Consider the following 72,089-nt stretch of genomic DNA (forward strand, 5'->3'; position numbering starts at 1 on the left):
ATCCTTGCCGCAATCGTGGAAACAAGGACTGGTGAAATTTTTGCCCAAGCAAGCATTATGTGAATCCTTCTCACATTAGCGTCCTATCGTGCTTATTCCAATCATTTATAAATTGATGTCGAAAATGATTGCTACACGTATTAAAGATCATTTTTTCTCTATCATTCCTCGCCAACAATTATGGATAAAATTGATAATGCTTTCATTGGAATTGAGTATGAAAAATATACTAGACAAGATGTACTTATCATGCAGGTTGATATAGAGAACGCGTTTGACACTCTTCATTGGAATTTCATTACACAGATAATGGTGGCCATGGGCTTTGGGTCCAGAATGCATTGTGTGGTCTATTTTCTTTTTGAACATAAACAAGAAGATTTAGAAATTTTCTCGTGTAAGAAAAGAGAGCCTTTTTCATTGTTTTTCATATAATGCATAACATCATGAACTTCTGTGAGGGAGGCACGGCATACCTAGCTAGGTACGATTGGGGGCAGGGGACCGCCGGCCCCCCATGGTTCTGTGAGGGAGGCACGGCATACCTAGCTAGGTACGATTGGGGCCATGGGGGGCCGACGATCCCTTGCCCCCAATCGTACCTAGCTAGGTATGCCGTGCCTCCCTCACAGAAGCTCATGATGTTGAGATAAGTCATAATGTGGGAATTATTGTGAGAATCTGTCTAAAACTTCTTGTGATAGTCAATCTGCGAAAATAATTGATGGCCATCTGACTCAATTATGGGATCTTGGCCGATCCGTCAAGCAAGGATGCCCTTAAGTGCTATGTTGTATGTCATTACTACACATCCTCTATTGTTGTATATGGACTCCTTGACGGCATCTCGCCAATTACATGGATTGGAATTACCATCATTTTGTGGTGCAAGCATATGCGGATGACTTCATGTTTTGACCTAGAATCAGCCAGAGGATGTTCAATGTATCATGGAAGCTCTGCATGTTTATGGATTGGCTGCAAGTCTGCACGTTAACTTTCGAAAATCTGAATTGTTGGTGTTGCACCAAATGGATTGGCACTCTATATTATGGCCAGTTGAGAAGCATGATCAAATTGTGAGGCATATCCATTGGCTTGGTCAGTGAACAATGCCAAATTCTTGGATTGGGTTGAGAATAAACTTAGGTCTAAATTGCACTATTGGAAATTGTCTACTTGGTCGCTGCATGTAAGATTCACAACAGTGTAGTCCACCTTGGTGGCATATATACAGCTATTCCTGCCATTATTGCATTGGCCACCTTGTCGTCTTTAGGTATTCATGTCTCATATTTTGGGACATTTTTCGTCTACTTGCTCCCAAAAAAAAAGGCCTACGATTGCTCGCTATGTATAAGTTGCGCACTCCAAAGCGTTGTGGTTTGAATATTCTATATTTGTGTTCTCATGTTATAGCAAGAAAAGCCACCTTGTTATTGGTACTAGTAGAACAAAAACAGCCTTGGACGTAGATGTTTGCGTTTCTATGTTCTCGTGTGGTTTCTACACCAGCTTTTGACCATTGGCAGTCTTCATACTGAGATGTAGTTTTTGGTATATTTGAAGCCACGCTATCGGGATGCCCCCTTACTTCCAGTTTTATAGCTAATTGGAAAATAGTCACAAAGGAATTGTCGCGGCATGATCAAGATGGCGCCGGTGGCAATTCATTCATATTGGAGAATTTGCATCGGAGTCTCATTTTTTATTAGAACTCTTATTCAATAGTCTCCCAAAAAAGCTTATTTTCTCTCCCAAAAAGGTATTGAAAGGATATCAGATGTGATCTGACGCTGATGGACGGGTGCTTTCGTTTAGACAAGTTGCTCTTACTTTTGGGCTTGGAATGCACTACAAACACATATGGAGCACCATTAAGAGTCTGGTTGATTCTATATCTCCCATTCCGTCACTCATTACGGAGGATCGAATTTTTGATTAGCATTACACTGGTTCTTTGATCCAATTTGTACCTACAAAGAAGACATATTGTCATTTGCAGTCATCTTCCTAGATACAAGAACACCGTAATTAGATATGGAATATGAAGAAGGGTGCTACATGGTGACGAAGTAAAGTTATGAAAGTGTGGCATGCTAAGATTCCTCTAAAGGAGCGATTATTTATGTGGAGATGCATCATTGAGGTCCTCCCGGCTTGCAAATTTCTACGCTCTAGAAGATTGGTTTCCTGGAATGTGTTCATTGTAGTGCAAGCATTGAAGATATTCTACATTTATTGTGGACTTGTTCTCGTACGCAACAGTTTGTGGATTGCATCTCTACATCTCTTCGCATGTGTTTCCTTGAGATACATTTTGGTCTATTTTTTGGCTTTTTGAAGTGTTTCTGCCATTACTTTGACCGTCTGCATACTTTTGGTTGGGTTAGATTCTAGGTGCTATGGACAATGTGATTTCCTCATGTTTCAACACATTCAAGTGGAGTATGTATCTTTCTTCAAAAACATCTCTTTGAGAGTCTCTTAAATTTACCTATGACTAGGATAAACTCCCCTCTAGCCATTACGAGTTATACTTTGATTGTTTTTTATTTACTGAATGAAATATTTTCTATGGGTTTTCTTTGATTTGAGGTTTCCCATTGGTAATTCAATCTAACATCACTAAAAAAGTGTGAGACACTACTAAATGGCCCTCTTTATAGAGATAGGAAAACAAATGCCACAATGGCCTACATACGGAAGACAATGTTTAGCTAACGCCACTCTTAAAAAGACGGGAAGAAACAAGGTGAAGATTCACATTGGCATTCTAAAACAATAAAATGAAAAAGAAGTTAAATCATGTAAGCCTGTGAAATGAAGGGACCATTGATAGACAAAAATAAAAGAAGTTTTCAACTACACATAGAAAGGTAGGTACAACCAATCACTTATCAATGTATGTCCGCCTAACTCTTAAAATTGGGCCATCGGTAGCATGGCAAGTGGCACTTGATCATGTCGCCTACAGTGGCCCACATAAACAAAAGACAAGGCTTAGCTAATGTCTCACTTACAAGAAATAGGAAGGAAAAAAATTTGCCATCATTAGCTTGCCAGGTGGCACTAATCGACAAGCTTTATCCAACGATCCACACTTGTTCCCAAGAGTTCAATGCTTACATACTCTTAAGAAGCTAAAAAGCCTTCAAAGAAAACTTCTAAAATCTTTCAACATGGACAGGAGGCAGGTGTGTGCATCACATGTGCAGCTTGATTCTCCAGTGGCAGCAACTTACGTAATCACATCAATGTTGGATATATGAGTACATCTTACAAAAGGACATTAACAGCCCCTCCCCCTAAAGATTTGAGGGCATAATGAGTATACACAAGTCTCCTCCATCTTGGATATATGAAAACAACATAAGGAATACATCAAATACCTTACACTGGTGGCCAAATGGAGCCACCACTTCCCTCTTATGCAAGACATGTATCATTCTGGGCATTTCTTCTAGGCCAGCATTTACACTACTGCCCAAGCTCTCCATCATCACCAACATCACCTTGAAGAATCCAGCATCCACATTTACCGCTTCTAGAAGATACAAGAGTTGGAACAATCAAATCCTTGGAGCTTTCCTCTACGCTCGGCCAGCCCCAGAGACCATAGCATCCTTCTTTGGCTTCGCCCCTTGTCGGCTTCTCTTACCTGAGGCTTCAGTCTCATCATCCACTGCATCATCACTTTTAACTGCAACTGGCTTGAACTGCCACACAGATAAAATAGTTAAATACACTTGAGAACACAATCTACCCCATTTAGTTTCAGAAACAGTTCCAAGAATACAGACCTGATACACTGAATAAATGACATTCCGTCGAATCTGTGCCATCAACTCTAAAAAGAGATTGTACCCTTCCAGCTTGTATTCCACAAGGGGATCTCTTTGGGCATAACCACGGAGTCCCACAGCTTGCTGCAAGAATTTCAAGGCTTGTAAATGTTCTTTCCAAAGCCTGTCAGTTTGATTGAGAACAAAGAAACGCTCTGCCTCTGTCATTAGCCCCGCGGCTTCATTTTCAATTTCTTGCTGCAAAACAGAGGCCAAAATAAGTGGCACAGATTTTGTAGATTTTTTCAACTCTTGATTTGAAACTTACATGGTGGAGCTACACTAAACCAATGTTATTTAACATTAGGAATCCTGACTCCTTTTAGGAGGGAGGGGGGGGGGGGGGGGGGGGGGGGGGGGGGGGGGAGCAACATACCCGCTTCTGCAAGTATGCTTCTCTCCCACGCAAGCGCAAATACTCTCGTAGCGTTTCAAAATCAGAAGCCTTTTCAAATACTTCTTCAGCCGTCATATCATTCAGAAGGTAGCAATACCTATTCAAATTTCACATAGACTCTGTCACAAAGGACCATCAATAAGTTCCTAGAAGCTGTATCTCAAAGAGCAAAAAAATAAACTCACTGCTGTATCTTTGCAACCAATCCTTCAAAATTCCATTCCTCTTTAGGTGAGGACGGGTCAATGTTTGCCTAAGTTTAATAAAAAAGGAAAAACATGCTTAGTAGCTGCAACTGTCCTGACAGTGTTCACACCAAGCTCTTTCAAATAGAGATAAGAAATAACAACTGGTGCCCCCACAGATTTCCTAAACAAACAGGAAGCATAACTACTATTAAGGATTCACCATCTCCCACCTCAAGTATGTCATCCATTGTAAGTTCAGCATACTCAATCATCTGGGCCTGCAGATTAGCAGCTTCAAGTGCCCTTCTACGTTCCGCATATACACGTTCACGCTGACTGTTCAGTACTTCGTCATACTCATACAGCTGCTTACGAATCTCAAAAAAGTAATTTTCCACTTTTTTTTGAGCCTCATCCAAAGCTTTAGTCAACATTTTTGATTCTATTGGCAGATCCTCGACACGAAAAGCCCGCATTAAGCCCTGCATCGTTTCAGGATAACACATTTCAATGTCCCAAAAACAAGGAAACTTGAAGATCAACTTTTTAATCTAACTTAAAAGCTTCGATTAGTTTACACTTCTAATGATCTATGTGTTCTAAACCATATGTTCGACACTGGATTCTACATTCCAAACAGTCTCCATTAAAACACATGAAAAGTGAAAATACCTGAATCCGATCACCACCAAATATCCGAAAAATGTTGTCTTCTAGACTAAGGAAAAACCTGGAGCTCCCTGGATCTCCCTGCCTACCACTCCGTCCACGCAGCTGATCACATGGCACAGTATGAATTACTTCTCAAGTTCATTGAGACAAATGCTTTAATAGCCTGTTGCTCTGACAAGACAACATGCAAGAAGTCAAACCTGATTGTCTATTCGACGAGACTCGTGTCTCTCAGTACCAATGACATGTAGTCCCCCTGCAGAAACAACCTGCATTTCAAGTTCCCCATTAGATAACAGCGACCTTAACAGCTTTACCATCGCTTGAATAGCACTATGACATAAATCATGGCCGATGCTAAGAATTGGTACATTTGAACTATGTATGTCCAAATCCAGTCACATGTAGTCAGCTCATGTACAGGATTCATACCTGGTAATGGTAATAAAGAAATGTATGGTTGCGTCTTAGCTAGGTAGTAAATCACCTTTTCTCTTTCTTGATCTGTAAATCTCTTGTACTCCTTAACAAGCGACTGAAAGACTTCTCGTAGTTTGGATATGACAATGTCGTCAGTTGGGCCCTGAAAGAAAGTCGGCAATTCAACAGTCACAGGTAAAATCTTCCTTAAGCTTCACAGGTCACAACTCAAATGCTCAGAGTCGGTTTGAATTTAGAAACCTGCTCACATGCATATGACAGACGATCTTCTGCCTCAAGTTCCGTTAAAGACTTCCCCCCCCATGCCCCTACGGCTGTCTCAACAGCATCAGTAACCAATGAGGAGCACTCTTCAGATAGCTCACAAGGAAAAAGATTTGGATCAACCTAGGAGACAAGAAATGCAATGAGTATCTGTCAGCATAAGGATATGGTTGAGCATTGGAACACAAGAATGTACCTGCCACGTTTTCCTTGAAGGTATTTTGCGGCTTTTTTGGAAAGGAATTTCATCATCAGAAAGCTGGACAACTCTGTCAAATCAAATAAAATCCTTGAGACTGCTGTTGTAAGGTTGATAAATAAAACCTCGCTATACGATCTTTGCACATTCCAAAAACTTTCAGGATGTCTATACAGAACAACAATAATGAGAAAACAGATATAGTCAAGCTGCCAACTCATTCTTTTTCCGAACATGCCATAAGGACCTTGAGCCAAACATGCAACACACTATTCACTTAAACATAATCCAATAAATTCTAATGAAGCGGAAGACAAGTTCACAATTACAGTAACTCGTCTGCATCCTTTAGGAATCAACATGCAAACATATAATCATCCTCTAAACAATCAAAGGCTTGGACTACGATGGTGTGGTGCTTTACCTGGGCATAAGATATTCTCTAAGCTTCAGCTTCGCCATAAAATCTGGATTTCCACCCAATATAATGTCAGTTCCTCGACCAGCCATATTTGTGGCTATTGTTACAGAACCTATGCGACCACTTTGTGAAACTATCTCTGCTTCCCTTTCTGCGTTTTCGGGCTTTGCATTCAGAACCTGAAAAATACCAAACCTCATGGGCAACGATGTTCACCATGTAGCTATACACTCATGTAAGCTCCACACTAAAACATTAAGGCACCAAAACAAGTTTCACAAAATGTTTCTTGTAACAGCACCCATTTGAAACCCAAAATCCTTCTACAGAAAGACCTTCTAATATGAACGACCTGTCTCAAGTTTTAAGGTTCTTTTCATACCTTATGTGTGCTCTTAAAGTGTTATCACCCACACTAAGACACCATTCTTCTTTGCATGCTGGTCACCATAACATCAATACTGTTGCACTCCCTACTATTTGCATGGTCCATAAAGGTTAGAAATTGTTGCAGACTTTTACTCCATAAATAAAAGTTTGTAGCACCATAATAACAAAAACACTCTCTATCCTTTCCTTAATGATTAAGAAGAATACTTCGATTTGGAGATGGTTGGTGAGAGTCATTTGAGAGCAATACAAGAAGGAGAACGCTTAGCAAACTATATAGCAACATAGAGACAGATAAAGAGATGGTGAAAACAAGTAACATTGGTACTTTTCATTTGATATCCTAAAGACTAAGAGGCATAAATAGAGCAGAGACAAAGAGCAACTTATGGTCATGATAGCAAACTAAACACAAAAAAAGTCTGCAATTGAGAGCGCCGGAAGTGACTTCTTACTTGACCATAACAACCTCCTTGTGGTAAGTTAGAGCAAGTTGATCTCTCCCTCTCATAAACTGTTTGTGTCTACATGCAGAGCATAAGAGGGTGATGGATCAATATCCAACACCCTGCTCATCACACACGTGTCTGAAATGGACCTCATTCTCAACCAGCTTCTCCTCACATAAGCAGTCCTGATTTGTGAGCTCCAATCTCAAATCGTGTGTATTGGAGAGTCTCATCAAAGCCTTGCAGGCATAGTAGGAAGTCATGACCATATGCGCTTAAGCACAACATGACTAGTCCCTTTGGTGAAGGCACTTCAGGATAAACATTTGATGTGCCATTGTTCTATGTATTATGCTGAAGTCTGATCACAATTGAGCCAGACTTGTAAATCAAAGACGAGCTTGCACTTTGATGTCCAACATTTGACCAAAATTCAAGAGTTTCATCCTTTGCCAGTATCATGAATCAGATCATCAGTACTGGCCTGGTCAAGTACTTCAGAACAACTACAATGAGCCAGAATATGCTACAGGGCACATAAAGAGAGTGATTTTCACCTGATAACTGATTGCAACTTCATCCAATTGCTTTGCAAGTGCTTCGCTTTGTTCCACACTTGTTGTTCCAACTAGAACTGGTCGTCCAGTCTTGTGCATACGAGAAATCTCCACAACCACCGCACGCCATTTGCCTGCCACTACTCTAAATACAACATCTGACTCATCCTGCCATTACCATGAAAATTGTTAGCAGACCAAACATGCGCTTTAGTGAGCTGCACCTTGTCAAAAAACAGCCTCCATCTAAAGCACATATCCTACATTTCTAGCCATGGTCCAGAACATGATTGGGCTCTGACACAGCACAAAACCACCAAGAGATGAAGAATCCTTACCTTTCTTATCATAGGCTGATTTGTTGGGACAACAGTCACAGTCAGCTTGTAGATTTTCTCAAATTCTGCACTTTCAGTTGCAGCCGTTCCAGTCATTCCACATAGCTTTGGGTACTGAATCATACTTCCATTATCAGAAAATTTAAAAAAACTCTTTTTTTCGCGTTAACTACAATCCCTTTTACATAAAAGTTTATATTACCTGTAAAAAAAAGTTCTGGTAGCTTATTGAGGCTAGAGTCACAGTCTCATTTTCAATTGTTACATTCTCCTTTGCTTCAATAGCTTGGTGCAACCCATCACTCCATCGCCTTCCCTATGCTCAACAGTACCATATAGACAATGAAAGACTTGTAAAGACAAGGTGAACTGTCACTGCCATGCTTAAAGATGGGAATTTTTTTTCTTCTTTTAATTATCATTCTTCTCTACTTCAATAGCTTCGTGCAACCATCATTCTATGACGTTCCTTATACTTAACCATTTTATAAACAGATAATCATCGAAGATTAACCAGGCCAATTGTCAATGCAACAAAGAAGAGCTTTTTCTTTTTCCTTTTTGCAGTTTGGGGTTTTCTTATTCAAATACCCTCTATTTTTTTTTTAAACACAGATTTGGGGAAACTGGACTTTCAAGAAAACTAAACATACAGAAACAGAAAGATCGCTAAAAATTAAAACTGGAACAAGAGATGCATAATACCTGCATCACTCTGCCTGTAAACTCATCCACAATAACAATTTCTTTGTTTCGTACAATGTAATTCACGTCCTTTAGAAATAATTCCTTTGCCTTGATGGCATTTATGACATAAGACGCCCATTGCTCTCGTGGATCATAGAGATCCTTTACATTTAATATGTCCTCTGCATCTTCATAGCCTTGCTCTGTCAGTAAGACTGCTTTCTGCTTTTCGTCTACCTGTTACGATCTTGAAAAATTAGAAATAACCTGGCAACATCAAGCAAAGCAAAAGTTCTGAAAGAGTTTTGGATAGAATAAAAGCAACAAAGCAAAGGAAAATAGACCTCACAGTGTAGTGGATATCTCGTACAAAAGCTGCAGCGATTTTGGCAGCCTTGTAATACCGTTCACTTGGCTTTTCTGCAGGGCCAGAAATAATGAGTGGAGTTCGAGCCTCATCTACCAAGATGGAATCCACCTCATCAATGACACAATAGTTGAACCCTCTCAACACAAGGTCGCTCACATTCTGTACGTAACACAGGTCATTTATAAATTTTTGAGGTAAAACTGATCTCAGAAACATAGAGAGCTCCTCTACAAAAGAGAGTTACTCTAATAAATTCTCACATTAGGCAAGACCTTAGCTCTTCAGCATACAGTTGACACGTTACAGACGCAAAAACACTTACCGCCGCTAAATTGTCCCGCAGATAGTCAAATCCGAGCTCACTATTTGTCACGTAAGTCACATCACACAAATAGTTATCCCTCCTCTTTTCACTGGACATGCCCTCTGGAAAAACACAGCATTTTTCACATCATTCTGTTATATAGACATTCAAAAACAGACATAATGACAGTTTCCAAAATGACATGTTGAATCTTCAGTATTACATTTCCTTCGTTTGAAAAAAACCATCACTTAATTACAAATCTCAGTAGAAATGTGGAGTCCTCAAAAGTATAGTTCCATCCATTCACAATCAATAAATATTCCCTTTTGTGCTACTCATCCTTCCTTTGAGGAATAAACTGATCCAACCCCTTCCCCGACTTTCTTGCCTTACTTTTACCATTTGTAAACCAAAGCTTGGTCACATATTTCATTTGACAAAAGAGACAAGCAAATAACCATTGACCAGCTATCATGTTAACTAAGCTAGAAAATGGTGGTTTTTCAGGCTAAAACCTTAGTTATGGTGTGGGAAAGGATCCCCAGACAACCCATAAAGCACTCTTATTTGGGCCGGGAATTGACCTTCAAGGTGGCGAGCAGATCCAAGAAGCGTGTTCGTTTCGAGGATGACCCAGATTTTTCATCTTCAGTGAGTTTCAAAATGGTCATTCTCTAGTTCCAGTGAGGATGAAAAAAAGAGAAGCAGAGAACAAGAAGGAAATCAGATTTTTGAAAAAGTCTAGGAGGCACAAGAAACCATCTACCAATTCACAAGAGGAGAGCTCATCCTCTTCTGATGGTTCAAACAATGAGAAAAAGAATAAGAAGACCAAGGAATTCAAGGATGGGGGTCAAGCAGTCAAGTTTTGACACGTTCTCTCCACAGTTAGCCATGCAGGGAGATACAGCATGCTCGTATCGGGAGATGACATCATGGTTTCAGGCACATGGGTTCAGCATCGACAGGTTGCCACCCTTCCAATACTCACTGGATGCACCATCTCTCACTCTTACACAGTCGAAGATCACCAGGCTCATCCGCCAAGACTTGACTCAGCTAGACACCAGGAGGACTTGGATACAGCCAGCACAGGAGCTGGGCACGAAGATGGCTTTTTACAGAGAGCATCTTCTCCAGCTTACGGAGGATGATTTTGTGACGAGACTCAGATACATGGACACCCACCTGTCTCATGGGATACGATGTGCTATTGGCCAGATACGCACATCTTCTCACCAGCTGCGGATTGGGACTGGGAGATACAGCGGAGTACCAACAAAGACCAGGACATGCCCCTTGTGTGACATGGAGCTTGAGACAGTGCACACATGCCGCTACCCCGTCTACTACGAGATACGAGGCCGCTTCCATTGCTTGTTTAGAGAGGGTTTTGGACCACTCTCCAGAGTCATGGGATACGAGGATCAGAGATGCCTGGGTTTGTTCTTGCTGGAGCTGCACACACACAAAGATAGCCTAATGAGTGGAGAGGCTAGCCAGCCTCAGAGATAAATCAGAGATATCTTTAGAGCAGACACTGAACAGCCGGAGCTTGGAGGAGCTACTCCCATAGCAGAGCTCACATTCGTCTCACACCAGAGGCACTGATCGACCGAGCGATTGAGCTGGGGAGATCCAGGCGCCCACGACTGCGGAGGACTACACAGCATCAACGGAGGCTACATCAGAAGATTCGTATCACTCTGGCCAGGCATGCACGACGCCTGGTCAAACTGCTGACCATGGAGGAGATTGATGAGATCCGCCAGCGAGCGACCGATGCTGGATCTCTTGTGATCTAACTATTTAGCTATCCCAGCCAGCGGCTCACTTTGCTTAGTTCACATCGAGCAGCTTAGGATTCCATAGTATTTTTGTTTTGTTATGTTGTTATTTGTTATTTTGTTAGTCTGACTTTGTATCAGATCCACCACATTGTAACTTTCTGGTCTCATAGGTCACTTTGACCTTTTGAAGACGTTAATCTAACACAAGGTGGAAAGGTACGTAGTGTACGGCATGTTTTAGGTACATACCGAACGTACTTCCGTACTAAACCACCTTTCAGGTACGTAATATGTATGTACTATTTGTAAAAAACTCATGTTTTAGTGAAAAATCCATAGACTCATAAACAAATTTACATTACAAATTACAATGTTGAAAATGAACATATTGACAACTGGACATAAAACTCAAGAAAAAACTGCACGCGAAGAGAGAGAAGGGGACCAAAAAAAAAAACTTCTTCTTCACCTCTGTAACCCTCCCCCTTTTTTGCTGCGGCCTTTCAATCATGAGAAAGCAGAATGGCAAGGATGATCTGGTGGAGGATGCCATCCAAAAATACAAAGAAGAATTGAGCAAGTCCATCAGCAAGATCAACCGCCACCTCCTAGGTACAATCAACGTACTCGATGCGAGCGTGACAGCACAGGAAAGCACGATACATACACTCGAGGACGCATGCAGGCCCAAAATGAGGAAATCACACTACTCAAGAAAGAGCTTGCAGAGGTGCGATCGCAGAATGTCCTCGAAGAGGGAGAGCTTCAATCCTCAGTAATTGAAGAGCTTAACACGATTAAGGAACGAGTGCGGGCCATCAAAGAAGGTGGGGAGCAACAAAAAGAAATGACGACCTCGTGGGTAGATGTCATCACAAAGACCCAACAAAAAGCAGAAAAGGCCAAAAAATGGATCGAGATTGTCAAGAAAGGAAAAGGCAAGGAAATAACATCCACCCCGTCATCAACTTGACATTAGAAGAGGAGCAAAGGAGACGTGTGCGGGCCTTACACGTAAGGATATGTAGCCTCAGAGATCAAGATAATGTGGATGAAGAGGTGAAAGAACTCATGACTTTGGTGGAGGTCAACCAGCAGACGCATACGAGGGCTTGGAGAGTGGGCACTAAGAAAAGTGGGAGCCACGGAGAAACTTCGAAGGAAAGGGCACTCATTCTCCGCTTCCCCTCCATAGAAGCGAAGAAGGACTTCCTGAAGAAGAGATCGACTCTAAAGAAGACTGGCATCTTTCTTGGAGATGACCTCACCCTCTCGCAGATTGCTCATATGCAAGAAGTAATGCCGGAAATTAGAGCAGCAAGGGAAAAGGGGAAGATTGCTTTTTGCACGGATGGAAAGGTGGTGATACTAGAGCGACGCCCCGCATGACGGTGCGAGACCTATGGGACCACACTAAAGATGGTAACCTGGAATTGTAATGGATCACTCAGTCTTGATGTAGCGCCCTTTAAGGATAGCTCTACAGGAAGAGACATCATTTTCTACTCTGAGACGCATCAAGCCCCTGGGCAATCCATGCCACAGGTGAGCGGATATAGATGGGAGACAGCCTGCAGACAAGAGACCAGATTGGAGCATCGACGACGGGGCTCAGGGGGAGTGGCAGTTCTATTCAGCGAGGAGTTGCAGCCATTGATATATATAACGTGCAAGGATGAACACGCTAGGTACATGTGGGTGAGGCTCAGGGCAGAGATGGGCAGATACCTCTACATTGTTATCTATTACTTTCCTCCTAGTACGTCAGTATATGCATCACCTAGAGGACAATCCCCCTTTGATATTTTGGATAATGACATACGGCAGTTTTCCAAGGATAGTGACATTATCATACTAGGGGATTTCAATGCTAGGACTGCCCACCACCAGACAATATTTTATGATACTTCTAAGGAGATGCTTAGAGAGCTGGACGTTACAGAGAGGGTCAATCCAGACTATCACAAGATGAGGAATACACTGAGTATGGCAGATACTTGATAGATATGGGAACCGCACATAGACTGGCCATTTTGAATGGCCTAAAAAGATTTTCAACAGCTGGAGGTTTTACTTGCTTTCCACATCGTCATGGTGCCAGCACAGTGGATTATGTTATGACCCAGCCAGGTCTCATTCCATTCTTTCAGGATCTCATGGTGGGCACTAGGCCAATTGGAGTAGCAATTGATGATGCTATCTTGTCTTTCACCCTGACATTTCAATTCAGCACAGCTCCATTAGGAGAGGTCCCCACAACACACTCGGTATACCTTCATGAGGGAGACGGATTTTGTGTATATGGATGAGATATACAAGCAGCTATGCACCTAGGAGCCGAGACGGCCACTAGATGAACTCACTCAGATTTTGACAGAGACGCTCCATGATGCAGCATCAGAGGCATACCCCCACAGCCAGCCTACACGGAGACGATCTGGGAGCATGCCCCAGAACAGTTGGTATGATGAGTGTAGAGAGACGAGGATCAAATTACAGAGGGAAGAGCTCATGGGTATTACCACACATCACGGATTATCTTTCGCCGCCTAATGCGGCGAAAGAAAAGGGCTTTTCTATCTCAGCTAGAGCGGGATCTGTGTCAGCTATTTATAAGTCAAGACTCAGGCGAAGCATGGAGGCTATTCCACGAGCATTCACCACCACCTGCGGTCACCTCACTGAGACATGGGGGGAATATGCCACATCTCTCTACACAGCTCAGGGCAACCACCTCTGCCGGACCCACTAGAGACATGCCCAAAGGCTTCCCTAAGACTTGGAGTATGTCTACGATTGTGCCTATTTTCAAGTCAGGAAATCCCATGATTCCCGGGATTATCGCACCATCATGGTTGGTCACACATTAGCTAGGCTGTATGCATCCGTTCTTGAGCAGGAGCTGAGTAGATGGGCAGAGCGAGAGGGCATAAGAGCACCAGGGCAAGCGGGTTTTAGGAGAGGTTTCTCCACTCTTGACCAGATTCTAACACTCAGAGCTATTATTGAGGAGGGTAGACACCATGGCAAGAGGATCTACTGTAGCTTTGTGGATTTCCGCAAAGCTTTTGACATAGTGCCGCGAGCCAGACTTATACGCAGACAACAGGAAATGGGTGTGCCTACAGAGCTGATATGGGGCATTCTGGCTCTATACAGGACAGTGATGGGGCGAGTACGCACCACTGAGGGAATGTCTGACATGGTCCACTCCTATATTGGAGTAAAGCAGGGATGCACCCTATCCCCGACTCTTTTTGGGATGTATGTGGATGAGTTTTCGGACTATGTAGAGCGTCAGGGAGACAGGGGGGCTCAGCTAGCAGGGAAATGGATTCCGTTGTTACTATATACTGATGATATTGTGCTGATTTCTGGCTCTCCAGAGGGGATGCAGCGTCATTTGGATGCTCTGCATACATTTTCTCGTGATAGTGCATTGTCTGTCAACCAGGGGAAAACCAAGGTTATAATGTTCAACACCACATCACAGTGGGTTAGAAGGTCAGCACCCACATTTACGTACGGCCAGGAGACTATGGAGTACACAGATGCATATACTTATCTTGGGGTAGTCTTCGGTGGACCGGTGTTTTCACTAAGGAGAGCATCAGAGACTAGACTCACGAGAGCATATGCAGCTTTGGGAGGACTGGAGAGGATGTGTGTGCACGTTCAGTTTCAGGAACCGCGAACAAAGCTCTGGCTCTTTGACACGCTGGTGACTCCAGCTATGCTGTATGGAGTTCAGGTATGGGGACCCTCAATAGACTACCATGGGTGAAACCGGCCTGTTCAATCCAAAAAGGGCGGTAGACTTTACTTTAAACCTTGATTTAGCTTTCACCCATTATTGGTCGTCTATTATACATGCGCTAAAGTGACACAAGAGAGGGAAATGGGATACAGATGCTAGAATGCACCTGTATGAGAAGACCGACACCAGATTGGCCCCTAACTTAGGCGCCCCTTTCAGTATTTCTTTATTGTTTAAAAGAGGGAATAAACGCTGTGGTTCTTTCCAAGCTGCCCCGCACAACCTTGGCTGAATCTTGACTGTTCTTGCCTGATTTCGACAGTATAACTGTACTAGAACCCTTCACAGTCAGTATTCCCACGCATTGACTGACTTTCCTGACGCATACGGGCACTTTGCAACACCTGGCGAGAATCTGCAGCACGCTGAATTCTCTGTTTTCAGCCCTGAAAATGCGCCAGATCGCCTGTACAGCGGTCCCCTTGCGTCCCCGAACCTCCTGGGGCTATTAGGGTCCGTTTAGGGCCAAAACCCTAAACCTGCAAAAATACACAGCAGGCTGTAATTCACTGTGTTGGGCTCCATTTCGCGTGCCGGTCGCATCCGTAGCAAGTCCTCGAGCTCCCGCACCTGTAGGGCTACTTGCCCTTTGAATCGGACGAGATTTCTGGCGTGAAACCTCTCCGAATTCACCTGTACCTGCGGGGGGATTAGCCGCTAGCTAATCCAGTACCTGTGCAAGAGGCTCTTGCCTCGGCAATCGCACATGAACCCACACAACTGTACATTGGTCAAATGAAGAGCCCACTAGAGGGGCATAACATACTGCCAAAGGGGAGAGAGAGGGCAGTGCGTAGCGTGCAGGGCATCACTCCTGGCACTGCACTGTGCATAAGAGGGAAAGCAAGCACTCCATAGCTCTTAACCTGTGACAAAACTGCAAATGAGGCTCTCCCCCTCCTAAATTCAGCGCCACTTCTTGTTGCATGAGGCAAGTGCACCAGAATGTGCCACTTGGCACATTTACAAGCATTTTCCCGTTTCGGGGTTGCGGCCTAAAAATCTCCCAACCGGTTGCCCAGTTGACTTCACGGCAGAGTAAGAAAATGTTCCCCTTGTCATTCCGGAGGTAATGACGCCAACACATTTTCAGGTCCCAAAATAGCAGTTCCCTAAATTTTAGGAGATGCTGCCATTGTATCTTTCTAGGTCATCCGACCCTCTTTGTACACTGCGGCCACATCCAGAACTGAAATGTAGCCTCTGTAGCAAAGGATTCCACTTTGGCTAGTCAATGACCCCACTTGGCTAACCATAGTCCTTGTCCAACCGTAGTGCTCTCTTGCCCTCAGGCCTGGACTCCCTCTGGACAGTTCCACACTAGCTATGCAATGCAGGGCAGTTAGATTTCCCGAGGGGTGTTTCCAAAAAGTGAAAGTAAATAGATAATAAGAAAGAAATCAACAAAAAGGATAGATAGTAGTCACACGCTGGTGACATACCCCCCTCTTGAAATCTCAAACGTCCTCGTTTGCATCTCATCTATGTCGTACATGCTCACAGTCAACACTGATGTATTCAACACCTGTCGACACATGTACGACACATACATGCTCATTGTCAACCCTCGTGTATTTAACACCTTGTCGACACATGTATTGCCTGCGTGTGAACCCTGTCCCAATGACATAGTGGTAGCTTCGCACTCTGCCATTGCTTTGAGTCACTAACTTTCAATGACAAAATGGTAGCTGCACATTTTGCCACTGTCTTATGGTACACGTTGGATCTCGTAACACTTTCGAGCATACCCAAACCGACAGTTTAAGAATGCAATTACACATGTACTCTTTAATAGAAGCAATCACTGTATCCTTGACAAACTGACAAGAAATACTCACTTCTAAAGCACTAACCAAACTTTTGGACATTCCATAAGAGCAATTGCCAAACTGACAATCTGTACAGCTCTAACATTCATGTAACAGGTATTTCATTTGAGCTCACTTTAAATACCTTATACATCATTTGTTTCAGAAGCCATTGTCACACTGACAATCCATGTAGCTTTGAAACTCGAGGGGTCAAGGTAGGTTGCAAATCGAAGGCTTCCAGGTAAAGTGATAACACAGTTGGTGACTCTGCAAGTTCACCTTCTTCCATCCACTTAGCATCCATTGGTGGATAGTTTCTGAACTTTACCAAGTAACGCCTAGCAACCTTGCCTTTCACTTTCCTTTCTTTGTGTGCCAAAATCTGTTCCGAGACCAAGATCTCGTCAAGTTCCTCGACTTCCGGCTGATCTTCAGCCGGCATATCTTATGGCACATCACCCACATAGGGTCTGAGAAGACTCACATGAAACGCATTGTGAATCTTCTAACTGTCAGGCAATTTCAGCCTATATGCAACATCACTGATTATGTCGCACACTTGAAGGCCCATAGTAACGCATGCTGAGCTTTGGAAACAGTCTTTCCTTGCCCTTCATCTTCTTTAACCTTGCCTTTTCAAAGCGCAAAAGCACCCAATCACCAAGTGAATATACCACTTCACGACGGTGACGATCAGCTGCTTTCTTTTGTTTTGCCTGAGTCCTTTTTAAGGCCACTTTGACCTTCTTGTACATTTCATCCATGTCCTGAACATACTTATCTGCTTCAAATATCTTGTCCTTTGTATGCAGTATGGGAGGAACTTTCTTGCCACCTTCAACTATCTCAAAAGGTGCCTTGCCAGTTGATGAATGCACTGTATTATTGTATGCATACTCCACCAATGGCAAATACTACTCCCACTTTCCTTTATGCTCTGACACATAGCACTTCAGCAGATCTAGGACAGTAGAATTTGCCTCTTCTGACTGCCCATCTGTTTGAGGATGAAATGACGAAGAGAATTTGAGCGTGGTGCCCATATTCTCAAACAAGCCTCTCCAGAACAAACTTGTCATGCGTGGATCACGGTCGCTAACAATCGATTGTGGCATGCCATGATACTTGAAAATATTGCTCATAAACAAGCGTGCCATCTGATCTGGCTTTATCTTCTTCCTGACAAGAATAAAATGAGCCTGCTTGCTGAATCTGCAAATAATAGTCCAAATACCATCGTTTCCTGTCTGCGTTCTCAGAAGATCAAAGATAAAATCCATAGCAATACTTTCCCATGGTTTGTCTGGAATAGGTAGTGGTTGCAATAACCCTGGTGCCTTTTGCCTGTCAAACTTGACCTTCTAGCAAATTAGGCATTCTCGCACAAAGGCATCCACATCCCTTCTCAATGTAGGCCAATAGAAGAATGTCTCAACCGCTTTAACTGTAGCATCGATACCACGATGCCCTGCATACGGTGGGACATGACTCTCTTCCATAACTTTGCGTCGCAATGGCTTTGTGACACACAATCTGCCATGCATTATCATGAACCCATCTTTGAAAAGAAAGTGTTCATGACGTTGTCCATCCATTAGTTGCTCGAAGACCCTTGCAAAATCTTCATCATTTGCATATTGTTCCCTCATATCATCAAGTGCATGATGATAAGGAATTGACACAGCTGAAATTTGTGGCTTCCTTCACAAAGCATCAACCACAACGTTCTTCTTGCCTTCCACATGCACAATCTGAAAATGAAACATGGACAAGATATTTGCCCATCGCGTATGCTTCTCAGATAACTTTGTCTGTGTCAAGAAGTATCGCAAGGTCTGATGGTCCGTTTGGACAACGAAATCTGCACCTAGAAGGTAGTGTTTCCAACTTAAGAGCGCATGAATCACAGCCAGTAACTCTTTCTCATAGACCTGCATGGTCATCTTTGGCCCTTGCAAAATTCTGCTCTCATAGGCTACTACCCTGCCATCTTGCATTAGCACTGTACCAATGCTACTACCACAGGCGTCACACTGGACCACAAATGACGTCCTAAGATCTGGCAACACAATGACTCGATCTGAAGTCATCTTTTCCTTTAAGAGCTTAAAAGCTGAAATCTCTTTCTGTGTCCATCTAAAGGTGACTGCCTTCTTTTGAAGAGCATGTAAAGGTGAAGCAATCTCAGTGAAATTTCGGATAAACCTTCTGTAATAGGAGCATAGTCCCAAAAAGCTTCGGACATCATGCACCGTCTTCAAATCTGGCCATGACTTGATCGCTTCAACTTTTGCAGGATCCATTCTGACACCATCCTTTGAGACAATGTGTCCCAGAAAGTGGATCTCTTCCAGAAAAAATTCACTTTTCTTTGCATTGATGAGCAACCTATGACTGCGTAGCTCTTCGAACACAATGGCCAAGTGATGCCTATGCTCCTCTTCATTCTTTGAGTAGACTATCATGTCATCAAAGAATGTACCAACAAACTGCTTGTGTGGACGGAAAATTCTGTCCATCATCCTATTGAACGTAGCAGGAGCATTTGTGAGACATAAGGGCATCACTAAAAATTCGTAAAGGCCAAGCGTCGTTCTAAAAGCAGTCCTGTGCACATCCTCTGATCTAATGCGGATCTGATGGTACCCACTCTTTAGATCTATCCTGCTAAACATAGCTGCTCCTCCAGCCTTCTACAACCTTTCGTTGGTGAACCTCCTGCAGAAACCACTTACAGAAGATCCCCCTGAGATAGATGAAACTGAAGAAATACGTCTTCCACGACAGATCGTACACCATCAGGAGCTCCAACTAAAGTCTAAAAGAACTCATCGTAAGCACTTAGTAAAGTTTAAGAATTACTCCCCTCTAGATGATCAGTAAATGACGGAATCAGAATCGCAAGATTTCCCAGACATCCTACACCAATATCATGAAGCCCTACAATTAGGACAACTGTTTAGAAGCCAAAGGAATGTAATATTCTTAGCTACGGCTACACATAAATGAAAATGATTTTTGTGCACATAGAATGAATTTATGAATTTATTGGTACCCATTATGAACAAGTAAATTTTCCGGTGCAATGTACCATCTGTAAATTTATCTATATCCGGATAGTATGATAAGTAAAACAATAGTCGAACGCAGTGCAGAATAGTTCAAAACAACCACATGAATAAGATAATGTCCCCATTATGCTCAGAAAAGCTATAATTTATAATTTTACGGTGGCAGCCCAAGAAAATTACCGGCCGGACACAGTGGAAATACAACCCGACGGGAGCCGACAGACTAGGTCGGGAGAGACATGAAATCAACCCAGATGTTAATACTCTACAATGGTCAAAAACCCGAGTTTTCACACTCATTTTTAGTCTAAGGTTTGCAACCTTTTAAAAATGAGTGGTCGGGTCAGTATGAACGCAGTCAAATGACTTAACACTAGGTTTGTGTTTGAGCCATTTAAGTGGCTTGAGCCACAATAGTGGCTTGACATCTCATTCTGTAAAATTGGCCCTAAGAATTTCCATTATGCAAAACACCATGAAGATAGGATACCAATGAATTCCAATCATATAGAGGAACATTGTAGGATATCATTTATCCTTAAAAAATGTAAAATAAAAAATAATGATTTTCTAAAAATAGTAATGATTTTCTAAAAAAAAGTAAAAAGCCACAAAACTTGCTTTTAAATTTGACAACTTGCTTTTAACATACTTTCTTTTTGAAGTCGAAAAAAAATTGGCAGCCTCTTTCTTAAAAGTAGTATATGCATAAATTTTCATTATATAAATGTCCCAAGTATTTTTCAAAAAAGTTTCAATGTGCTTTTAAGGTTTTTAAGGGGTCTACATGGGACATCAAAACTTTTGAGCAAATTTTGTTCGATTGTACTTTGAAGATGGCCCTTGAAAAATACTGATTTTATATGGGATTATTTATTTCTTTTTTTTTTTAATTACCTACATGTCTTGAGCACAAATCCCTGGAAGGTTTTGGTAAGGTTTTCTATGGTTTATGAAAACAAGCATTTACACGAAAGTTACTTATAGCCACTTTAAAGACTATGTTCACATAGCCCTAGTGTTAACATTAAAATAAGACTACAAACTACAACAAACTAGCGTAAGATTTAGAAAACTCCAACGCTAACCTCTTGCGAGCACTTCTCTCTCTCTCTCTCTCTCTCTCTCTCTCTCTCTCTCTCTCTCTCTCTCTCTCTCTCTCTCTAGTGCCATCTGGCAAGCAAAACTAAAGCACGAGGCATATATACAGGTAGCGCTATAGGTTCACGGAGGCTCTGCACAGATTTATACATACACAGAGAACTCTCTCTCAGTACTCACTTCAGCCCTCTCTCTCTTCGCGCTCAGTACAACTCTCTCTCTCTCGTAAGCCATCCCTTGCTCAGAGCCCCTCCGAGAGCAATGCAGAGCCTACACAACTTGCGGCGAAGGTGCAGGGCAGTCCATAGAGCTTGTGTGCGTCTGTTCCCCATTGTGTGCATCCCTGCGGGGAACAGACACACTCAGACAAGAACAGGATTGGCTGTGCCCACACAAAATCTCAGCTTTCCGACAAATTCTAGAAGCAATTTTCACTCGTGTGAGTACCTCCTACGCGAGCAGATAATAGAGGTAGCTTCTTCCGTGCAAAAAATACATAGTCGTTCCGGCTACAGGTATCATGAATTTCAGCCAGTAGGCTCATGAAACCATGCATCTTTATGCATCAGAAAAGTATTTGGGATGACACAAGGACGTGGCAATTGCTAACCTTAGTTGTTGGTTTCTTTCCGATGATTTTCATTTAATTTTGAGACCCTCTTTTTTAAGTTCCAAATGGCCGGACATTGTATGGCCAATGTAAAACAGTAATTTCACCTGCAGACGGGAAGTTGGTCGGCACAGGAATTCCAGTAGTAATAGGGTGTCTAGGCTAAGTTCAAAGTCATCTAGGTCCCCTCGCCGCACTTAATAAGTTGGTGGATACTAGGTAATTAACTCCATAGAGGCACAGTGACAAGGTGGGGTCACCCACAGAAAATCACCCGAGAACTGGGCTACATTGCATTTTTGGACGTGGTCCCAGTGGTGAAAGATGGTCAGATGACCAGTGAGATTCCAATGGAAGCGTCTCCTAAAAATAAGCGAGCTGCTATTTTGGGCCACAAAATCTGTTCGCGTCATTAGCTTCAGAATGACAAGGAGAACATTTTATTGCTCTGCTGCAAAGTCAACTGAGAAACCGGTTGAGATATTTTTAGACCAGAAGGTACAAAACAGGAAAACCATGCATGAGTGCCACTTGGCACATTTTCGGGCATTTTCCACTTTGAGAGAGAAGCGTTGAAATAAACATGGGGGCTGCATTTTTCAGCCGTATGGTGGATTGTTGCAAGTACCAAAGCTATTGTGTGCAAGCTTTCCCCTCATGTACAGTGTAGTGCAAGAAGTGATGTCCTGCACACTCTACACTGCTCTCTCTCTCTCGCCTACGTGCAGTAACATGATGCCCCACAAGAGGGCTCTTCATTTGACCTATGTACACTTGTGTGGTCTTATGCTTTTTATAAAGACTCTCTAAGAGAGAAAGAGAGAACTGATGCTTTTTATTTTAAAAGCTTTTGGGGCTCTGCTTTTGGGCATCCCTTGTAACCTTTAAATTAGTGGTGAGGGCCTCACTTCTTAGAGCATCTGGACGCAGAGTCTGAGAGTGAAACCCTAACCGCTCTCTTGTACTTTGATGATTGATTAATACAAAAAGAAATACCGAAAGGGGCGCCAGTCTTTGGGGCCAATATCTCTAGGCACGGAACTCCGCCAGTGCAAATCTATTGTGATCTGTGAATTGTTTTGAAGTGGTTATTTGGTGCTGTCGCAGTTGATTCTTGACTTGGAGTGTCCAAGTCTGTTACAGTGGTATCAGAGCACGGCCGATTTCTCTTCTACGGGAAATCCGATCCCCGATTTTTTTTTTCCGCGGCACCTATGGCTTCAGGCAATGATCAGTCGACTCCCTCTGCATCTAGAGATGCAGGCTGGGATCACAACGAAGATTCAGGCAGAGAGTATGGCCCGCCTCGGCCTACTCAGGCGGAGCAAAAAGAGATGGAGCGTCGTCAGTTGATCGGCGATGCAACAAAGATGATGCTCAATTTTGCCAAGGACTCAAAGATGGCAAAATATATGAACCAGACCTCTTTGGAAGAGGTACAGATGGAGTGGGAAAGAACCACAACACCACTCCCGAAACCCGCTCTCAAGAAACCTTCTGCCTCCAAAAATATACGGAGAAGGAACAGGAGAACGTGGTTGATGCATGGATTGCTCAGCTTTTCGACGTGCAAAAGAAAGGCAAAAAGCACGGCAAAAAAAGCAGAAGAAAGGTACTGACTTCCCGGGATATTTGGGTCGTCGGTCGACATTTGACAAGGCAAAGAAACTGAAGAAGCGCGTCAAGTTTGAAGGCCTACCCAGTTCTTCTTCTTCTTCTTCTTCTGACAGTTCTTCTAGCTCTTCAGACTCGAGCAAAGAAGACAGGAAAAGCAAAAAGCGAAGCCAGAAACAACGCTTCGGAAAGGGCAAGAAAAAGGCAAGGAAGTCTAAGTCTCGCCCAGTGAGTGACACTTCTGCAGAGGACTCGTCTACGGACACTTCAGACTCTGACAACGGAAACTTTTATGCGAACAAGAAGAATTTTTCTAAAGCCAACCAGTATGACTTTCTCGAAGATAAAAGATAGAAAGTCCGAGAGTTTAAGGAAGGTGGCCACTCGATCAAGTTTGATACTTTTCAAGATACTCAGATGCTTCGAAGGCTTTGTCTTTTATACAGCAGTTTGACATCGCTTTCGCAGGAGGACGCTATTCAGAGCACTCCAAGATTCGGAGAGCTGCCTCTTATTTTAAGGGGAATGCTCGCACTTGGTGGTCCACGCTTCTATTAAACAAGACTGCGCCAGTTACATGGCTGAAATTCAAGAGGCTTTTTATTTCTTCTTGGTTGACTCAAGAGTTTGAGCGAGATATACGAGTTGCTTGGAACCATCTCCGGATGACCAAGAGCGATACAGTGAATTCTTACTGTGAAAGATTCTGGAACTCTTTTCTACCCGCCTCTTCATTCAAGAAGATCTCATTCAGAGAACAGATTGGGCGGTTTACCTTGGGTCTACCTACAGAGATCCGAGATCACTGCTTGGAACAGAAGTCACCTTCTATTCAGGAGTTGATGAGTCATGCGAAGTGGGGCTTTGCCATTCACTCTGGCAGTTTGACCTACCCCACAGATGAGGCCATGACACAACGAGCCGAACAGACTTCTGGGAATGAAAGTAGAAAGAAAAAGAGCAACCCAGAGAAAAATGATGCACGACCCAAGTAAGGAGCTCGCTTCATCAGAGAGGGGAAGTGCTTTGGATGCGGGGAACATGGACATATCTCCACGAAGTTTCCTAAAAAGGCACAGAAAGAACAGAATGATAAAGACAAAGACAGGTCTGAGAGTTCAAGAGCAGCTGAGGAATGTGGCAGAAAAGGCAGATAGAAAAGCAGAACTGGTACCACATGGCGCTGGACTTGCACCGAATCAAAGGAATGAAAGTACAAACTTTGCCGCTTTTTGGGGCAAAGTGAAGGATCAAGAAGCTCTTTTGAAGGAGCCAAGGCCAACTTCTTTTCACTTGGAATTGGCGGCTCGATTTGGAATTATGCCCAACAGACTGACGCCACAGGCGGAGGTAGTTCAACTAGCACCCAGATGGGATGTTGCCATTACACCGAGCATTGGCAAACTTCGTTTGCAATGACAGGGGTGTTTAGGGCACGCGAGTGACGTTCTACTCAGGATCCCTTGGTACCACAAGAACTACGCCGTGGTTGACTACCGGGCCAAGAAAGCGACTTTGATAAATGAAGGGCTTAGAGATTGTACCTGATGAACTTCAGTTTCTTACTCATTCTTTTGGAAGAGAACTGAACGATGGATAAAGGTTGAATATGTTTTGACCCGATCAAGAGAACGCCAAGATTTTTCTCCACACTCATGCCGATTGCTTTTCAGAGGGCTTGAAGATCAAACCATTGATCTGATACCTAGAAGCACACCACCGAATCGGCTACCTTATCGTGTGAGCCGAGTACAGAATGAAAAGATTATGAACCTAGTGAAAGACCTCTTGGAAAAGGGTCTTGTCCAGCCTAGTACTTCACCGTATTGCTCTCCAGTGTTGTTAGTTTTACAGAAAGACGGATCTTGGAGAATGTGCATCGATTATAGCGCTCTCAACAAAATCACCATCAAGAACAGATTTTCGATTCCTAGGATCGATGATATACTTGACAGGTTACAGGGATCCTCCTGCTTTAGCAAGATTGACTTGAAGAGTGGATATCATCAGATCAGGATAGCGCCAAGAGATGTCTACAAGACAGCTTTTCGGATGACTTTTGGGTTATTTCAGTTTTTGGTGATGCCTTTTGGCTTAACCAATGCTCTTGCGACATTTAACAGGATGATGGACAGGATTTTTCGAGAGTACTGGCTATTTGTTGGCTTTTTCTTTGACGACATCATTGTTTTCTCCAAGAATGAGGCAGAACACAGAGATCATCTGCTTCAAGTCTTTCAGGCATTACGAGATCACACGTTAGTGATTAATGCAAAGAAAAGTGAATTTTTCCTACCAGAGATACACTTTTTGGGACACATTGTGTCAGCAGCAGGAGTGCAAATGGACCCGGCCAAGATAGAGACTATCCGTGATTGGCCCGATTTGAGGAATGTCCATGAAGTTAGAAGCTTCTTGGGACTGTGTTCGTACTACAGGCGGTTCATACGAAAGTTTGCAGAGGTTGCTTCCCCTTTGTGTAACAAACTGCTGACGTGTCAAAGCCTAAAGAATGGAGCCAACTTACAGATGCCGGCCGAGGGGCCTAAACCCTAAGAAGCAGTAGAAGAAGTGTCACAGAGTGAGGACATGGTAACCCTAATTGCTGAAACCCTAATTCTGGAAACCCTAACCCTAAAACCTGCAAACCCTAATTTTTGCCAGAAACCCTAACTGCTGAACCCTAATTCTGGAAACCCTTACCCTAAAACCTGCAAACCCTAATTCTGGAAACCCTAACCCTAAAACCTGCAAACCCTAATTCTAGAAACCCTAAGAAGAACAAGCAACAAAAGAAGTCCTACCAACTTATGGGGATCCCGTCCGATGGGGCCCCAAGTGACATAAAGGCATTAAAAATAAAGCAGAACACACTCAAAAGACTTTGCACATCAAAATATGATGATGTGGCACATGTACGGACGTCCCGGAATTCGCGGTGGATTTTTAGGGAAATCCCGAAATTTTAGGAAAGTGATTTTTTGGAGTCAGCTTTTCATATTTGATGCTTTTAGGCTTTGGGCCTTTAAATATGAGCCTTGGGGGCCCTCTCTCGCACTCTTTAGCGCGCAGATTGCAGAGGAGGTGCTCCCCTGCTGTTGTACTTTGCGAATCAGCAGTAATATAAAGAAATACCGAAAGGGGCGCCAAGGTTTGGGGCCAATACTCTCTGGGGTGGAATTTCGCCACTCCGTGTCGCGTGTCGTCTCTCTCTCTCTCTCTCTCTCTCTCTCTCTCTCTCTCTCTCTCTCTCTCTCTCTCTCTCTCTCTCTCTCTCTCTCTCTCTCTCAGTTCAGTTGTTATTTGAAGTGCTTAAAGTTGTTCAGTCTGTTCTTTTCTATTGGCACGTGGTACCCGCATTTTGTGACAGTGGTATCAGAGCATCAGGCGTGTGCTTTTCTGAAAGCATACCGGTCCTACAAAAGAGCAGACAGAGCTATTGGAATTGAATTATATTTGAGGTATCAGCCACTCCCACCCTTACTTCATCGCACATCGGGCGCGCTCCCGTCTTCACCGCTCATGTCTTACATGGCATAAGCCATGCAAGAGAAGGATCCAGATTTGTTTCAAGTCACTGTTTTTCTCTGAAGCAGTGCCATGCAGATGTTGATGTCTATAGCTACCAAGCAGCATACTCCAAGTACTTGGCAAGCTTTCAAGAAAATTTTTGCCCTAAGTTATATGGTTTCTGACATCTTCCTTCGGAGTGCAACTTCTGGCAGAGTGGGGTATCCTGAAATGCTTGCCATGGAAGCCCTAGCAGATTATAAATTGAAATTTCTCGACATCTCTCAGTAGATGTCTCTTCACAAGCAGATGACCTTGGAGGTTCAGTGTGATTGCTATCTCTTGGGACTACCATCGCCGCCAAAGAAACACTGTCTGTCCAAGAGCTGATGGACCATGTTGTGCTCGGCTACGACCTCATGGAAGGAACCTAACCCTAATTTTTGGTGCAGGTTTCAAGATGGAAAGTCAGTCGACTTTTCGAGCTCGATTGATGTCGAGATTGCTTTCTAAGTTTAAGTTCTGTTTGATCTTGTTTGGTGATCCTGTTTGGAGTTTGTTTGAAATGGATGCTATCTGCATTAAACCTGTCTTGGTACCGATTTGAAATGTTTGACTTAGGTTTCAATGCCGGTTTCATTGATTGGTGATTTTTACTCCCGAGTGGAGGAGTGAGAAATACTGTCTTGATATTGTTTGAACCTCGGAACGACGCAGGCCGATGCCTGGGGAGCGTTTCGTTGTATGCTTGAACCTCCGAGCGACGCAGACTGCGGTCCGGGGAGCGTTTGGTTGTACAGTCCTATGAGCTCATGGCCCGGACCTTCTTAGGTTATTTGCGGGGGGAGTGACGAGGTAGTCGTTGAGTAGCTTCATACCGCAGACCGTTTGTCTCGGAGGAGTGCTCAGCGGCGCTGTTTGTTGTGTCTTGTAACATGCATATGTGAGCATTTGTGTTGCATTGTGATGTGTCAATTATTGAATATTCCTAATTGGATGAGATTGCCTGGGTATGTAATTTTAGTGCATCAAGACACCCGTGGAAGATCAGTACGGTCTGGGTGTGATGGCTAATTTTACTACGCCGGAATATCAAGAGTTCCAATCTGGACGAAAGGAGAAGCTAACTCCTTGATCAAAACAGCCGAAGGAGAAGCTAACTCCTTGATCAAAAGAGCGGAAAGGAGAAGCTAACTCCTTGATCAAAACAGCCAAAAGGAGAAGCTAACTCCTTAATAAAAAGAGCAAATTGATTGTCCCTCGGAATGTCCCTCGGAAATTTTTGAGCTAACTTAAGTTGTTTTGCAGATATGCTGTAATCGCGGACGATTACTCTCTTTCAAGAAGGGGAGATGTAACAAACTGCTGACGTGTCAAAGCCTAAAGAATGGAACCAACTTACAGATGCCGGCCGAGGGGCCTAAACCCTAAGCAGCAGTAGAAGAAGTGTCACAGAGTGAGGACGTGGTAACCCTAATTGCTGAAACCCTAATTTTGGAAACCCTAACCCTAAAACCTGCAAACCCTAATTTCTGCCAGAAACCCTAACTGCTGAACCCTAATTCTGGAAACCCTGACCCTAAAACCTGCAAACCCTAATTCTGGAAACCCTAACCCTAAAACCTGCAAACCCTAATTCTAGAAACCCTAAGAAGAACAAGCAACAAAAGAAGTCCTACCAACTTATGGGGATCCCATCCGATGGGGCCCCAAGTGACATAAAGGCATTAAAAATAAAGCAGAACACACTCAAAAGACTTTGCACATCAAAATATGATGATGTGGCACATGTACGGACGTCCCGGAATTCGCGGCGGATTTTTAGGAAAATCCCGAAATTTTAGGAAAGTGATTTTTTGGAGTCAGCTTTTCATATTTGATGCTTTTAGGCTTTGGGCCTTTAAATATGAGCCTTGGGGGCCCTCTCTCGCACTCTTCAGCGCGCAGATTGCAGAGGAGGTGCTCCCCGGCTGTTGTACTTTGCGAATCAGCAGTAATATAAAGAAATACCGAAAGGGGCGCCAAGGTTTGGGGCCAATACTCTCTGGGGTGGAATTTCGCCACTCCGTGTCGCGTGTCGTCTCTCTCTCTCTCTCTCTCTCTCTCTCTCTCTCTCTCTCTCTCTCTCTCTCTCTCTCTCTCTCTCTCTCTCTCTCTCTCAGTTCAGTTGTTATTTGAAGTGCTTAAAGTTGTTCAGTCTGTTCTTTTCTATTGGCACGTGGTGCCCGCATTTGTGACACTTTGCATACCTTGACACAGAAAGGAGTACCTTTTTCGTGGGGACCCACAGAGGTGACTGCCTTTCGGACATTGAAAGAGAAATTGACTACGGGACCTATTTTGACTTTGCCGGACTTGCAGAAGTCATTTGAAGTATATTGTGATGCTTGTGGTCGTAGTCTAGGTGCGGTCTTGATGCAAGAAGGCCATGTCATAGCTTACGAGAGCCATTTGTTCTCTAGGCCGGAGATGACATCACAGATCTATGAGAAAGAGCTTTTGGCGGTTATCCACGCTCTTACTCAGTGGCGGCATTACCTACTCGGAGCGGATTTTATTGTCTTTACAGACCATCAGAGTTTGTGCTACTTCTTGTCACAGAAGCAGCTTTCGGAAAAGCAGATGCGGTGGGCGAACATCTTGTCACAGTTCCACTTCCAGATTGTCCATGTGAGGGACAAAAGAATGTGGTGGCAGATACTTTGTCTCGGAAACCGTTGGTTCTGGCTATTTCCGCCATACATCATAGGAGCTTCGAGGATATGGTCGATCAGTATGCCACAGATACAGATTTTGCAGATATTTTCACACGGATACGGGATGGGGAGACAGTAGCTGGATACTGCCTTCGGGAAGGCTACTTGATGAAAAAGACTATGTTGTGCGTTACACAGCCGTAGAGAAATACTTCTTTGGGCCGAGACTCAAAAAGGATGTGGAAGAGTTTGTGCGCAGTTGCTTGGTATACCAGAAGGTCAAGTTTGACAGGCATAAGGCACAAGGATTGTTACAGCCTTTACCCGTACCCACCCACCCCTGGGAAAGTATTGCAATGGATTTCATTTTTGATCTCCCAAGAACACAGAATGATCACGATGATTTTCCGATTACATGGCACGTCTGAGACGATTGTCTCCGACAGAGACCCCAGATTTATGAGTTTGTTTTGGAAGGCAATTTGGGAGAACATTGGCACGCAGTTGCAGTTCTCGTCATCGTTCCACTTGCAAACTGACGGGCAATTTAAGATTGCCAATTCAGTGATTTTAGATTTATTGAAGTTTTGTATCTCGGATCAGAAGACTCAATGGGAAAAGAACCTATCTTTGGTGGAATTTGCCTACAGTAACACGATACACTCTTCGACGGGGAAGACGCCATGTGAGATTGTTGAAAGTGCTGCGAAGGTTCCATCCTTCCTAAGCACGAAAGATTAGATATTGGAAGTGGATGAATATTCGCGAGATTTGGATACGGCTTTTGCCAAGGTTCGCGAAACTTTGCAAGAGTCTCAAGAACGACAAAAGGCAGCGGATCGCCATCGTCGCGACTTGAAACTGAAGGAGGATGATTGGGTGCTCTTACTTTTGAGAAGGCACACCTACGAAAGAAAAAGGGAAAGGAGAGGCTTTTTCCAAAGCTTAGTATGCGATACTACGGACCTTCCCAGATCATTGACAAGATAAATGATGTCTCCTTCCGATTGAAACTGCCAGATACTTGGAGGATTCATAATGCATTGCATGTGAGTCTCTTGAACCCTGTTAAGGGTGATGTGCCTGATGATGGGGAGCCTGATGAGCAACCCGAAGTGGAAGAAAACGAGGAGATCCTTGTTCCTGAACAGATTTTGGCACATGACGATACGAAGAAAGGTAAAGTCTGAAGGCAGTTCTTGGTTTAGTTCAAGAACTTTCCTGCATTTGATGCGAAGCGGATAGAGGAGGAGGACCTAGCAGATACTCCTTGGATTGTGAAACTTTACCTCGATGTTTTGGTTTAGCATAGTCTACTCCAAACGGAACCCAAAAACTCAGCTTGGCCGAAGATCTGGTGCAGTGGGATGCACAAGAGGGGAGTTACTCCGCTCCTTTGTCAACAGATGCCTCGATTTTGATACTAAAGTCACTGATGTCTCTTTGAGCTTCAGGGATACTGAGAGCTGACAGTATTCTGCTGGATGACTTTATAAAATGGAATTCCTGATAATGATATTGATTTGTTCTTGACTTCTTGTGAGTGCAGGAACTAATGCCGAAATGACTGCAGCATTTTGGTCTGATTGATCTCGAATAGACATGGTTGCAATAGGGGTTAGTCAATCGGACATCGATGAGGTTCCGATTGGACCTAGATGTGATTGCTAGCTACATTGCTGATAAATCATGGTCTAAGATCCGAATGAATGTTGAATGTCATGTGATGTCCTGTGATGTCTGGTGATGTCCTCTGATGTCGTGTGATGTGACTGTCGATTTTGTACATGTGCTAGATGTGTGTTGCTAGTACGTAGGTACTAACAGTCAGTGTCTGCTAAGACAGTTTATGGCTTTTGTCAGTTTTGCAGGCGTAATCGCAGTCGATTACAATGATTTCAAGAGGGGGGTATGTCACAAAGTGATGATGTGGCGGACAGCAAAAACCCTAATTTCTGCCAGAAACCCTAAAATTTCTGTAAACCCTAATTTCTACCAAAAACCCTAATTTCCGGAAATCGCGGAGGCTAAAATATATATATATATATTTTTTATATATTTTTTTTTTTTTTCTTTTTTTTACCTAGATTACCTAAGATCGATTTAATGAAAGGAGCAAGGCCAGCTATGCCATGTGCCCACATGTGATTGGCTTGCTAAATGAGAGTGGAGAGAGAGAGAGAGAGAGAGAGAGAGAGAGAGAGTGAAGAGAGCAATGGCAATGGTTTTTTTAAAAAGAGACCGAAAAACAAGCGGCCAGCCCACAATTTATAGCAGCGACCTGATTGCCGAGAGAGAGAGAGAGAGAGAGAGAGAGAGAGAGAGAGAGAGAGAGAGAGAGAGAGAGAGAGAGAGAGAGAGAGAGAGAGAGAGAGACGCAGATAGAGAGCAAGCAGTTGACGTGCAGAGGTGACGTAGAGCAGAGGCAGAGGCAATTGACGTGCAAATGTGACGTAGAGTAGAGGTAAATTCTTTTAATTCGTTTGCTTTGCTTTTCCATGATGCTGCACAACAAAGGCACTTCTCCATCGCCATCTTCTTCAGCACATGTCACTCCAGGCCGGGGAGAGGGAGAGAGGGGACTACTGCTGCACAACGTCATCACTCCAGCTGAGCCTGTTAATATAGAATCTGCAATCTGCAGGCTCAGCCCTTGCGTGAATTGTCATGAGGCAGCTCGCACAGAGAAAGGACTACTGCTGCTCTCTACTGCTGCACAACGTAATCACTCCAGGCCGAGCCTTTTATTATAGAATCTGCAAGCTCAGCCCTTGCGTGAATCGTCATGAGGCGTGACTCCAAGCCGGAGAGAAAAAATAAAAGACTGCTGCGTTTTGGCTCACTACAGGCCGGAGAACACTAGCTCACAGCATTTTGGCTCACTCCAGGCCAGAGAGAGAGAGAGAGAGAGAGAGAGAGAGGGGCGGGACTGCAGTCTCCGACGCGAGATGCTGATGCGTGCATGTTGGCTCACTCCAGGCCGTAGAGAGAGAGAGAGAGAGAGAGAGAGAGAGAGAGAGAGAGAGAGAGGGACTGCAGTTTAAGACGCAAGATACTGATATACACACAAAAATCAAGGTAAAAATATCCACTCTGCAGTCTGGGACTCAAGATGCTAGTAGGTGCTACCCTTTTCGAAAAAGAAAAGAAGGGCGAATCTACGCGAGATGTTGCCATGGGGACTAAAGCCAGAGGGCGGGTGTGGTGAGGAGGGAGAAGAGATCTCCCGAGGGCGCAAACAAGAAGGAAACGGAATGGGTGCTGCAGTATGACAGGCTCGCAGGCACATGACGACCAACGGGAGAGGCAAGGCAAAGCGAGACAGGCGGCAGCGAGGCGAAGGCGACGGCCAGGAGGGCGCTAGGTGGTACTGTGCGATGGCGACAGCAAGGCGGGGGTCACACTAGCTGTATGAGGCTGCACTCTGTAGGAGTTTTTTTTAACTATATGGGTTGCTTCATAGGCACCACCGCGTAGACGGTGGGTTGGTTATGGCAGTTGTCAGGTCCAGGTTTGTTGAATCTGCGTGAGTTCTCGACTCCTCATTACCTTTTAGACGGTGACGTCTCCAAGGTTGAGTTCAAAGGTTGGATGTAGGAGATTCGGAGGAATCTCATCAACAAATGAATAAAACAGCAGTAGAGCCAGTAGTAGCTAATATAGACACAAAAACAAGGTTAAAAAATTCACGATGATATTGTTAGTCTAAGGCTCCTGAAAAGGGATGCTGTGTCGACAAAAAAAAATTCACGATGATATTGTTAATCTAAGGCTGCTGAAAAGGGATGCTGTGGCTCTCTCCAGATGCAACCTTTGAATTCATCTAGCTCTACGCAAGATGCTGATGCGAAGCAAGGGCCTCTGTCCATATGCAATCACCTACGCATGCATCTTGAAGGAATGTGGTGCACTTGAGAAAGAACAAAAAAGTGCTTAAGGAGCTTTTTATCCGGAATGTTTTCTCTTGGAGTGCATTGATTGCGGGATGCGTGTAACAAGAGTAGGCCAAAAAGCTCAAGGCTATTTGCAGTGGATGCAAAGCAAGGGCCTCTCTCTAGATGCAATCACATACACATGCATCTTGACCTTCTGTACCAAAGCACTAGGATTCATGCTAATATTCGCGATAGTGGGTAGCTTGAAACGAATGCATACTTGGAAAAATGTTGGTCAATTTGTATGTCAAGTGTTGTCAGTGCGCAACAAGTCTTTGACGAGCTTACCGTATGGGACATCGTCTTGTGGAACGCATTGATTAGGATATGCTCAATAGAGATGCAATCACCTATGCATGCATCTTGAAGGCTTGTGGCTCTACCCAAGATGTTGATATGGGCTTAAATATTTGCTATGAAATTGTTAGCCAAGGGTTGTTGCTTGGCAATGCCTTGCTCCACACACACACATTTTCTCTCGCAACACCCCCAAGCAAGCAGCAATAAAGGCTAGACAAGCAAAATTGGAGAGCAAGAGACTGAGTCTTTCTTTTGTGAGCTCACTTAAAGACTGTGCTAAGGAGAAGTTATGTACCAAGGCAGTAGCATTTCTGCTGATATTTGCGATTGTGGGTTAGTTGAAAAGAATGCATACTTGGGGAAAATGTTGGTCTATATGTATGTCAAGTGCGGTGCATCTATCAAGTCTTTGACAAGGTTAGTGTGCGGGATGTCATCTTGTGGAATGTAGTGATCGCAGGATATGCCCAGACAAGGCTAGGAAGCTGTGGGCTGTTTTCAGCTGGTGCGTAGCAAGGGCCTATCTCTAGACGCGTGCATCTTAAAGGAATGCACATTGTGGCTCTACGCAAGATGCTGATATAGACACAAAAATTCACGATGATATTGCTAGTCTAAGGCTGCTGAAAAGGGATGTTATGCCAATCTATTTTCAGTAGAGGGCCTCTCTCCAGATGCAATCACCTATGTATGAATTCATGTGGCTCTATGCAAGATGATGATGCGAAGCGAGGACCTCTGCCCATATGCAATCACCTACGCATGCATCTTGAAGGACTGTGACTCTACGCAAGATGTTGATATGGGCTTAAAAATTTACTATGATATTATTAGTGAGGGGCTATTTTGCAAACGATTGTTGTGCTTGGCAATGCCTTAGTCGATATGTATGCCAAATGTGGTGCGCTTTGTAAAGCACAAAAAGTTCTTGAGGACCTTCTATCCAGAATGTCGTCTCTTGGAGTGCATTGATTGCGGGATATGCACAACAAACGTAGGGCCAAAGAGCTCCAGGCTGATTTCAGCGGCGGCGGATGAAAAGCAAGGACTTCTCTCTAGGTGCAATCATATACGTGTGCATCTCAAAGGCATGTGGCTCTGCAAGATACAGATATGGGCATAAAAATTCTTGCTGGTATTGTTACTCAAGGGCTGTTGAAAAAGGATATTGTGCTTGACAATGCCTTGGTTGACATGTTTGCTAAATGTGGTTCCCTTAAGACAGCACAAAAAGTGCTCGAGGAGCTTTCTGTTTGGAGTGTGGACTCTTGGAATGCAATGATTGAGGGATTTGCCGCACAGAGGTACGGCCAAAAAGCTCCAATCTGTTTTCAGCAGATGCGAAGCAAGGGTCTCTCTCCAAATACAATCACTTACGTATGCATCTTGAAAGCATGTGGCTCTATGCAAGATGCTGATGTGGGCACAAAAATTCACAATTGTATTGCTAGTTAGAGGCAGCTAGTGAAAAAATATGTCGTACCTCGCACTGCCTTGCTCGATATGTATGCCAAACATTGATTGTGGGATACTCACAACAAGAGCAGGGATAGAAATCTCTAGACTATTTTCAGCGGATGCAAAGTGAAGGCCTTTGTCCATATGAAATCACCTACACGTGCATCTTGAAGGCATGTGACTCTATGCAGGATGCTGATATGGGCTTCAAAATTCACTCTATATCGTTAGTCTCGGGTTGTTGCAAAAAAATGTCATGCTTCACAATGCCTTGGTCGATTTGTAAGCCAAATCTGGTGTACTTTAGGGAGCACACAAAGTGCTCGAGGACATTCCTGTCTGGAATGTCGTCTCATGGAGTGCAATGATTACGGGATATGCGCAACAAAAACATGTTGAAGGCATGTGGCTCTACGCAAGATGATGATATGTGCATAAAAATTCACATTGATATTGTTACTTAGGGAATGCTAAAAAAAAAAATCCTTTTTGGCATTTCCTTGGTTGATATGTATGCCAAATTTGGTGCACTTCAGATAGCACATAAATTGCTTGAGGAGATTTTTGTTTGGAACATCCTCTCTTGGACTGTAGTGATTGCGGGATATGCACAACAGGACCAGGTCAAAAATCTTTATGCTGTTTTCAGTCGATGCAAATCGAGGGCCTCTCTCCCGATGCAATCACACACGTGTATATCTTGAAAGCATGTGGCTCTATGCAATGTTGGTATGGACATAAAAATTCATGCTGATATTGTTAGTAAGGAGTCGTTGAAAAAGATGGCGTGCTTGGCAATGCCTTGATTGACATGTTTGCTAAATGTGGTGCAATTTAGAGAGCACCAGAACTTCTTGAAAATCTTTCCGTCCAGAGCTAGAATGCACCGATTGCAAGATTTGCCCCACAGGGACAGTTTTTGGCTGATGCGAAACGATGGCCTCTCTCGGATTTGTTCCACAAGGGCGACGCCAGAACCTCTAGGTTGTTTTCAACAAATGTAAATTGAGGGCTCTTGGAGAAAGATGTCGTGCTTGGCCATGTTTTGATCAATATGTATGCCAGATGTGGCGCCCCAAAGACTGTGAGTTTGTGTATGTGTATGTGTGTGAGCTTATGGACGGACAATCCAGCAGATTCAACCTACCCTAAGACAACGGACATGAAAAGTAATGCACGTAATGGTAGGCATGATAGAAAAACTGAATGTGATAATCAACATGTTGGTAGAAGTTGGGGAAGGGATGACGATGACACAACACATACTGGTGGGAAGGTGATGCAACAATGCAAGGGAGGTCTAGCAACCGATCCATCCAACATTGTGCTTCAATGTAGACGACCAACAACAAAGGTACACTTATATTTCTTGTTTTGATTTCCTCTTTTGTGATCTCAAAAGTTCTTAGATTACATCCTGTATAAAATAAAGCAATGAATTTTTATCATTTTTATTGAAAAGATTTCAGATGAAGGTGGCAAAGACTTGTTATGCCCAACAAAGGGACATACGGAGAATACACCAACACATGGCAACGTGGAATAATACATGTCTTTATAAAACATCGGTAATGAGTTCTCCTTGTATAATTATAATATTTTAACAATAAAAAGTCCTTCCGACACCGGAGGAGAAGCATAAGTCCCCCTTCAACATTGGAGGGGATAAAAGTGGCGCGAGAAGGGCACGTTCCCTACGGTATCTTTATAAATGTGGAGAATGGTGCCAACTCCACACCATACATACATATGGTTTTTTCTTCTTTTTATAGACACAAGCATCACAAATGCACGAAATGCATCTTGTTTCGTTTTTATTTTAGTATGGAAATGTTTATATCCATAATCTTTTCATGCAAAATCTCATTTGTGATGCGAGGTCATAGAGTTTTTGGTGAAAGCTTTGAGGAGAGATGCTATGGAATCATCATCACGAGCTATGCCATGCGATAAAATCCACACCACTATCACTTTTTTACTTCTTATCATTTACCATATACATAGTAAAGCAATCAAGGCAAACTAGTTTAAATGATGAGCGACGCGAATTTTGCTTTTTTTTATAAAGAAAAAGAGAAAAAGACTCTCTAAGAGAGAGAGAGAGAACTGATGCTTTTTATTTTAAAAGCTTTTGGGGCTCTGCTTTTGGGCATCCCTTGTAACCTTTAAATTAGTGGTGAGGGCCTCACTTCTCAGAGCATCTGGACGCAGAGTCTGAGAGTGAAACCCTAACCGCTCTCTTGTACTTTAATGATTGATTAATACAAAAAGAAATACCGAAAGGGACGCCAGTCTTTGGGGCCAATATCTCTAGGCACGGAACTCCGCCGGGCCAGTGCAAATCTATTGTGATCTGTGAATTGTTTTGAAGTGGTTATTTGGTGCTGTCGCGGTTGATTCTTGACTTGGAGTGTCCAAGTCTGTTACAATAACCTCACCTTACAGGTGCATTTTCACTGGTTATGCATTGTTTTTGGACTCTTTTGCAATCGTATGGATGCCAAAAGCATTGGGAACAGTGCCCCACTGCTAGAGGACAGTTCCGGGACTGTTTAGGGCTGAAAACAGGGTAAAAACCAGTAAATACAGCGAGCTGCAATTGCTGTTTTTGGGCTGAAAACACAGGGTTTATGTCCTTGGAAGCGAGTTCCAGCAAGGGGATTAGTTCAAGGCAAGTTTTGGGCGTCGCTACGCTACCTAAATTTTGTCAGAAAAGGCGTGATCTAGTTGGATACAAGTGAAGATCCCCAAAACTCTAGTTTTGTGACTTTACCCTCTAAAGAATAAAGAAATACCGAAAGGGGCGCCAATCTTTGGGGCCTACAGGTTGTCAATGTCTACTCGGAGCAATCAAGCTTCCGAGCCGTGTGAGCTTTGAAGTGTTAATTCCCATTGCACGTCCTTCTGCAAGGTGTCTTTGTGTGTTACAGCTTAAAGTAAAGTTTCGGGTGAAAGCTAAAGTCTACCTCTCTACGGGTTGGTTTCATGGTTCCATTGTCGAGACAGAATCACTTTTTCCTCAAGAAGTGAGCCTTGGTTGGTTTGGTGAAGACACACAGTACAGGAACGCGGGATTACACTATGGTCGACAAAGGAAAGGGCATTATGAATAGGGTTCCTCTTTGAAGGGCAGGCAGGAAATTCCTACATGTTCGAGGTTGGCGAGAGCTCATGGCCACCCCTGTCTATACCTCCTATTAATGTGAATGCTCCACCAGTGCAGGGCTTTATGACCGGGCAACTTGAAGATGATGCGTTCAAGACTCGGTTAGTTGCCTCTATGAACGTGTTTTTTTTCGACTTGGTGCAAAACCCAAGGTTTATGGAGTTTTTGCAAGTGCCACCAGCGCCACAGTAATTAAGGCAACTCACACAGCCCGTGGAGCCTGTTGAGGCTCAAGCCCAGGTACTTCATGCGTCACAGCAAGATAGGGAGCACTCGCATGTTGCGGAGTCGGGGGCTCCAAAACAGGTTCCTTCCCTCCATGAACAAGTGGTCAGGATGCCTATTCTATAGGCTTTGCAAGTTCAGCCCGCCACCTTTCCAAGCCCGCATGTTGCATTAAATGGACAGGGAACCAGTTTCGAGACAATGCATCAGGTTTTTCCACCACCCATGGTACCTCCTGGGTATTTGGGGGGTGGATCAATGTTTCAAAGCATGGCTGGTTATGCGCCTCGAAACCAGCAATATATGCCAGGACCAGTGTTTGGGGGTATGCAAGGCATGATGCCAAACCCCATGTATGGTAATATCAGCATGCAACTAGGCTTTCAAAGAAATCAGGTCAGTTTGGGGTGCCACAGGGCAATTTTGGCATGGCTGGTTTGTCTGGACAGCAGCCAGATATGGCACTTACGATGCAAAATGTCAATGGCCAAGGAATGCCGATAACCCCTATTACAGTGCCCATGTTGCAGACAATCCCTTATGACAATTTGGGGGCACTGGAAAAGCCAAAAGCTTATAAAGAAGGTGGTGCAGCTGTAAAGTTTGGCACTTTCAGCGGCTTTGAGGATAAGGCAAAGACTCTTACTTTCCTCCAGCAGTTTGATACAGCTTATGCAATTTGATACAGCTTATGCAAGAGGGAATTTTACAAAGGCCTCTAAGGTCACGAAAGTTGCCATTTTCTTAAAAGACAATGCGCTTACATGGTGGACGACCCCCTTGATGCAAGGACAGGTACCCGCCACATGGGTATACTTCAAGCAAATGTTTACATCTGCGTGGTTGTCAGATGAATTTGAAGCCGATGTCATGACAGATTGGCACCAACTCACTGTGGCTATTTGCAAGAGCCTACAGGAGTAAAATCGGAGGTTTTGTAAAGCGTTGCTCTCAGTAACCTCCTACAGGTTTGTGCCACTGACAGAGCAGATTGAGAAGTATTGTTGTGGGCTGCCTATAGGGCTCCAAGAATACTGTACAAAGAACAGAGTGGCTACCCTCACTCAGCTTATGGAAGTTGCCAACACTGGTCTTGCCTTGTTGAAGGGAGAGGACAGTGGATTTCCGGGCAACGTAAAAGGGGGGCAACGTAAAAGAAAAATTCGGCAAAGAAGCCCTTTGCAAAAGCGGCTCTGAAAGTATCACAGGGATCAAAAAAGGACAACAAGGATAAGGACTCAGCCGGGACTTTTGGAGCGCACGCAAAGAAGCCAAAAAGGAAGCCTTTTGCGCAAGTCGCACAAGGAAAACAAGGTCTTGATGGCTGAAAAGAAACGCTTTATATGCGAGCAGCCTGGTCACTTTCCTGCAGATTGTCCACAAAGGAAAAGGCCAGCTGATTCGGATGATAAAGACGATAAGAAAGGAAAGAAGCCTAAGCCCATGGCAGGTTTGGTGCTAGATATGGTGGGTGACAGGCCAAACACAGCCAACTTTATCTCACCAAAGTTAGCTATGAAGCTGGGTATCAGAGCTGAAGAGATGGGGTACACGGCAGAGGCAGGGTTGGCATGTCCTGACCACTCAGAGTGTGTTACTCCCATCATTGGAAAGCTGCGTCTGCTTATTCACTCGTATGTGGACACAGAAGAATTCTATATCATGCCATTGGAAGGGTGTAATGTGTTACTGGGAATTCCGTGGATGTTTCAAACACATGGCGTGCTGGATGTCTGCAACAAGACGATCACCCTTCAACATAGGGGCAAAACTCATGTTTTGGATGTAAAGCTCAAAGGGGAGTCTGTCCCTATTGTATCTGCTTTGGTTATCACTTCTGTATTAAAAAATCATCTTTCTGTGTACTTGATCTTTTTTTTTCCGAGAAAAGATCCTTCTATTAGTTAATGAAAGTTGTCCGTAGGGCTAAAACCACCTCTGCAAGAGAGGGCTACAACAAACATGATGGGGAGACTCTCACAATGAAAGAACAACATATGTACAATGAGGCTAAATCAAGGGATGGGAGGAGGGAAGAGACACACAGGTGGTCGGTAGTGCCATCTGAGCACACCCTGGACAATGGTATAGAAAGGCCCAGGGCGCCAGAGTCAAAGGAAAGCCTCGCGGCGCTCCCGCATGCGGTCGGAGCTGCCCTGAAGTCCCTCAAGCTGTCCTCTGAGAGTATGAATCAGCTCTAGCCAAAAGTCACGAACAGTCTCTGCTGGCGGCACAGAGCGGGCCTCAAAAATGTGGAAACAGCGGGCCTGCCAGATGAACCACAGTGTCAGGCCACTGATGAGCTCCCAACACTCCTCTCTCTCACTGCACCACTCTTGTGGAGTAAGCTCTGTAGCAGGCTGGAGTGTAGGACGCCCCCCCTGTATCACTATCATCCTGCTGGTAGAGGATAGCTCAAACTGAAGTGCCGGGCCCGTGAGAGTGGACCAAAGCTGCTGCCCCCCAAGTGTACTGTCTAGCCGTGGAGAGAGTAGGCATCAGCCAAAGAACTCGTAGCCACACCTGCTGGGCCGAGGGACAGTCCCAAAGACAATGACGCTGACTCTCCACCGACTAGTCACAGGCTGCACATGCGGCCGAGAGACCACTATGCACAAGCCAGCTCCCTACTGCTGTAGCTCTGTGTGCAACCAGCCACTGGAACAAAGTGACGCGCCTCAGGTGTCTGGAGTTCCACAGCCTCTGCCAAAAGGCTGCCAAGAACTCCACTGTGAGGCCCTCCCCTCTGAGATGTTTTGACACATGCTCTGCACCCCTCTCATGCCCTGCAGCTGGAAACCCTGCACCTCCTCTGACAAACTTGTGAACTCTAGCCAGTCACCTAGAGAGAGCGTTGGACCTGCTGCCATGGGACCCCAGGAAACATGAGGTCAACTATCAACCAAGTGGCCTCTCTGAGTGCTAACCATGGGGTTCCAGACGAGGGGCTGCCGTAGGCGCTCCTCCGTGCACATCAGCTGTCGCTGCTCCAGGCCACGCCGTAAGAGCTCCCAAGAACGAAGCAAACTCACAACGAAGAGGTCCTCCAGTCTCCTGCTCAAACCAACTCGGCGAATCTCTATAAAGATCCATCTGGTCGAAGGTTGCCAAGGGCCTCCTGACTGAGGCACCCTGGCACGAAGCCTCTGCAACAAGAACTCCTTCCAGGGCTCCTCACCTGGACGAAGTCCTCTGACTATGAACTTCCCTAGAAGGGCTCTGCTCTGCTGTGTTGGATCAATGATCCCAAGCCCTCCCTGAGAACAAGGAAGCGTGATGACCGACCAAGCCACCTTGGCTCGAGCCATCTGAGTGTCACGTCCTGACCAAAGGAAGTTCCTGATCAGCCTCTCTACCTGGCTGATACTAGAAACTCGAGAAGATCCAGCAGGAAGTGATGTACCACATAGTCGCCAACAGCACCTGGTTGGCAACTACTACTCTACCAGCCAGCGACAGACGTGCTGAGCTCCAATGTAACAGCTTTCTCCTGATGGACAGGAGAAGAGGAGCAATCTGCTGCTCGGGAGACAAGCCTGACAACCCAAGTACCGAACTACAGTCCCTGGGGGAATCCACTTGAAACCCTCTCCTGGCATCCAATCTGGCACAGGAGCACTACCAACCGAGAAAGCCACTGTCTTTCTCCAGTTGATCAATGCGCCCGATGCACAACAGAAGGTCTCCAGAGCCTGCTCACACCTGTGAAGAATGGCCTTCTGGCCATCTAAGTACAAGGCTAAGTCATCGGCAAACTCAGCGTCCAATAGCTCCTCTCCCCGAATAGAGAGTGCTAAGCCCCGAAGACCAACCTGCTGTGACACCAAAAATCTGCTCATCGCCTCCGCATAGAACAGAAAGAGAAAGGGGGCAAGAGGACAACCCTGTCTGACCGAGCATGTGAGCATGAAGCGCTCACCTCACCCCCCTGCCAAAAGCACCTGACTGTGAGCCTGTCTGTACAAAGCTGACACCCCTCTGATCCAAGCAGCTGAGAAGCCCATCTTGCGGAGAGTGCCCTCTAGAAAGTCCCAGTCAACTCGGTCGTAGGCCTTCTCAAAATCGAGAAGAAGAATCACAAGGTCCTCACCACGGAGCCGTGCCAGGACAGAAGCCTCCCAAAAAGTAAAGATGTTGTCAAGGATATTGCGTTCCTTCACAAAACCTGTCTGAGTCCATTATAAGGCTCTCTAAAAGTGGCTGAATCCTCAAACTCAGAGCCTTGGCAAGAATTTTGTAGGCTGAGTTGAGGATGGTGATGAGGCGCCACTGTCGAATCTCATCCAAGGAGCCACCCTCCTTGGGAATGAGGTAGATCAGACCCTCACTCATGCTGTCAGGCATCAATCCTGTGTGCAAAATGTACTGAAAAGCACTACAAACATTTGGGCCAAGCAGGTCCCATTGCTCCAAGAAAAAGCTGGGAGTCAACCCATCCTCACCTGGACAGCTACCACGAGGGAAGGCCCTCAACGCTATGTGTAGCTCCTCAAGCTGAAGTGGCATCTCTAGCCTCTTGCGCATCTCCTCTGTCACAAGACATGGCATCTGTGCCCAAACCTGCTCCCTGCATGCATCCTGCCGCTCTGACTGAGGCTCAGCCGACAGTAACTCACGATAAAAGTCAGTAGCAACTGCACGCATATCCTCGGGCTCACAAGCAACTGACCCATCGGGCCTCCTCAACTGACTGACCTTGGCATGCGAGTGCCGAGGTCCCACTGTCTCAAAAAAAGCACCAGTCACTCTGTCACCCACCTGAGTCCACTGAGATGCCTGTCGGTGGAAGGCAAACTCATGACGTCTCTCCTCTGTGCTAGCAAGCTCCTGTCAAGCCTGTTGTAACTGCTCCTGCAACCATGGACTGTCTGGATGTTGCTCCTGCATCCTCTGTGGTGAAGCAATGCCCCGTCTGAGACGCTGCTCCGCCTCTCTCGCTGCAGCCCGGCGAGCCAGAGACTCTTGAAGAAAAAAGTGGCTAAGCTGAGCTAGGCCTGAGGCCACTCTGTTTGCAGGTGAATCCTGTCTGTCCATGCCCTCTGTCCAGAGAGCCTCTACCCTATCTCTAAGTGCTGAGTCCAACAAGACCCTCTCTAGGATGCAGAGCATCGTGCTCCCACTCCTCTGCCTGTCTGCCACTGTGAGGATCACTGGTACATGGTCCGAGAAGGAAGTCCCTGCCAGGATGCCCACTGAACCCCCCAAGTCACTGAAGTGGTCACTAGTGTAGAAGCGATCTATCCGCAATAGATTCACTCCTCCCAATCTGCGCTCCGATCTAGAGAAGGCAAGACTGTCTGGGGGCCTCACAAAACCAGAGTGCTGCCATGTATCCGAGACCCTCAAAGTCATACAAAACCTCTCCCAAGCTGCCAACTCGACTCCATGCACAGTAGCATGGCTGCCACCAATCCTGTCAGAAGGGTCCTCCAACATGTTGAAGTCCCCTCCTATACACCAATGATCAGCCTGCGGCAAAGACTCAACAATCTGTGACCAGAACTCTGCACGAGCACTCGCCACATTGGGCGCATAGATGTTCAGGAAGCCCACAAGGCCACTCTAAACATGCATAGTAATCCATTGAGCCCTACCTGGCACAATAATCCCTCTGCCCACAATGGCCTGCTGCAGTGAGTCCGCAATAGTCATACATACCCCTCCCTGGATGCCTCCAGGTCCAAAAGCAGCAGACCAAAAGGTATCATAACGTCCACGCAAAATCTAACCACAACGCCGAATGCGGCTCTATCACAGATGGTGCTCCTGAAGCATAAGGAGATCAAACTCTCCTCCCACAAGGCAACGCTGAAGCTCCTGACGCAATCGGCCCCGCCGTCGCTGAAACTGGGGCCCACCTAGTCCCTGCACGTTCCATGAGACGATCCTCATGGGGAGCGAGAGAGAACAGATGCTGCCACAGCAGCAAGACGGGCTATCTTCGAGGCAAGCTTGGATGAGGAGTAATCCGCATCCGAGTGTCCTCTAGATAGGCGTGACTGCAGTGAGTGCCTAACCCAAGCCCAAGCAAAGCGAGCAGTGCGTAACGCAACCTCCTCTGTCCAGGAGTCCTCATGAATGTATACATAGCAAGGCAAACACTGCGTATCAGCAAAGAAGTACACCACAATGTGCCTACATCCTGCTCAATCTAGGGGTGTCACCGCAAACTTGGCCAATGGCCACAAAGTCTGCAGCATATCTGTAACTCCACGTTCTCCCATGTGGTGAGAGAACTCTAAGACCTGTGTATGCAACCATCCCACCACTGAGTCAAGGGACCACTCTGTCTCGGCCCTACCACAAAGGGGAAAGAAGAAACCAACTGCTAAGTCCAGGGCCTCTGTCCCCCTAGCGGCGAGGAACAAAACATGGACCCTGAAACATGCTGCCTCATGGTCTGCTGCGGAATCGCCAAGAAAACGAGTGAACCCATAGTCGAAGAAGTCCCAGCGGCGTCGGATGTCAATGCTCGTCAGCCCACGAGGGATGGCTGCAAGGGAGGATGTCTGAATCTGCAAAGGGGGCCACAAGAAGGGCCGACCCTCTCTCGCTAGGCGACTCGCGGCAAAGGCGCTGCCAAGAGATCTCCTAGCCGCTGGAGAGCGACCAGTCTCTTGAGCCGACTGAGGAACTGGAGCAGGAGGGGGGGGAGAGGGAGCTGGGGAGAGTGGAGGAGAAGAGGGGCGGGATGGGGCGACAGAGATAGAGGGGCGAGGTGGAGAGGCAACGGGAGCAGAAGGCGGGGAGGATGAGGCAAAGGGGGGGAACTTTGGGGGGGGGAGCGGCTGTCGAGAGAGAAGCAGAGGTGGGGGCTAGCGCAGGGATCTCCTCCTGCTCAAGAGGACCAAAACGGTTCCCCGTGGGAACCCACTGCTGCTGAGTAGGCACCTGAGGGCCACTCTGAGTGCCAGGCTGACGTTGTGGCCCCTGGCATCGGCGGCCACGGGCCTGCTGCCACCCCTCCTCCGCTAGAGCCCCAGGCTCGGAGGGTGGCTCTGCATCTGTACGCTGTGCCGCTGGTTGTGGCTGCGGGCCAGCCTTGGCAGGCTGGGGCTAAGGCTATGGTGCAGGTCACGGCCTCCTCCGTGGACAGGCCTTCGCTAGATGGCCCATCTGTCGGCAATGAAGAACTGGTTCGGGAGGCTCGAGTACTCCACACTCTGTTGAAACCAACCCCCACTCACCCGAGGTAAAAGGATAACCTTCGGGAGCGAGTGGGTATCTCTGACCAAAACTCGAACTGAGGGAATGCCAGCCGCCTTGGCAGCTACTGATGCTGTCGTGCGAGGTGTCTCCAAGACAGTCCCAATGGGGGAACCGATCCTAGAAAGAAGTGGTAGGTACTCCCTCCGTAAACCCGGAAAGCAGACTGAGATGGGGATATCTGCCTCCTCTACTAGAACATTCAAAGCTGGGTCAAAACCATGTCGCCACTGTCGAAAGTGGGCACGTGATGCTCGGATGGCCAGTGGACTCATAGCTATGACCTTGGACGCCATCTCGGAGAACTCAAACTCGATCTGATAGTAACCCCGTCCGAGAATCTGGACATCCAAAATCTTTCCCACCTCTACGAGAAGGCAGGCCTGGAGAAGGTCTCGCAGCTCTCCTCTGCTAGGTCGGGTGCCGAGAATCTTGCAGATCACTGAGGTCGCCTGCAACCGATCTACCTCTGCGGCGGCAAGGCTCGCTTGCTCTGTAGGCGAGAGAGCAAGTCGAATGGTGGGCTCAGCGGGGTCTGGCGAGTCCCTCTGTGGCGAAGCTGGAGCCTCCATCTGTGTCTACTGCTGTGGCGTAAGAAGGGGACGACGGGAGGGTGCTACAATAGGGCGCGCCAACACTGCTCCAAGGAGTTGAAACAAATGCCGAAAGTGCCGAACTGCAGGGAGTAACCGAGGCGGAGGACCCAAACTGACGGGCGAACGGGCCGAGTCGAGGGGGGGGGGGGGGATATAGCGGGCTGGGGCAAGCGGGCAAGCAGCGAAAAAGCTAGGGCTGAGGGTGGGCGGACAGGCTGGGACAGGGGCAGCGCGAGGGGGGGCAGCGGGGGCTGAGGGCAGCGGGCAGCACTTGGGGGGGGGGGGGGGGGGGGGGGGGGCGCAACGTGAGTACACAGCAACAACGAGCGCCATAAAGCGTAATTCCTATACCGAAGTTTTGAACTGGTACAAGTCAAGAACAAGCCTACAGTTTCGTGTACTTGATCTTTGCACGTGATGTTTCAAATAATTGTCAGTCAAATTTATCTATGTTAGATAAAGAAAGGTCAGCATTTTTGCGAGAGTTTAATGACTGTTTTTCTTATTCATTGCCGTCGCAATTGCCGCCGGAGAGGCCTGAGGACCATGCGATAGATTTGGTGCCAAGGCATAGCCCACCAAACAGACCTCCCTACAGGGTTAGTGCGGCACAACAGAAAGAGATTATGGGCCAAGTAGAGGAGCTTTTAGAGAAGGGGCTGATTCAGCCTAGTTCTTCACCTTTCTGCTCTCTGCTCCCCAATGCTTTTAGTGTAGAAGAAGGTTGGCTCTTGGCGCATGTGTATTAACTACCGTGCGTTCAATAATACCATCAAGAACAGGTTTCCTATCCCAAGGACTGATGATATTCTTGACCGTTTAAAGGGTGCTGCAATTTTCAGCAAGATAGACCTTAAGAGCGAGTACCATCAGATTTGTATAAGGCCAAAGGATGTGCACAAGACTGCATTTAGAACGACATTTGGTCTCTATGAGTTCTTAGTGATGCCATTTGGTCTTACAAATGCTCCTCACGTTCAATAGAATGATGGACCGCATTTTCTGCTCGCATCAGAAGTTTGTTGGCACGACATGATAGTCTACTCGAAGAATGAAGAGGGGCATAGGCGTCACTCAACCATTGTGTTCGAAGAGCTGCGCAGTCACATGTTACTTGTCAATCCTAAGAAAAGTGAATTCTTCTTGGAAGAGATCCACTTTCTTGGCCACATAATGTCATAGGATGGTGTCCGAATGGATCCCGCAAAGGTTGAAGCTATTAAGACATGGCCAGACTAAAGACTGTGCACGATGTCCGAAGCTTCTTGGGATTGTGTTCATACTATAGAAGGTTTATCAGGAATTTTGCAGAGATAGCTTCACCTCTTCATGCTTTGCAAAAGAAAGAGGCCATTTTCAGATGGACCCAAAGAGAGATTCAGCTTTCAGTCTCTTAAAGGAAAAGTTGACTTCAGATCCCATGATTGTTTTACCAAATCTCAATAAGTCATTTGTGGTCCAGTGTGACGCATGTGGCAATAGCATCGGAGCAGTGCTAATGCAAGATGGTCGGGTAGTAGCTTATGAGAGCAGGATCTTGCAAGGGGCACAAAAGTCTGCAAATCTATGAGAAAGAGTTATTGGCCGTCATTCATGCGCTCTCTACCTTGAAGCATTGGTGTTGATTTTGTTGACTAGACAGACCATCAAACCTTGCGATACTTTTTGACACAATCAAAGCTATCCAAAAAGCATATGCGATGGGCAAACATTCTTTCTATGTTCCACTTCCAGATTAAGCATGTGGAAGGTAAGAAGAATGTTGGGGCTGATGCGTTATCAAGAAAGCTGCTCCTCAGAGATGGTTTTATGATGATGCATGGCAGACTTTGTGTCACTAGGCCATTGCGACATAAGGTCATGGTAGAAAGTCATGTCCCACCGTATGCGGGACATAGTGGTATTGATGCGACAGTTAAAGCGGTAGAGACATTCTTTTCTTGGCCTACTTTACGGAGAGATGTGGATGCCTTTGTGCGCACATGCGTAATTTGCCAAAAGGTCAAGTTTGACAGGCAAAAGAAACTAGGGTTGTTACAACCACTGCTGATTCCGAATAAGCCATGGGAAAGCGTTGCTATGGACTTTATCTTTGATCTTCCAAGAACGCCAACGGGGAATGATGGTATATGAACCATTATTTGCAGGTTCAACAACAGGCCCATTTTATCCCTATCAAGAAGAAGATAAAATCTGATCAGATGGCACGGTTATCAATGTACAATGTGTTCAAGTACCATGGTATGCCACAATCGATTGTCAGTAATCGTGATCCTCGCATGACAAGTTTGTTTTGGAGAGGATTGTTTGAGAACGTGGGCACTATGCTCAAGATCTCGTCTTCATTTCATCCACAAACTGATGGACAGTCAGAAGAGGCTAATTCTACTCTCTTGGATCTGCTGAAATGTTATGTGTCAGATAATAAAGGCAAGTGGGAACAGTATTTGCCTATGCTTGAGTACGCGTACAACAATACGGTGCATTCGTCGATTGGCAAGGCACCTTCTGAGATTGTTCAAGGCGGCAAGAAATTTCCTCCCGTTATGCATACAAAGGACAAGATTTTTGAGGCAGATCAGTATGTCGAGGACATGGATGAAATGTATAAGAAAATTAAGGTTGCCCTGGAGAAGACTCAGGCCAAACAGAAAAGAGTTGCTGATTGTCACTGTCGTGAATTGTTGTTTTCACCTGGTGATTGGGTTCTACTGCGGTTTGAAAAGGCAAGGTTAAAGAAAACAAGGGGCAAGGAATGCTTGTTTCCTAAGCTCAGTATGCGTTACTATGGGCCTTTTCAAGTGCTTGATAAAATCAGCAATGTTTCTTATAGGCTGAAATTGCCTGACGCTTGGAAGATTCATAATGCGTTTCACGTGAGTCTTCTAAGACCCTTCGTGGGTGATGTGCCAGAAGATATGCCATATGAGAACCAGCTAGAAGTTGAGGAACTTGATAAAATTTTAGTTCCTGAGCAGATTTTGGCACATTGGAAAGAAAAGTCAAGGGACAAGTTGCAAGACGCTACTTAGTGAAGTTCAAGAACTATCCACCTATGGATGTAAAGTGGATGGAAGAGCATGAACTATCAGAGTAACCAAATGTAATGCAACTTTACCTTGAGGCCTTTGGGTTACAACCTACGTATGCCCCAACACAACGTGTGCAAAGGAGGGGTAATGATAGAGCTAGCACATCAAATGTACATATGGATTCGATGTAATAGAAGTGTGCACCGTTCTTTAAATATTAAATGTACAATGTTCACTTCTATCATAGATGGAAATGACAAAAGTATGAAGGTCTCATTAAGTCATTTGTATCTATGTCTTATCATCTTTCTTGCGGATACATACGATGATAAAAGAGTGCTGACAACACAAGATCATCAATGGCATGTATTTATGGTATGCAATCGAGGACATTTGCGATTTCAAGAGGGGGGTATGTCACGAGGACGTGGAAATTGCTAACCTTAGTTGGTTTCTTTTCGATGATTTTCGTTTAATTTTGAGACCCTCTTTTTTAAGTTCCAAATGGCCGGACATTGTATGGCCAATGTGAAGCAGTAGTTTCACCCGCAGACGGGAAGTTGGTCGGCACAAGAATTCCAGTAGTAAAAGGGTGTCTAGGCTCACTTCATAGTCATCTACGTCCCCTCGCCACACTTAATAAGTTGGTGGATACTAGGAAATTAACTCCATAGAGGCACGGTGACAAGGTGGGGTCACCCACAGAAAATCACCCAAGAACTGGGCTACATTGCATTTTTGGACGGGTCCCAAATGGTGAAAAATGGTCAAATGACCAATGAGAGTCCAATGGAAGCATCTCTTAAAAATAAGCGAACTGCTTATTTAGGCCACAAAATCTGTTCGCGTCATTAGCTTCAGAATGACAAGGGGAACATTTTATTACTCTGCTGCAAAGTCAATTGAGCAATTGGTTAAGATATTTTTAGACCGGAATGTACAACACGAGAAAACCATGCATGAGTGCCACTTGGCACATTTTTGGGCATTTTCCACTTTGAGGGAGAAGCGTTGAAATAAACGTGGGGGCTGCATTTTTTAGCCAAATGGTGGATTGTTGCAGGTACCAAAGCTATTGTGTGCAAGCTTTCCCCCTCATGTACAGTGTAGTGCAAGAAGTGATGTCCTGCACACTCTACACTGCTCTCTCTCTCCCCCCTACGTGCAGTAACATGATGCCCCACAAGAGGGCTCTTCATTCAACCTATGTACACTTGTGTGGTCTTATGCTTCTGTGCCAAGGAAAGAGCCTCTTTGAGCAGAAACAAGAGTAGCTAACTATTACTCCAAAACCAGGTACCAATGAGGGTCATTGCACTTGTAATTACTGTTTTTGGGCTGAAAACAGAGGGTTTATGTCCTTGGAAGCGAGTTCTAGCAGGAGGATTTGTTCGGGGGGAGTTTTGGGGCCGTTATGCCGCCAAAACTTTTCAAGAACAAGCGTGATCTAGTTGGATACAGGTGAAGATCCCCAGAACTCTAGTTTTGTAACTTTACCCTCTAAAGGAATAAAGAAATACCGAAAGGGGCGCCAGTTTTACGGGCCTACAGGTTGTCGGCGTCCGCTCGGAGCATTCTAGATTCCGAGCCGTGTGTGCTTTTAAGTGTTAATTCCCATTACAGGTTCCTTCTACAAGGTTTCTCTGTGTGTTACAGCTTAAAGTAAAGTTTCAAGTGAGCCAAAATCTACCGCTGTACGGGCCGGTTTCATGGGACATGAACAATGAATTCAGTTTCGGATTCACGTGCTTGTAATAGTTCAGATATTAATAAAAATCTCCTTCAAGGGGGGGACAAGAGCCCATCCTCTGGCCCCTAGTGTTGTGTCAATTTTTGCATTGGTTTTCTCAATTTTATGTCCAGAATTCCACGTGAATTAGTAAATTAGCTTTAAAGAATTAAGTACACGCTTTTGTTTGTGACAGAGAGATGCCATAACTAGTAAAGAGCCTACTTTATGGCCTATTTTGAGACTTGCCACCCCATTCCACCAGTTTTAGGATCATGACACCCCTGTCTAGGCTTAAGGATGAAGCTTCCCCTCTATTATTCTTAGTCTAGTCTTGTGCAACTTTTGGGTAGGCTTCAAAAATAGAAATATAATTCCAACGGTGTCTCTAAGCCATTTTGACCCCAGAAAATTATGTCCGAAGCTGTAATATTTTTTTAACGTATAAAGTATGGTGTATGATTGTGTGTATGATTGTGCACATAGACTCTACCCGTGTGTGTGCGCTCGCATGCATGGATGTGCACACAAGCAAGCGTGCATGCATATATGTGTGTCCTAGTATCTAGACCCTAGAGCTGCCTCAAAAGCAATACTCCAACAACCATATGCTAAGTAACACCAGCTAGCCTTCTTGATAAAATTTAAGACGAAGGTAACAGAAGTAGCGAGCCATGTCAAAGAGTGATCCTTACGCTGGATAAGCCCCACTTTTAATCCAAGAAATCGATGCACTTGGCCAACCCACTCACAGTCCCTCCTTGCTAGATAGTCATTGACGGTGACAGCATGGACACCTTTGCCAGTAAGTGCATTCAAGTACGCTGGAAGAACCGCCACAAGAGTTTTACCTTCACCTGTTTTCATTTCTGCAATCTGCCCCTTATGAAGAACAATGCCTCCTGTGTCACATGCCAATTTTGTGTGAAGACCAATCGAAACTTGCAAGACAGACAAAAAAACTTAGTAAAAAAAATACAGACTATGATACCAATCAGTTGTACATCAAATGGCCGCAGACCCAGAACCCTTTTGGAAGCCTCTCGAACCACTGCAAAGGCCTCCTGGTTAAATTGATAGTGCAAACAGTAGCATTAGAGCTACTACAAACCTGATCTAAAATTAAATACAATCATTGACCTTGAAACTTGACTCTTAATTACTTGATCAATTGTCAGAATGCACACAATATCCAGGGGGAAAAAAAGAAAAATAGCTCTCAACTTGATCTGGACAATTTCTTTGTTCCATTCAGGCTTCAAGCTCAAGCCATTGCAAAAGCAAAGAGCTGGGTCAGCCAATACATGCAATAAAAAGTAGAGAAAATCACAATCCCAGGAATAGGTGGCACTCAAAAGGTATAGGGGAGGTCCACAAGCTGCCGAGCTGACAACCTTCTCCCACCACTTCCCCTACCAGACAACAAGCCTCTAATGTGGCCGCTAAACTGTGAATGGAGCTAAGTGTGCCCACTGAGAGTCTGACTCAAATGGACATCCCATCAGAATCCATGATAAAGTGGATAACTCCCTTCCAGTGACCAAAACCGAAAAAACCAGATAGTTTGTGACCCAGTGGGATTCTCTGCCAATAGAGCCGCTCACCAGAGTCTTGAACATGTGAGGCTTGTAGACACCAATGCCAGAATGCCTCCAATGAAGACCAATATCTAATGAGTCCACTCTCTATGAGTATCCGAATCAGCAAACACCTCTATCCCACTCGTACCGGCATCAACCATTTCTAAATTAATGAAAATACACATTTCTGCTTACTCCATCTTCATCAAACAGAGGAGTGCATCTGAAAGTTCTTCTAATTTCATTAAGTTACAATCAGAGCGTCTAGATTTTCTGTAGTCTCACAAAGAGTGTTTCTTGGAAAGTCTTCCCAACGCGCTTTCTCCCAAGCGACCTGAAGATCACATTATTGACTTAGTTTATGAAGAGTCAAGGTACTAACAAACCCCCGTACAGAGTTTTTGGCCAAGGGTTTGATTCAACCGAGTTCATCTCCCTTTTGTTCGCCGGTGTTTCTTGTAGAGAAGAAAGACAGCACAAGGAGAAAATGCATAGATTACAGGGCTCTCAATAAGGTCAACATCCAGAACAGGTTTCTGATACCCAAGATCTATGATATACTTGACAAATTACAAGATCCTCCGTGCTTTTGTAGGATCGATCTGAAGAGTGGATACCATCAGATCGGGATCATCCCAGGGGATGTACACAAGGTTGCATTCACCATGTCCTTTTGGATTGTATGATTTTTGGTAATACCGTTCGGGCTTACCAATGCTCCTACAACGATCAATAGGATGATGGACCAGAGTTTAAAGAGCACAAGTAGTATGCGAGCACATTCCCTGATCATACCGTTGTTTCTCCAAATTCAAAGCAGAGCATCAAGAGCATGTAGCACAGGGGTTTAAAGTATTAGGGGAACACATGCTTGTTATTGATGGAAAGAAAAGCGTGTTCTTTATACAAGAAATAAACGTCTTGGGGCACATTGTATCATCTGACAGTGTAAGCATGGACCACGCCAACGTTGACGCTATTCGTAATTGGCATCTTTGCGGAATGTGCATGAAGTAAGGAGCTTCTTTGGCTTATGCTCTTACTGTAGGAGATTTATCAAACAGTTTGCAGAGATTTCTTGGACGTTGCGCTCCTTTGCACGGAAAGGTGTTCCATTCACGTGGGGACCTACTCAGATTACATTTGAAGTTGATCACACGACATGTTCAGGTACTTCTAGACTTGCAAAGGCCTTTTGAGGGTGACAACCACGCACAATCAGGGCAAAAGCCTCAAACTAGTATCTGCTACAAAGGCCAACCTAAGAGGACAAAGAGCCTAGGGCAAGGATGATTAAGAAGAAGCTGCAAAGAAACACCAAGAACCTCTGAAGGATCCACATAGATAATGCCAATCAACCCAGTGTTTGTTTGAACCTTTCTTATGTGGTCCCTTAGTTAGTGTATCCAGCACATATACTCAATTGAAATTTGAATCATGCCTTTACGCGGTTACTACCAATAAATTATCTAATCTAATTTGTATTGGCCGAAATGATTTTTCTTTGCTATTAAGAAAGCAGAAATCACATCTTTAGAAAACATATTGCTTTTGGAAAATATTAGGACTCCAGAAGCGGTGGAGTCATCTTTCAGCATCAAATCCAAAGTAATAGCCTTCAAAGTTCGGAAACCCAGGACAGGTTAGTACCAACATATAATCACCACCCCATAGATGCTTGCCCACAGGGTTGTCACAGTGCGGTCATACAATCAAGTATGGTATGGTTTCATACAGGAAAAATACACGGTGTGTTTATTTGAAAACTCTTAAGAACTACTTAAAATCAGACCGTGTGTTGCACCGTATGGTCATACACTACAGTCGTAGAGTACACACTATTTGTGTGATACTGGCATTAACACACTGTATGGAAACTTCCACGCTTTCCCACGATGCCACGATGTATGGACTTGCATCTTCAATTGGAGGGCCTACATAGAGCCTTCAAACCACATCTCCAATTTACCTTTGAGCCACCTCTCTATTTTACAAGCCCACCACCAATTTGTAAACAGCTATTTGCGCTCATGACTTCTGATTGAGTGTCTTGTGGCCCTCTGCTGCTTCTAGCTTAAAAACTTGTGCCTCAACAATTGAATTCTCAAAGGGGAGGTCCCTTAGTCCAGGCTTGCATGGACTCTCAAAGGGAACCGACTAAGACAGGACCTCCTGATGTAATATAACCATCACCTCTATCGTGCATGTATTCTTCAAGTACTATGTCCTTACTCGTATCAGCAGAGCCCCGCTCAATAGTGGGTATAAAACTAGGTATCAATGTGATACTTCAACAGAAGGCCTACTGTGGACTGAGAAACCTGTCATAATACAACCATCAGCTACCATCAAGCATGTAATGGCTGAGTACTGCATCCCCACTGGCCTGCCCCATAGTGGGAGACAACTAGGTATCATAGATGCTCCCACCCACACTGCATGGGCATATCCTCATACAAAGATCCGCTACTGACTTTTTGTAATGGTTCCAGAGATGCAGGGCGTCGATGATTCTAGAACTAAACAAATCAAAAATAGCAAGAGGTGGTTGACTCAGTATACACACCACAAAACAATCACCATTTGACTCTTGCTTTTGTGCCGGAAATCCAAAATGAAGCAGATTTTAAACTCCTTACATTTGCACTTTTCTCTGTACAAATGCTATCAATCAAAGGGCCTTTATTGGGCGATGAAACATGAAATTCTTCACATGAACAAGTTCATTATCCCCAAAAATAAATGGACATCTATACTTACAGGCAAAACTGAATCGATTGATTCTCCATTGGACACGCGCTCCTTGAACATTGTAGTTTTTCCACGGAGCTCATCATCAGAGAGCTTTGAAATGGTGGGCTCAAGAGCAGTCACAGTGATAACAGTTGATGCATAGAGCTGGCGAGTCGTCTCTCCAGGGTCGGCACCTTTGAAGAGACCTCCAAGCAAGCCCCCAAGGGACGCCGTGGGGGTAGGCATGGAAGCCTCCCTCTTCTGTACCTTTGAGAATGAAATTGCAGGATCCTGAATCCATGAGAGGTTCTTCTGTCCTAAAAAGGAGCTTCTTTTGACATCGCTTGAAGAGGATGAGCTGCAGAAGAAGGGAGGAGAAGGTTTGAGTACAGAAGGCAAGGTTCGCGGAGATGATGAAAACCAAGCTTCTGATGCTGCTGAAGAAGACAGAGAGTCACAAGTGGCCATAGAGTGTACAGCCATGACACCTCAGAACGACGAGGTCTGTGTTATCTAGTAGAACCAGCTTCTAAATTCAAAATATGACCCAGTGTAAAAACTATTTTCCTAACAATTTATCGGTTAGCATATATTTTGTGGGTTTCGGGGAAATATGTGTTGCCCGATTTTGAAAAATTCACGGAAATCAAAAATCAAATGAAGGTGCGATTATTTAAGCCGAAAGGAAAGTGGAGGCATGTATGGTCGATAGTCGTTCGAGTCTCCAAAGCATCTCTCTCTCTCTCTCTCTCTCCTTCCTTTTGTAGGCGGTGCGCAGTTGGAGGCTCATCAAGATGGGGCCAGGTGGAAGACATGCCACTCGGCTTTTGGTGACCCCCCTCGTTTGGAGGTACAAAGGAGGGGCAAGGCGAAGGAGACTGAGGCTCTGTCGTTTTGACGAGGAGGAGCACGAGGGCGAGCTGAGCTGAGTGATGAGGAGGTAAGGGACAGCACGCAGTATTTTGTGTGGCCGAAGTAGGCGAGGAGAGTAGGTCTACCTGCACTAGTTTTTGAGACGCAGGGCGAGAGCAAGGGAGGAGGCAATTGTTGTTGATGTTGCTGGCGGAGGCCATGCTCTCTCTCTCTGTGTGTGTGTGTGTGTGTGTGTGTGTGTGTGTGTGTGTGTGTGTGTGTGTGTGTGTGTGTGTGTGTGTGTGTGTGTGTGTGTGTGTGTGTGCGCTTCTGTAGGTAGTGCGCAGTTGGAGACTCATCAAGATGGGCCAAAGTGGAAGACATGCCACTCAGCTTTTGGTGACCGCCCTCGTTTGGGGCTACAAAGGAGGGGCAAGGCGAAGGAGACTGAGGCTCTGACGTCTGCAGGCGAGAAGGAGCACGAGGGCGAGCTGAGCTGAGTGATGAGGAGGTAAGGGGTAACAGGCAGTATTTTGTGTGGCCGAAGTAGGCAAGGAGAGTAAGTCTGCCTGCATGAGTTTTTGAGACACAGCACGAGAGCAGGGGAGGAGGCAATTGCTATTGTTGTTGTTGCAGGCGGAGGCGATGCTCTCTCTCTCTCTCTCTCTCTCTCTCTCTCTCTCTCTCTCTCTCTCTCTCTCTCTCTCTCTCTCTCTCTCTCCCCTCCCCCTACTATACTCTATACTGGGAACTATTAAAATAAATCCCCATTGACCGATCGCAGAGAGAGAGAGAGAGAGAGAGAGAGAGAGAGAATCTGAGGAGTCGGGCAGGGAGGAATGAAGCTTCAAGTGAGGCGAAGCCAACGTGGAGGAGTTGAAGTCGCGTGGGTAGCAAATCACCTAGAGACCAAACAATCACGAGGAGCCGACCGTCGCAAGCCATGAGCACAACACGCGAATGGGTACAAGACGGGTGAAGCGTGCGTGAGGTAGCACAACCAACGAATTGAACTTTTTTTGGTAATTATGGACTCGTGTAGCTTGAATCAAAGTCTCCCCGACATAGTGGCTACTGAGAGAGAACTCCGATTTCATCAGCAAAGTGCCAAGTTCAACCTCCTGCAACGTTTTGTGATAGAAGAGCAAGGGTATGAATGTAAAAGGTGGAATCTACATAGATTTCACCTAATAGAAATGAAGAAGAGCCAATAGTAGGTGTAGTATAGGTTTTCTTTGAACACTATCTCGATCTCGAAGTTACGTAAGGCCTAATAGAAGTCAAAAGATCATGGACATATTGGGCACATATAGTGAACGGGACCATTGATCGTAAAGATGGATTCATTGAGTGTGCAAAAAGAAACAAGGTGAGGAGGCACGAAGACATGCTAAGTTAAGGGGAGATGAGGGAGTAAGTTCAAATACGGCCCATAATCACATGAAATTTTTGTTGTGTTTTATTATTGTAATGGTATTGATATTTTACTATTTTTGTAGATGACATATGGAAAAGGCTTTACCGATCTAGGCCTATGCAAACAAATATATATTATGTACATTTTATTATTCAAGTGCTCTTTTATGAGCTTTGGCCATTTATGACCGCCTGGCTAGTTTGTACTCACTTTGACCATTCAAGAAATCTATAAAGTAAATACGTGCAAGAGAAAAATGGTCACTCTTGCACGGGGGGGAAATTGCACCTAGTGCTTGTTCTTCTTCTCTCCTCTCCCCTCTTCTCTCTCGTAGTGTCGATGTAGTACTCCACTCTAGGAGGTGCACCTGCATGTGCTCTCTCACTCTATTTCGCTCTTTGTCTCTCTCTGTTCGTGTTTTAGTTCGATTATGGATTTGTGCGAGTCGTCGGGTATGTAGATTTGTTTGTTTATGGCTTGCAGTGTGCTATTTTGGGTATTTTGTAGGGCCCTCCGCGGCTCTGATACCATTGCTACAAATAGATGCGCGATGGCCCTGCAAAATACTCAAAATAGCACAATACATATAATAAAATGATAAATCGGCATACCTGAATCATCGCACACGGACATAATCGAGCTCAACACGAACACACAGAGAGATATAGAGCGAGGGAGAACGTGCATGCGCACCTCCTAGAGCGGAGTGCTACGCCGGCACAGCGAGAGAGAAGGGAGGAGAGGAGGGAAGAAAGACACAAACTTGGGCACAATCTCCCCCCGTGCAAGAGTGACCATTTTCCTCTTGCACGTATTTGATTATAGATTTCTTGAATGGTCAAATTGAGTACAAACTGATCGGTCGATCATAAATGGCAAAAGCTCATAAAGAGCACTTATATCATAAAATGTACATAAATTGTATATCCTTTCGTAAAGTCCAATGACAACTGATGTTTTTGCCACCTGTCAGTTGCAATAAATAGGTAAATATCAATTCCATTATATACCTCTCCGTTAGAAAACAATTGTCCTCAGTTGCAAAGATAAGAATCTGCAAACCATACTTGTCAAAAACAGTGATTAGTATTCTGTGTCAAAAATATCACATAGTAAAAGAAAATTTTATTAAACTAAATATTGCTTATGCCTGCCGTCATCCACATACTACCTGTTCTAGTGTCCCATACCACTAGAACAAGCAGTATATGTCATACCCTGATGAATCAGGATATCCTTGGTCACACTCATCATCGATCAAGTCCGATAACATAAGCACTGTAGTGACAAAAAATCATCATGTACCCCAATCTAATTTTAATTTCACAATATAAGTCCAAATCCAAAACACTTTCATAATGTACCTGGGTAACAAAATCATACCAGTTATAGTGGTGGCCAGTCACTGCAGCATGATTTTGTGATCGGTGTTGCCTAAATCAGCGAATCTACACCAATAAGACGTGTTGCCTAAATCGGCGAATCTGCACTAATCTTGCCTACATTGGCGTATCTGCATTTAGATTTGTGAAGCTGCATTTTGTCAATGCTGCCTAAATCAACGGATCTACACGGAAAATTGAATTTGGAATTGGGATTTGGTATACCATGATTTTTGGTCACGACAGTGTTTATGTGATTGGACTTGACATTTATGAGATCGATGATGAGTGTGACCAATGATATTCTGATCTATCAGTGTATGACATATACTACTTGTTCTAGTGGTATGGGACACTAGAATGGATAGTATGTGGATGACGGAAGGCATAAGCAATATTATTTAGTTCAATAAATTTTTCTTTTACTATGTGATATTCCTGACACAGAATACTAATCACTGTTTTTGACAAGTGGTTTGCATATTTTTATCTTCGCAAAACTGAGGACGATTGCTTTCTAACGAAGAGGTATGTAATGGAATTGATATTTTACTATTTTTGCAATTGATAGGTGGAAAAATCTTGACCGATCTAGGCCTATGCGAACATATATATTATGTACATTTTATTATTCAAGTGCTCTTTTATGAGCTTTGGTCATTTATGATTGACAGGCCAGTTTGTACTCACTTTGACCATTCACGAAATCTATAAAGTACGTGCAAGAGGGAAATGGTCACTCTTACATGGGGGGAAATTGCACCTAGTGTCAGTGTTATTCCTCTCTCCCCCTCCCTCTCCTCTCTCATTGTGCCATCATAGCACTCCGCTCTAGGCAGTGCATCTGCACGTACTCTCTTACTCTCTCTCGCTCTCTTTCCCTCTCTGTTCACAATTACGTGCTTGTGGATGTGCCAGGTATGCAAATTTGTCAGTTTTATGGCTTGCAGTATATTGTTTTTAGTGTTTTGCAGGGCTCTCCACGCCTCCGTGTGTAGCAATTATAAAATTGTATGATCTAAGTGGTTTATATATTACAAAGAGCTCCTCTTAAATAATATGAAAGGTGCACATTGCATATGAACATTTTGAAATAAAATAAAACGAGTAAGAAGTAAAATAAAAACAATCAAATTTAAATTAAAAACACAAAAAATATTGTAGTGTTTTTATAAGAAAATATAAATTTAATAAACATAGAAATTAATAAAACAAGATAGTGAAATGAATTTTTATGAAGTTTTTAAATGAAAGGATCTTTTATCAATATCTCATATCATGGGATCCAATTGCTATGAATAAACTTTCAAGGCCCCTTAGGACACTTGTCAAGCAATGAAAATTGAATGACCTTCACCCATGATGCACTAAGGCCTTTAGCATGCCAAACATGATTATGAAACCATGTCTTCAATGTGGGCCGATGGCTTGCTATGCACAACAATCAAGACAGCACTTTGCGGCTCAAATCGGGGGAAGCTAAAGAAACCTTGTTGACAACTTTCGCTCTCAAACAACGAGAAAATTGGAGATAAAATCATATCTCTATTCCAACTGTTCTTTCTGGTTGGGATCTGCTTCCAATGCACAAGTCCATGCTTGCACCTTCTGTCATATTAATCTCTGGGCTGAACTCCAATTCTGTATATCCTTCCTCTCCACATATTGCAACCCATGTTCATGAACCTTGAGATGCTCACGTGGAAAAGCAACATGACTCAAAGAAGCAATATCCTCGCCCATGCAAGTAGGTGACCCCAGTTTTGAAAAATGCATGTTTCCATGGAACCTTGGTAGATCCTTTTAGATGACCCGATTTTAAAAAGACCATGTGGGCAAACCTATCCATGTTGTAGGGAACCGGCCATGCAAAGAGGCAATGGGAAACCCCTGCATTAAGCATCCATGTTGTGCTGTTTTCACCAAATACAAAGTGAATCTCTGCATTGTTTTCATCAAATTCTTTCACCTTAAAGGTTTGTGGCCTTGAGCAAGATGTGAACGGAAGCTATGTTGTTTTCAACATATGCGATAGGAAGCTCTATAAGATGTGATGGAAAGCTATACATTGATTTCAAGAGATGCTTTCACCTTGAAGGTCTGTGGCCTTATGCAAGATGTTGACATGGGTGAGAGGGGATGTTGGAGGAGGGTGTCATGTGTGTGTGTGTGTGTGTGTGAGAGAGAGAGAGAGAGAGCTGACGAAGCAGGTCTCCTAATAAGTTTTCCATCAGAAGACCTTCATGTCTTTGAGGAGACAGGGTTGTCTCTAGGTCTTGAGTGGGTATCAAGAGAATATATAGTAGTGTCTCTATACATGGCTCCATGATCCTTAGAGGTGGAGGGCATATTTGGATCTGGTGGCACAAAAGATTGTGTCACTGACTGCTTTCCCTTGTGGATATACTCATTCAAGTTGGTCATTTGATCTATAAGACCATCAAGAGCAACTAGGAAAGTCTATAATTGCATTTCAATACTTTCTAGTCTATGTACTATCTTCCATTGTTATAAGTTTTAAAGCAAAATTCACCTTAAAACTTTACAAAAGATGGAAAAAAGTAAGCTAAAAAATCTATGCACAAATGTAGAGAATCCTTCCTGAAAGACACCAAAACGACTATGTTGGAGTGTGTCAATGACGACCAAGATCCTTGGATGAACACCCTAGATGCACGAGTGTTTCTGATCTTGTATAGGTGTAAGGTTTGATCTATTAGTAATTTTCTCTGGGTCGGTTGTTGTGAAAACCTGATCTTGAACCAATTGCCCTCAATCTAAATCTCAAAAATGATGGCCAAACCCTTTGAGGCTCACATGGTGTGAATGTTGTGTAGTGATAAAGGGCTACCAATGTAGCAAGCTAACTCAAAATCCATTGACAAGGAGGAAGCTGAAGCTAATTAGTAGCCAACCAAGGGAACAACATCATTCATGGTAGGTAGTGTTGCCTATTGAAGATATGGAGGCACCACCAAATTTTTGAGGATAGCTGCCTAGAGCATATATGGTGACAACTGCTCATAGGGATGCAGATGGTGGCATACTATGGGCAGGCTTTTGCAAGTGCCACAATGCATGAGAATTATAAGAAGCATGACACAAGTAATGGTTGCCTGAGATATGGTTGCTAACTATAGCGGGCTATTGCTATGCTCTTGAGTGTAGAAGAGTTCACCTTGCCTTAGACTAGGGTACTGAAACTAGCATGAAATGATTGCATGTAGTAAAGTAGTACATGAAAGTACTGGATTTCCCAAGGTGTCAAACTAAATCACATTAAAGTATGGATGCTTGTAGCAACTTGAACACCTTAAAAGATGTAGCGCAAGAAAGGAAAGCTATGATATTAGTATCGTGTAGCGCTACCATAGAGAGCTCTGCATCACGAGCCTCACACACACACACACACACACACACACACACACCCACACACAACTCTAGCTCTCTCTTCTCATGACCCGTGAGGGCCACCTCATGGGTAGACTCCCTATTTATTTGACACTTGGCCGTCTTGGCCTTTATCCATGCTCTTAGAGGCGATGATGGAGAAAAAGACATCGTGTGCACACTCACACCCTTGAACCTTAACACACCACAAGTAATTCACTTAATTTCCTCACTTCACACACAACTACTCAAGAAATCAATGAAAAGCCTCCCCCCAAACCCAATTCAAGCTCCAAACATCTCAACCTACAAGCCTTTGCCTACCCCCACCGCATTAAAAATCACCTCGATGCTGCCTGCAAAGGACGTGGATATTTTTTAGCTTACTCGATCAGTTTAGGGAGCCCATGCCTTATAACTCTTGGCGCTAAGCATGATTGGGCACGGACTTGATCACCATCCCTGATCAAGAGAAAGGAAGGACCATAGTCTACAATATGAAGACACATGAAATCCATACATAGCCTTTAGTGGACACACAAGATATAGATTCAACAAAAAGTGGTTCATATGATAATGATGCTTCATCGACGTTATCAAAAGAGCATAGAGAAAGGCTTGATGCAATTGTTTTGTGATATATTTGGGATAAGTATTGAAAAGGGAGAATCCTTGCATAATGGGGGGATCAAGAAGGAGAAAGAGATGAAGGTTCAAAAGCTTAGGAGATTGGGGGTCATTCATGATGAGAAGGCACGTTGTGAAGAGGTGACAAAGCTTTTGAAAGCGAATTTTATCTTTTGAGTGGAGGAGTCTAAATGGGTTTCTCCAATAGTTATTGTGCCCAAAAAGAATGGAAGATTTAGGGTATGCATTGATTTCGAACCTTTGAATGCTACCACCAAAAAGATTCATTATCCACTACACTTCCAAGATGAAATCCTCAATCAGGTTGCAGGTCATGAGTGCTGCTCAATCATGGATGGACTCTTTGGCTACTATCACCTTGATAGCAATTAAAGATCGATTGAAGGCTACCTTTGTGACTCCTTGGGGTTGTTTTGCCTACAAGAGAATGCCTTTGGACTGGTTAACGCATATGCTACCTTTCAAGCATGAATGAATAAAGTGTTTGATCCGTACTTGGGTAAGTTCATTCAAGTTTTCATGGATGACATTGGATGTTATAGCTCCAAGATCAACCATTTGAAGAAGCTGAGGTCGAGTTTTGAATGACTTCAACAAGAGGGTGGGCAACTCAACCCAAAGAAGTGTAAGTTGGATCATGTCAGAGTCCATTTTCTAGGACATGTGGTATCACAAAACAGAAAAGAGGAGACTGGCCCTTAGAAAGTTAAAGCTTTATTGCTTATGGATCCACTAAGAAGTGAAAGGAGTTGGCATCATTCGACTATAAGCTCAAGGACCTATCATAATTTTTTTGGATGGTATGTGAGTATGTGTATCCTCTTTAGAAATTGAGCCATAAATTTCAAGCATTTGAATGGAATGAAGACATGCAACAAAATTTTGACAATATCAAGGAGGTATTGTGTGTTTTATTGACAGTGAGTCCTCCTGAGTTGGAATCCATTTTTTATGTATTAGTAGCTTTTGGGTCATTCCTCTTACAGAAGCAAGGTGGAAAGTTTAAACCAATCTATTTTGAGAGCAAGATGAAGAATGTAAGTGAGTTCTCCTACACGAAAATGGAGCAGTGAGTATTTGCATTGGTTCTTGCTTCTCGCAGGTTCAAGACATATTTGTTACCGCAAAAGTTCCATGTGCTCACCACATCAAACCTTTTTTTGGATGTAGTACAACATTTGAAGCCTAGTAAGTGCATCTTAAAGTGGACTATGGGGATGCAAGAGTATGAGTTCAAGTTCAAAGTTGATCATTTTGCTAAAGCTCACCTTGCAGACATAATGGTACGCAAGGGAGAGGAGATGATGTCTTACCCTAGATTAGACAATGATGATCATGAAAAGGAAGTGGATATTGTGGACATGTATAGGATGATGTTTGATGGTGTATACAAGAAAGTTCTTCAAAAGGCAAGTGGTTGGCTGATCATCAAGAATCCAAAAGGTGATGTATTTTTTTCTAGAGCTTATGATCTTGATGAAGCTGAAAGCAACTATGAGGCCGAGTACCTCACTCTTTTCCTTGGATTGAATCAATGTGTTGAGTTTGGATTGAGGAGAGTCACTATGAAAGGGGATACATTGTTAATCATGAATCTGTTGCTTGGCTTGTGGAATGTTAAGAAAGACAATTTAAAGAAATGGTTTTATGGCATTAAGAAGCTTTTGCAATGGTTTGAGAGAGAGGACGTTTAGAGTTTTTGAGTTTTTGGTGATTTTTCTTGTGTATTTTGGTGGTCATCATCAAGTGTGATTCCGAGCCTTGGTCAACTCGACTCACTACGCAGTGTCTACGGGTAGGCAAGGACTAGAAGGCCACAATGTTTAGAGCTTGAACTGTGTTTGGGGGGATGATTTTCATTGATCTCTTGAGTGGTTGTGTGTAAGGTGAGGAAAGTAAGTGAAGTCCTTGTGTTGTAGGTGCGACGATGTGTGAGTGTGTGCATGGTGTATTTTGCTCTATCATCCTTTGGTGATCATGTTGGAGATAAGATGGATGCTCTTGTAGCTCCTTTTCAAGGTCAAAGAGGCCTTGTAGGTATCAAGGGAGTCACTACAAGATGTGGAAGTATTTCTAGGTAAATGGAAATGTCCAGAGGGCATGTCAAAGATTCAACATATGAGAATAGTTGCAAAGCAAGAAACTTGCATTGGTAGGTGAGATTCTCATGTTTTATGGCAGAGATAGAATTCTAAGGAATGTACCATATAAAGAAGATATAGGTTTGATTTTGAAGCATTTCCATGAAGAAACAGGTCATCAAGGCCGTGGCCAAGTTGTATTTTGTATTCTAAGAGCGGGTTACTATTGGTCCTCCATGATAAGAGATGCATATTTTTGGTGCAATTCATGCCATGAATGTCAAGTGTTTGCAAATCAAAAGCTTTTGGCTAAGCCTCAAAAACCAATAATGTCTTTTGATGCATTTACAAAACGGGGAGTGAATGCTACAGCTTTAATGCCAAGGAGCAATAATGGCAAAAAGTATATCCTTGTGGTTGTGGACTATATTGACAAAATGGGTGGAAGTGAGAGCTGTAAAAAGACATAGCAACAAGAATAGTGGCCTCTTTTCTGTATGAACACGTGTGTTGCAAGTTCAAATCTCCTATGGTTATCATTTTTTATCATGGACTAGGGTTTAGGGAAAAATGTATTAGTTCTTTCACGGAGAAATTGAAAATTCAGCATAGGCATTCTTCTCCTTACTACCCACAATGTAATGTATTGATTGAAACCTGCAATGGTCAAATGTTGTCAAAGTATGCTAGAGAGAATCCTAAAGAGTGGGATGTGGACTTGGAAAAGGGTTTGTGGGCTTATAGGACTTCTTAGAGAGTTTCTACATGTGGGAAGTGTGGATACTCTCATCCCTCCCTGAAATTTTGACACATGTGGTAACTATCTATTTGCAGCACCCGATATGCAATGATGCACAAACCGCCTTGGAAGTGGTCAAAAATATAATGTTGGTATGTGGACATGGTGTGTGTGTGTGTGTGTGTGTGTGTGTGTACACACTTGGGTATCAAGGATCAAGCCTACAAAGTTTGGTGCAAATTTGAGTCCATTTGGTATTTTTCCTGTGAAAAATGCTTGTTGATCCGAAGGTAAAAACTAGACAAAACTTGCCCTAAAAAGGTCAAAACTTGTGTGAAAATGCAAAAACAATTCCATGTAACTCATGTTTATGTGAGTATACCAGTTGAGGTAGTGTGTGTGTGGAGTTCAATATTAGCACTTTCACCTCTTTATGTGAAGAAGGAAGCATGGTTTCTACACATGGTCCTATGCACTTCCGTCGTGTTTGCGTCATGTTCTTGAGTTTGTGGAGGAGTGAATGAGAGGTTTTTCTATTAAATTTTTCACTTGGGAGAGTCTATGGAATTTTTGAGGTTTCCATGGACGTGTGTGTGTGTGTGTGTGTGTAATTGAGGGGAAAAGGTGCAACTTTCTGCAAGACTATGTGACCGTCTATTGATGCCATTAGGTTGAGGCTACACCAAAGAGTCCAACATAGTGGAAGAGTTTTGTGAAGCTTTTGCAATGATTTCAGTGAGGCCTTTTGTGACTGGACTTTTAAATGGTTTTTCTTGTGTATTTTGGTGGTCATCAACTGTGATTCCAACCACTACTGCCAACTCTTGATGACTTTCTAGTATCAAGAGTTGGCATCAAGAGTTGATCGTGTCCATATAGGGACACATTACTCCTCACTCCCTTGGTCGTTTAGGATAATCAGGGGCATAGTGACCCTCTTCACCACAATCCTAGCATCTCCCCTGTGATTAGCTATTGTACCTTGCCTCCCCCAGCTATCCACCCTTCTCTTTGATTTCTATCCATTATGTTAATCTTTAACTCTTACAATTTGACTAGCAAGATTATGCAAATCCCTAGCTAAGATAGGATCAAGATCTTGAACCACTCGCTCCACTCTATCATTCGTTGCCATAGTAATCATTGGCTGCACCACCACTTGCTCAACATATGGCATGCCTTGCTCCCACATTTGTTTGATTTTTTTGCTCTTGGCATCAGCAATCTCCACCACCCTTCTAAATGTAGCAGGCTCCTCTTGATCGACCTTCTCCCTTACACTTAGAGATGTAGACAGTCCATAAATGATCGTACTTTGAAGAAATCCCTTGGCGTTACTTGGGATGTTGCATTTACTTTTCACCCAAAGTTCTTTAAAGTGTTGCAAAAACTCTTGAAATTTAGCATGAACATCTTGTTGCAAACCTCTCAACTTTATCGTTGCTTCTATCACTATTAGTCTCTTTCCAAACCTATCAAAAATTGCTTGCTTCATGTGCTCCCCTAATTGCTTTTTTTTCCCCTCCAATCGTTCAGATTACTCACAAGCTTCCCCTTTTAGTGCAAGAGGAACTACATGAATCTTTGCTTCATTATTTACAATGCGCATACCAAGGGGATGCCACTCAAAGTCATCAATCTAGTCCTTCACATCCTCCTTCCCTATAAACACTGGCCTACTATGTGCCATCACTTTGGAGTCGCTTCTCCTTGGCTTGAATAGTTCCACAAAAGTTGAAATCTTGTGCTTCAACCACACTACCAATTTTCTTCAAGGATTCTCAAACTTCACAGCATAACCACTTCACATGGGTGCACAATCGGCAAACATTTGCTCACCACAACACAAGGAATCAATTTAATTTATTCACCTCGCACAAAATGAGTGAAGAGATCAATGAAAATCCTCCCCCCAAACCCATTTCAAGCTCCAAAAGTGTTGACCTAGAAGCCCTTCTCTACCCACCAACACTACGTAATCAGTTGAGTTGACCAAGGCTCAAAATCACACTTGATGACCACCAAAATACACAAGATAAACCACCAAGAACTCCAACCACAAAATTTCCCTCTCAAACCATTGCAAAAGCTTCACAAAACTCTACTCTTTTGGACTCTTTGGTGTAGCCTCAACCCTAAAGGCACCAATACAAGGTCACATAGCCTTGCAAGAAGCCTCACCTTCTTCCCTCAATTCCTTGCACACACAGATACATAGAAACCTCAAAAATTCCATAGACTCTCTCAAGTGAAAAATTGAAGAGAAGAAACTCTCATTCACTCCTCCAACACACCCGACAATAGGACACGAACAAAACGGGAATGCATAGAACCACGTAGAGAAACCCTGCTTCCTTCTTTACACAGAGTGCTGATATTGAAGTCCACACACACTCCTTCAACTCATATACTCAGAAATGTAAGTGATGTGACAAATTTTGCCTTTTCACACTATTTTGAGCTTTTTTGAAAACTTTTAAGGCCCAATTTTGGCCAGTTTTGCATTTTTCACACGAAATACCAATCAAACTTCATTTTCCACCAGATTATTGTAGGACTGATCCTTGATACCCAACATTTATGGCCACAAACAAAAATTATATTTTTGACCACTTGCAAGGTGGTTCGGGGCTTTATCCGACATCATTCGGGATAAATGACCATCTATGAGCTATCATTGTCCATTTGTCCCCAAAGATCATATACATGATGTACAAGGTATATAGGTTGCTTCATCTTTGAAAAAATTGCATTTTTGGCTAGCTAAGTTCTTTTTGTTTTTTAACCCTTAGCTTGTATTCTCTATTTGTAGCCTCCTGACAAAGTTTAGGTTGATTTGGACTTGCATTTGTCTTTACAAGCTAAAGTTTTGGATTTCAATCTTGAGAACGATTGATGGGCATCTCTAGCACCTTTTGGTTGCCAAACACATGTAGAATGATGATGACTAGAATTTGGCATGATCCTTGGTGTCTTCTGTAGATATCTATCACGATAAATGACTGAACTTTCATCTTTTCCCTTTTTGTTATTTTCCATACTGTTAGTCCGTTTTGTTTGTTAGGCTTCATTAAGTCACATGCAAGATACAAAATTTACAGTATAAAGATCTATTTCTTGTATACGGTCGTGTAGTTGCATGAAGTGTATGGTAGGAAGTGTCTTGTAGGCAACTTTACACTTGATGGGTGCTTTCATTTAATCGCATCACCAACTTTCTTTGTCTTTGAAGGCCATCCCAGAGTTTGAAGGCCATCCCAGAGTTTCTTTGTCCTTGAAATCCATCCCAGAGTTTGATGACCATTATCATTTTTGGCTCATGTTGTTGTTGAAGACGGATCATCATTATGTTCTTACCTCTGACATCATAGCCTTGTGCATATGGTTGTTGAGGCATACCTTGTGAAGCTTTGTTATTTTCTTGTACCTTCTTCTCTTTGTACTGCTCAGGCATCTCTTAAGTCTTTTCTTCATCCGGATTATGGATTTTTTTTTTCTTTCTTTTTGTTTTTCAAGAAAATCTCAAAAATAACTAAGTAAAACCAAAAATCAACTTAAAAAAAAGGAAAATCATTTAAATAGAAATTTGAAGGCTATGTACTCTCTACACATGTCCCTAGGGGCTCATATATGGCTTTTGTTCCCGTACTCCTCCTGTAACGCTATTATGAGGGCATATACTCTGAATTTTGTCAAAAAATTATCACAATCAAACACAAAAATTCAATGCATCTCACAAAACATTGCCCTTTAATATTCATAATACTAGGTCCACATTTATAATGCCTTTCCCCCTCCTATTTGGAGTCCTCCTTGATGACAGGGTATCGCCAAGGGTATGTACTGTGCTTGGGCAATTAAAAATTATACCTATGCAGGCCTTGTAATGTAGCCCTATTATGCATACACAATCAATGCATGGAAAAAAATTATGTTGTGCAAGATGTGGGTATAAGCAATGTGCTTATTGACATTTTCTAGGGAGGCTTATTATTCTAAGCAATATGATGGTCTTTGAAGCCACTACAAGAGGTTGTGTGCACTTGTGACGTTTTTAGCGACGAAAATACATTGGGTTTTTATACTCCTCGGCGTCACAAAGACCGTCACTAATAGCGTCGATATGGGGACGTCGCTATAGTCGTCGCTATATAGCGGCACTAATAGCAATTCTTACAGGCTACCTATAGCGACACATACAGCGACGATGCAAAGCCTTATATAGCGACGCCCGAGAGTAAAAAAATTTGGTGGCAGGGCATTGAAATCAACCATATTGAATGTTTCAATAATAGAGTAAACCTAAATGAATCCAAGATAAGCCAAGATTCACATTTGCAAGAAAGTGCAAGCTTAGGTATAGACCCAAAGTAGTCACCCACAAGACAATATAACCATTAACTCCATCATCCATAGTATTGTTTGCAGAATAAAGTTACAAAACTGACAAAAGTAGATTGATGAAAGTAAAATAATGACAATTGTACACATCATAAGCAAAATCACTTGATTGTTAAGCTTTGCAAATGTAATAGTTACAACAACATTGTCATTATTGAGAAAATATACATGGTTTTCCAATAGTTACAAAAAGACGTATACACGTCATCTCATGATACATATGCTATGACAAAAGCAAACTAATGCTATCTAGCTACGGCTAGACTAATGTCGTCTAATCAGACGTCTCATCGCGTCCAAGCGGCGTATCTGTCGGATTGTGCAAAAAAAAAAAAACAATACGACAACATGCCGTCGTGAGAACTCAAAATGTCCATCATGGCGTTTAAGCCCTTTCTGCCTGCGTACTCGCGCTTGTACGGTGTGGGGTCACGTCCTGTCATCGACCACTATTCAAAACATCCAAAGAATCCATTATGTTAGAATTTAAAGACCCCTAAACCCTAAACTATCAAACCTAAAGAGCAATGCAAAAATACTTACAAAATCGGCCTCAAATGATGCCCACCCGCCACTCCCCAAGTGGTACGAGCTCCCTGCCTCTACTCGCGCTTTGGCTGCCTCCTTTGTTGCTTCCACTAGTCAGGATTCTCGCGTGCTACTTTCTTCGCATTCTTCCAATCTTCTTTCGCTAGCCAATCTGGTCTGTTACACCCATGCTTTATTGCTTTTTGCACTTCAGAACGCTTGTGCTTGCAGTACTCGTGCATTCGAACCTTCATTAGGTCTTCATTGAAGCGGTCATCCCGTGTGTTGACAAGGGAAACTGGTCATGCAACATGCTCATGACCCTGTCTTTTAATTCACTTGGTACTTCACTCCAGGTGTTTAATATGTAGTTTCTAAACACTTGAGAGCAAAGACCGCGCATACGCAAAATCACCTTCTTACCTTCATCATCCAAGATGATGCCGCCGCTGAAGTCGACGGAGTAAGGCAAGCCCTCTCGCCTGTGACGCGTGAACCTGGGTGTCCCGATAGGGGTCTCTAGCGACGTGTCAATGGGGGTACGAACGTTAGGTGTCTCCAGTGGAGTCTGGGCCCTGAAGCGATTGGGGTGACTCCTGGAGGAGTAGGTAGTGGTGTGTAGCCAGGAATGGATGTCAGCTGTGCAAAACCTGGCGTAGATGGAAATGTCGTGGCTAGTGTGGGGGTGGGCAAAGAAGGGGAAGGTAAAGAGCCTCGTCAAACACGAGGCGGCGTCGAGGCATCATCGGCGGCATCCCCACAACAACCGACGCCGCCACCACTAGAGCTCGGTGCCTAGACGAGTGTGAAGATCGTCTCATCGATACCGAAGCTTTGGAGCATGCTGAATGCTCCGAAACAGAGGGAGATGCTCAAGAAGTAGAACACCGTGATGGTGCTCCAGAGTGATGACAATCCTCCTACCACTGCCTCTGCCGGGGTGACAAAGAAGAAAGAAACTCATCATCATCCAAACACACGAACATTTAATCTTAATATTGAATGAATGGAGAAGAAAACATGGACAACTAGAGAGAGAGAGAGAGAGAGAGAGAGAGAGAGAGAGACTCATAAAGGGGGAGGGATTTCTGTGTAGAGAGATTGCATTGAAGTTCTTATGAATTTGTAAAAGCACTGCGCTCC

At 44.1% G+C, this 72,089-nt stretch overlaps 1 protein-coding gene across 1 annotated transcript; it reads right to left on the reverse strand.

Annotated features, from left to right (window-relative positions):
* Positions 1–3,085: 3,085 nt before the first annotated feature.
* On the reverse strand, positions 3,086–56,039 carry AGY1 (Albino or Glassy Yellow 1). Its single transcript, XM_086509076.1, has 20 exons — positions 55,536–56,039; positions 52,187–52,259; positions 51,891–52,097; positions 9,541–9,644; positions 9,198–9,377; positions 8,867–9,085; positions 8,364–8,477; positions 8,162–8,275; positions 7,824–7,991; positions 6,431–6,606; positions 6,004–6,076; positions 5,784–5,930; positions 5,590–5,685; positions 5,303–5,371; positions 5,103–5,204; positions 4,661–4,912; positions 4,428–4,495; positions 4,222–4,339; positions 3,804–4,043; positions 3,086–3,719 (listed from the first exon to the last, which is right to left on the reverse strand). Exons 1-20 carry the CDS (start codon positions 55,989–55,991, stop codon positions 3,594–3,596), a joined length of 3,102 nt encoding a protein of 1,033 aa, XP_086365202.1. The 5' UTR covers positions 55,992–56,039; the 3' UTR covers positions 3,086–3,593.
* Positions 56,040–72,089: the final 16,050 nt, after the last annotated feature.

This window comes from Adiantum capillus-veneris, chromosome 3, assembly GCF_014529385.1.
Source record: "Adiantum capillus-veneris isolate H3 chromosome 3, ASM1452938v2, whole genome shotgun sequence".
Classification (NCBI taxonomy): Eukaryota; Viridiplantae; Streptophyta; class Polypodiopsida; order Polypodiales; family Pteridaceae; genus Adiantum; species Adiantum capillus-veneris.

What these genes read in the sequence shown, in the direction of transcription:
- AGY1 (XM_086509076.1), bottom strand. Translation starts at nt 55,991, where the DNA reads ATGGCTGTACACTCTATGGCCACTTGTGACTCTCTGTCTTCTTCAGCA. An exon ending in AAAAGTGGGGCTTATCCAGC is followed by an intron (nt 9,645 to 51,890) that starts GTAAGGATCACT and finishes GTGTTTTTCCAG; the next exon opens with AGGGCATGTCCAGTGAAAAG. An exon ending in CTCGTCGAATAGACAATCAG is followed by an intron (nt 5,205 to 5,302) that starts GTTTGACTTCTT and finishes CCATGTGATCAG; the next exon opens with CTGCGTGGACGGAGTGGTAG.